Source organism: Dermacentor silvarum, chromosome 11, assembly GCF_013339745.2.
Source record: "Dermacentor silvarum isolate Dsil-2018 chromosome 11, BIME_Dsil_1.4, whole genome shotgun sequence".
In the NCBI taxonomy this organism is placed as follows: domain Eukaryota; kingdom Metazoa; phylum Arthropoda; class Arachnida; order Ixodida; family Ixodidae; genus Dermacentor; species Dermacentor silvarum.
This window is the reverse complement of record NC_051164.1, coordinates 117,421,021-117,492,483: the sequence shown is the minus strand read 5'-3', so window position 1 is coordinate 117,492,483 and position 71,463 is coordinate 117,421,021. Positions and strand designations below refer to the sequence as shown.

The 71,463-nt window shown below is 49.2% G+C and overlaps 3 protein-coding genes across 3 annotated transcripts in view; 1 reads left to right on the top strand and 2 right to left on the bottom strand.

The window, feature by feature from the left end:
* LOC119432857 (phospholipid phosphatase-related protein type 5) overlaps positions 1-876 on the top strand; it is a 53,597-nt gene extending 52,721 nt beyond the window's left edge. The window contains exon 11 of the mRNA XM_049659331.1: positions 1-876. This exon is cut by the window's left edge and continues 564 nt beyond it. The gene's annotated coding sequence lies outside the window, so the exon portion shown is untranslated.
* A 10,650-nt stretch (positions 877-11,526) lies between these two features.
* On the bottom strand, positions 11,527-52,647 carry LOC125941618 (sodium-dependent glucose transporter 1-like). The gene is made up of 4 exons (XM_049659332.1): positions 52,576-52,647; positions 47,870-47,996; positions 47,647-47,805; positions 11,527-13,707 (listed from the first exon to the last, which is right to left on the bottom strand). Exons 1-4 carry the CDS (start codon positions 52,642-52,644, stop codon positions 12,761-12,763), a joined length of 1,302 nt encoding a protein of 433 aa, XP_049515289.1. The 5' UTR covers positions 52,645-52,647; the 3' UTR covers positions 11,527-12,760.
* A 7,129-nt stretch (positions 52,648-59,776) lies between these two features.
* Positions 59,777-69,040, bottom strand: LOC119433880 (sodium-dependent glucose transporter 1A-like). Its single transcript, XM_037701164.2, has 4 exons — positions 68,738-69,040; positions 61,322-61,448; positions 60,954-61,112; positions 59,777-60,871 (listed from the first exon to the last, which is right to left on the bottom strand). The coding sequence occupies exons 1-4, from the start codon at positions 68,900-68,902 to the stop codon at positions 59,868-59,870; spliced, it is 1,455 nt and encodes a 484-aa protein (XP_037557092.2). The 5' UTR covers positions 68,903-69,040; the 3' UTR covers positions 59,777-59,867.
* Between the last annotated feature and the right edge of the window lie 2,423 nt (positions 69,041-71,463).

The window sequence follows — 71,463 nt, the reverse complement described above, 5'->3', positions numbered from 1 at the left end:
TGGCCTTCATCTGCCCACGCCCTTTCGAGTATACTTGGAATGAATGCGCTGCAGCCAATCGGCGGGCTCCCCTCGATGTGCGTCAACTGGAGGGAAGCACGAACCCATCGGCGAGGGGGTGCCTAAAATCATTTCGCGCATCAGAGGCGCAGTCGTGAGTGGAGTCTATACACTTATACTATCTTCGCAGCGAACACGAGAAGCTCGGTTCTCCAAACGTGTTGTTGACGCGCATGTGGAGCAAACGTTTGTCGCTAGATCTTTACCGCAGGTCACGATAGGTCCGGGAGACCAGAGCGATACCTTTATTTTACCATTCAAGCGCAATATTTTCGTGGAATAAGTGTAACGAGAACACACCGCATTTTTTATGTAAACGACAATGTCAACATGTCAATGCACTAAACACTATAAGCATTATACTGAACCGTCGCACGCGTGTCGAGAAGAGGGCGCGTGAACCATATGTGCTCTGCGTTGATTCTGCAAATCCCAAGTAAGAACGCGCCACAGAAGCCGCATCTGTGGACGGCCGATGTCATTTTGAGCGACAGGGTGGCCTAGAATCCGTGTCTGCTGTACCGTTCGAGCAGAGCGGCAATCGCAGCTTCAGCAGCCCACTGTGCCGGCATATAGGCGAATACCTCTGTACAGTCTGGCGCGACCGTGCACCCATTTGTTTGCTTCGAAAACGTCACGGCACATATTATTCTGTATACTCGGAGCGTCTAGTGCCGTAACAAACATATGTGCAAGATGCACAGCGATCTCGGGCACCGCGCCCACTTTTACACATTTCCTGACGTCCGAGTGCAAGCGAACGTTCTAGTCACAATTTGTATTTCTCGACGCAGAAACTGTCTGTGGCTGTAATAAACGTCGTACGTTATTTTGTGTCCTGTGAGAGTCTTTCTTGTGAGATTCTGTGCGACAAAGCTAGAAGCAGGTTCTCAGGATCCGGTGAAAATATAGCACGGGAGGAAGACGGCACGTACGAACATTGCGTTCTACCGCTTCCGACCGAGGCCCGATCCTCTTCAGAGTACAAGAAAAAGGCTGATCGCAACGATTTCTGTACACCTGTATTTAAATCGATGTACTCAGCTTGCGCAGCGCCCATCGACGCGTCTGGTGCTGGTCACGGATATATACGAAAGTGAACGACCGCGTCTGACCGTCGTAACTTTCGTAGGCCCTATGTAAAAATAATTCAGTCCAATACAATTCAATGAAAATATATTTTAACCGTGATAATTGCTGTGATGGCAGCTTCTACTCTGCCAACAACTGCGCTTGTACTTTGCCCGGCTGCGGCGGTCGCCCGCACCGTCTCTTAAAAGCGATCTCTACACGGCTCTGACCTTTGTATGCGCTGTGCATTCTCAGCTCAGTTTCCGTTGAAGTGATAGACCTCACGAACGTTCGCTTGCTGCCAGCGTTTTGACAGTGGTTGTCTGCGGTCATTGAGTGTGATCTATTCATGTTTGCTTGTGCGCACTGACACCACGCTTGTTAATTCAGTTAGTAAGCGAATGTGTCCAAGTTTATGCAGCTGATAAAACTACTATCCCTACTCCGAACAGCTCTCTACTAATTTGCTATCGCAATTGATGCTTCGCCTTTCGGGCGAAACTGCGACATTTTTTTTCTCTCACTCTGTCTCTCTCATTCTCTTTCTTTCTCGCTCGCTTTCATTTTCTCTTTCTCTCGCCCCTAGCAAGACAATCGTCGGTACAATGCAACCATATGGCTCCCATAAATGCATGTTCTGCAAGTGTGGGTGTATAGTCTAGTGGTTATGACGCTCGCCTTCGGATCGTGGGTACCGGGTTCGAATTCCGCCTCGCCAAGAAAGTTCATGCTCTGCTTTCGCTCTCTCCCAGCTCACGCTCTCCCAGCTCGGCGATGCTGCGCACGACGACGATGATGATGATGACCTTATCATCTTTGGCGCATGCCCACTCACGGGGATCGGCCAAGAGTCGGGCATATATTACGACAACGAGACCAGCCTAGCGAGGCCTTAACAGTTACGCTGTAATATGATGATGACAAAACATTCATTCAGAGGGTGTGGTTCTGTGGAGCCGGGATGACAAAATAATAATTATTAATTGGGTTCGAACCACAGCTGTGACAGTAGCTTAGAGTACGCTCTACAGATACACAGAGAATATAATGCTGCGGATTCATACAAAGTATGCGTAATGCAGAGTAAGCGTATGATCTGTAACCAGCCCGAGTATAGTGTCCTTGCTCATGTTAAAATAAAATAAGCTCAAAGCAAAGCGCACGGAAGTCGTCAACGCGGAAAGTGTCCTTTTTTTTTCTTCGATTTTGTTATCTCACGTTGTGCGTGTGCGTTGTGTGTGTGTGCGGATTGCGCGCGCACTTCTACACAAACTGTCTTTCAGTTGGACAGCGGTGTATTTGCATCGGGATTCTTACGTTGTCGCCGACTATAGTTCACAGACTAGTTTTAACGGTTCACATTAGTGTCACAAGATATCAAATCAAAACAGTAGCGCCGTGACCCCGTCTTTCTGTCGCCTTGTGTGTCACGTTTGCGGTGCACTGCTCTACATGATGCCGTAGAAACTAGCTCATCAGTTTGTCCTTGTGTAACCCCTTCACTCAAATCTCGGACCTACCGCAGGACGAACCGGAGGTGTAGTTGATCAGATACTCAGCAACATACATACCAACCCCGAAATGACAATTATATGGTACTTTGACATACACGTCCCATACCCGTCGGCATGGGCAGTGAATCGGAGCATCAGAATCTCCTTGAACGTCGAACATCTGTAGTCACAATAGACATACACAAACCGATTAATATGGCCATAGCGCCCATGACGCTGAAGTACTTTCGCATTTCCATAGATTGTCATTAGACAAGACAGTGTTACCCGCCGTGGTTGCTCAGTGGCTATGGTGTTGAGCTGCTGAGCACGAGGTCGTGGGATCGAATCCCGGCCACGGCGGCCGCATTTCGATGGGGGCGAAATGCGAAAACACCCGTGTACTTAGATTTAGGTACACGTTAAAGAACCCCAGGTGGTCCCCCACTACGGCGTGCCTCATAGTCATATCGTGGTTTTGGCACGTAAAACCTCATAATTTAATAAATTTTTAGCACAGTGTTATTTTTTTCTTTGGTACCCTGTGGGGATTGCCTAATTGACCGAACGTTTCCTGTTTTCTAACCTCGTGCCACCACTACGCATTGTGTTCGACGGACTTGTCATCCACACCAACTCGCAGTACGTACAACACATGGAACTCATCACACTTGTTCAGCTTCACAGCCACGTGAGCCTCTCTATAGTGGGTAGAAGCCATGGTTGAGCGCAAAGCAACAACGGCGCTGTGTTGCCAAGTGAGAACGAGTGCATGCAGTCAGTGAACACCTTTTGTTGTCGAAGTATATGTTTCCTGAAATACTTCTCCACTCCTGTTACCCTTCAATGCCTCTTCAACGCCGCAAATGCATGAAACTGGGACACGTAAGCAGCGTCTGTGAAAACCAGGCAGCATGCTGCGCCGAGCCCCACGATGCAGATAAATCAAGTGTTTCAACTGCAGCGGGTCACATGAGGCTTCATCGAAGAATTGACCACATATTTAGAAGGAAATGGCCATCTTGAAAGAAATGGTGCGAGATTATTCATCTCACCGAGAAGCCGCCGCTAAAATCAGGAGGCGACGTTCTTCAAGGAAAACTGTTGCAGCATCGACGCGCTTGCCACTTCCTATGACATCGTCTCCTCCTCTGCCGCCCAGACCATACAATGCGGAATGGACCACGAAGGACAAGGCCACTGAGAAGACGACATCTGTCGAATCTTGGCCGGCCCTACCAAAACGACAGCAAACTTCTGATGGACAACCACCGGCGTCTACTGTCGGGGATTTGTCCGACCAGGACAGGCAAGTGGCTGTAATGCTGCAGTCGCTATCCGCATGATCCTGAACAAGCTGCAAACACCTGCAGCTCGAAGTGCTCTACAAATATTGGATGCACTAAATACAGTGCTTGCTAGCATCGTCTAAGCACGATGGCTTAACCAATAGTCCCCTTCTGCACTAAAGTTAAAGGTGCGTCGATCTTCCAATGGAATGCCAGAGGTATCAGGACCCGCATCGCAAAATTTCGCCAATTTGTTTTTACAAATCGTTTCCCCATACTGGTCATTTGCGAACCAAATACGTCTGGTTACGAATCTTTCGTCTCGTCCACATGCGGAGCGTGCAGCAAAGTAATCATCTACATCCGCACGGATTTTACGTATGTCGCTCACGTGGTAGAGCCTCAAGACGACAACCAATATGTTTGCCTGCATGTCAAAAAGAAGACTGTGTCATTTATACATTTATTGGAGCCTACATATCCCCAGTGGGTCACTTTGACGGCAAAAGGCTCAAGAACATATTGCTAATGACCAATGGCCCCTGTGTTATTACAGGTGACATTAACGCGCATCACCAGCTATGGGGAAGCACTAAAATTGACTCCAGAAGCAGGAGTCTTGCCTCCTTTGCTGCCGACCATGATATGTGCTGTGCGAATGACGGGAGCCCTACATTTCTGCGAGGCACGACCTATAGTAGCTGCTTAGACTTGACTTTGGTGTCACGGCGCTTCGCCTAGAGCGTCCAATGGTTTACGGACATAGAGACATAGAGACACATGGAAGCGACCATATTTCAACATACATAAAGATTAGTGGAGTTGAGAAATGATATTCTACGGTCTTGCGCACAGTTGATTGGTCAAGGTTTAAGGAGATTATGGATGACGTATGTCAGGAAGGCCTTTCACACAATATAGAAGATGCAATCGCGGAAGCAATGAAAGCATTCATGTGCTCGCTTACAAGGTCAGCAAGGCCTTCGACACAGAACTTGAGGGGCTGCGTGCGGCACACCGACAGGCGGAAAGAAGGTATCGGCGCACGAAGTGCGTTTTAGATCTGAGGGCCTCACGACGCATACAAAAGAAAGTCCAGCGTCGTATGGATAAATTGAAAAACAAGCGATGGAAATCTTTCTGTCAGACGCTTGATCCCCGAAGATCGCTCTCGCACATATGGAGAACAGTTAGGGGTCTTCGCTCATGTCCGCATCAAAGGAAGCCCTTTGCGGTTCTGGCCCTCTACCAACGTCGCTCGCAGTTTCAAGTGGCTGAAGAGTTCTGTGTGCGGGTTGCTGGGTCCGTGATCATCACTACTGACGCGGCACTGAATTACGTCCCTGAGGCACGTGTACCAGAAATGAACGTGCCATTTTCAGTCGAAGAGCTCGACGCTGCGTTGGCGACCTGCAGGCGTTCTTCGTCACCAGGACCAGATGGCATCACGTACGCTGCCCTATGCCACCTTGCACATGACGCACGTAGTGAGCTGCTCAACTACTACAATGAGCCTTGGCGAAACGGCGTCGTTCCTAAACAATGAAAATCAACCCGCTTGATCCCCATTCTGCAGCCTGGAAAGTCTCCGCTTGATTTATAATCATAACTTCCGATTGCGCATTCGAGCTGCGTCGGCGAAGTGATGGAAAAAATGATTCTTGCTCGCTTGAAATGGTACCTCGAGCAATTCAACATCTATCCGGACGCCATGGCTGGCTTTCGTCAAGGTCTCTCATCCATCGACAATGCTATTGACCTCGTTACCAGGGTCCGACAACAGAAAACCCTCAAGCGCCTATCCGTTGCACTTTTTCTCGATGTCAAAGAAGCATACGACAACGTCGCCCATGAGGCCATACTGAACTCACTTGAGGATGTGGGAGTTGGTGGCCAGATGTATAAATGGATTCGGGCCTATTTGACTGAGGTGATTTTTCTTACAGACCGAAGACGGCCCAGCTTGGGAACATTACATCTGCGGTGGTGTGCTGCAGGGGGGGAGTGTTGAGCCCTATATTGTTCAACGTCGTCTTGGTAGGACTTGTGGAGTATTTACCGCGGACAGTTCATGTCTGCATATACGCCGACGACATTTGCATCTGGGCCTCTGCGGTGACTGGCCCTCAGGTGCGGGCCAGGCTTCAGCGGGCGGTAACCACGACAGCGCCTTATCTACGAGAACAAGGCCTTAGTGTTTCTACCGAAAAGTGCGCATTGGTTGGCTTTACGCGCAAACAAATGTCATTGTATCCCGTTTCAATCAACGGTCAAGCTGTGTCCTATGTTAAGACGCATCGCATTCTGGGTGTCATCATCGACCGCAACCTCTCGTGGACCCCTCACTGCGTCTATCTGAAGAAGAAGTTAATTGCTATTGCTCAGGTCTTCAAGTTTCTCTGCGGGAAAGACTGGGGTACACCAGTCCATTCTATGCTGCAGCTGTACAGGGTACTGTTCCTGGGACTGCTCCTTTACAGTCTACCAGTTTTGTCAAATACATGCAATTAAGACGAACATTCGCGCTCTGGAGAGCATACAAGGTCAAGCCCTACGCACGTGTTTAGGGCTGCCTTGGTGCACCTCAACAACAGCAACAATAGCCATCCCGAGAGACCATACGATCCAGACACACGTAGCTGTCGACTCCCTCAGAGCGCCCATTCGTCATCTGTCGAGGATCCCCGACCATCACCTAGCTTCCCTACCAGCCGAGAGACCTCAAGCGACCTTTTCAAAAGTGATTAGCACACATTAAGAGTGCATACCGTCATCTTATACACCGGCGGCGAAGCCTTCATCTCCCTTGTGGTGCCTGCGACAACCTCAAGGGAATTTTACTATTCCCAGGATTACCAAGAAGGCCAATCATCCGTCACCGGCTCTGAAGCAACTGACGCTCCTATTACTGCACCAGACATATAATGACTGCTTACATATATATACCGACGGTTCGACCTCACCTGCTAGCTCAACTGTCGCATTCGTCGTTCCAGCCAAGCAGGTTACAGTTAAATTCAAATTGTCACATATTACTACATCTACGTCGGCAGAACTTGCAGCCCTTCATGCAGCTGTGATCTACGCCACCGAAGAGCCGGCACAGAAGTGTATCATACTTTGTGACTCTAAGGCAGCTCTTCACAGTATCAAATCTGCCTTACATCACAGAATTTACGAGCAGATGATATCCGACATCAGGGCAGTACACCACCATGTGCTGGAAACAGGGCACAGCATAATCTTTCAGTGAATTCCTGCTCACTGTGGCATCGTTGGCAACGACTTTGCTGACCGGGATGCCCGGTCTGCCTATGAGGACACCCAGACGCGTCCTATACCTTTGGCGAGGACGGATGCTGCCAGGGAACTTCTTCTGCTTGCACGCAAAAAGTCACAAGCTTTATGGAGTTCAAGTGCCTTCAATTGCAGATTGCATAAGTTGGGCCCCTTGCTACGGCTATAACTGTCATCTAGCCTTTCCCACGGCGAAACAACGTTGCTGTGCTGCTTGTAGCTGGGAGTGGCGTTCACGAACGCTTACTCATATCGTATGGAATGGCCGTGAGCCCAATGTGCGACTTCTGTAGATGCGAGGAAACCATCGAGCACCTATTGTGTACCTGTCCTCGCTACTACGTACAACGCCTCTCTCTCAGGACAACTTTAAACCGACTGGACTCGAGACCGTTCTCTGAGTCAAAGATACTCGGGCCGTGGTTACACCCGTCGCTGGCACATAAAGCGATTCGGGAACTAGTACGCTACTTGAAGTGCACCGGTTTAAGAGACCGCTTATGGTGTCCCTGTGCATCGTCCCACGTGTACTGAGTACTCACTCCCTCACTCTTTTCTTCTTTCTATTCCCCCTTCTCCTTACCCCTATAGTGTAGGGTAGCAACGCTCGTCTGGTTGACCTCCCTGCCTTTCCTTTCCTTGCTCTCTCTCTGTCCACTCATGTCGGAGAACATAGTTAACGTGGAGAAAAAAAAAAAGAGAGAGAGAGAGAGAGAGAAATGGATGGGAGACAGAAAAATCACCACCAATCCACTCCTGTGAAGGTGGTTGGTCTGTGAAGCTGTAGGTATGTTGCGCCTATTGTAGGGCAACTCGTACAACTTCGATCCCATGATGTGCGCCCATTACGCACAATGCTCTTCAAAATGATATATGACAAAAGCACACGTTTCAATGCAGTTTCCAAAAACGTTTATTTTATTTCTTACTTTGAAATGACTGCTATAAACTGCTTTGTGGTCGCTGTGATACATACTCGACTGCACCGCCTGGACCCATCCCTCCGACTACGCATTCCATCTGGACTTCCTCGAATCGAGACAACTGCTCTCTGCCGACTGTGGCTTGGAGTATCCTTTACGAATGTTTTTGCTTGTCGCATCGGAATGGCCGACAGTGCTGCCTGTGATACTTGCGGCAGCGAGGAAACAGTCCAACATATCCTGTGTCATTGTCCCCGCTACAGCTCCCAGAGACAGTCGCTCGTAACGGAGTTGGCACGCCTCGACGACCGGCCGCTTTCTGAGCAGATGATTTTAGAATGCCGACTGATACGGTCTTCACAGCAGAAGGCGACGAGGGCGCTACTGAAGTTCCTCCGGTCAAGCGACCTGTTTGAACGACTGTGACGCTCCTGAGTTCCTTTGTGTGTGTGTGTATGTGTTTCTTTTTCTTTTCTTTATCTCCCTCTCTAGGTGTGTGCATTTTTCTTTATCTTTCTGTCTCCCCTTACCCCTTCCCCAGTGTAGGGTAGCAAACTGGATATTTACCTTCCGGTTAACCTCCCTGCCTTTCGCATCTCATTTATCTCTCTCTCTCTCTCGCTGTGATACATGTTTTCCGTTCTTATTTGAGAAATGCTATTGGCCAAAATTAAATAGACGCATGACCCGTGTGCGGTAGTTGGTTAAGTCGGATCGTTGAAGTAACCGAGGCCAAAGTCTTCTACGAAGTGGGTGAACCACTGCTTTGTTTCCAGTTTTGAGATGTCTACGTTAGAGTATCCGACAACGACCACCGGCGAGGGATTGGCGGCAACGTACGTCGGCCAGCGCGGAAGTGTACGCGCCTCGTCATCGATCATGTGGTTTGACGGCTTTCTGTATTTGTGCGTGTCGTATTGAAATGAAAGCTGTGCTTTATGTTCGCTTAACGCCTCAGCCTTACGGGGGTATGAGCCATTGATCCTGGGCCTGCACTGCCGCCAGGAACGGCCCACCTGTGTTTTCTGTCGGCGTGACGGATGCGAAAAAATCCCGGTATCCTAGCCATAGACAGCTTCGCCGTGAAAATGGGCAGGGGACGATGGTGTGCAAGCTGCCGTTCGCAAGAAATATCCAGTCGTACTATACGCACATTACGCCAGCAACTCCCTCAACCTAATTCTCTGTCCATCACAGATATCCGAAACTGTTTTGGAACGCTAAAGACAACGTCGAAAATTTCCCCCAAATCTCCTAACCGCTCACGCGTTTTACGAGAAATGATAAGTTTGATGTGTCCTCAGACCGCAAGGCAACGACTTTTGGGATTATGTGAAACGCGCTGGGTGGAAAAGTATGATGAAGTTCTTTCATTTGTGAATCTGTTTGAACCGGTGATCGCGGCACTAGAGGAGATAAAATTAAACGGCAGTGGCGAAAGTCCAGTTCAGGCAAGCAGTCTAGCGTTGGCACTTTTGTCACCGGCATTCCTTGTAAGCCTGCATGTGACGTAGCATGTATTAGCGGTGATTCTGCCTCTGTCAAAGAACCTGCACAACGGGGACATCGACATGAGCGCCGCCATTGACGACATAGATGTGGTACAGCACGCGATCGAAAATGACCACAAGAATGCGAGTGCTGCATTCTCAAAAACCTTTGCACAAGTAGAGGAACTGTCAAAAAAAATGGATGTGGAAATCACCAGCCGACGAACCGGTGTCCGACAGCAGGATCGTGGGAGCGTTGCATCAGAAAATGCTGAGAAATATTTCCGTAGGACTGTGTTGATTCCATTCATGGACCACGTATTAGCACAGTTACACCAGCGGTTCGAAAAGCACAGAGCAATCTCTAAATGACTTTCCTGTACTTGTACCATCCGCAATACCCCCAATGCAAGATGTTCGAGAGAAAGGAGCAGGAAATCTCGCGGCCGTTTTTGCGCAGGACGTGGATGCGAGGGTTGCTATGGGAGAACTGCGACTATGGTGGACAAAGTGGGTGAACAAAGCAGCAAGCCAGCGCCCCAGCGCATGAATAGATGCCCTCTGTCATTGCGACTGTAGGTTCTATCCAAATGTGTACAAACTGCTGCAGATGCTAGTTACCCTTCCATAGTGACCTCTGACAGCGGAGATAGAATATTTTCAAGCATGAGATTACTAAAAACTGCTTGCGCTCTACACTTTCTGAGGAACGCATGGTTGGGCTGGCGCTTCTATACGCCCACAGAGACGTCGACATGAAGGTGTCCGAAGTCATTGACCGCTTCGCTAAACTTCCCCGCCGAGTGAAGTTTGCCCTTTAGATAGCGAAGCAGCAAAAATCAATTCAAGTAAAACGCTCTTTTCCTTCAGGTCCATAAACGCGTAATTATGAAAACGTATGACTGTTCATTAGCTTTTAAAACCGCAGAAATGTTTACCGTTTATTGTAACAGTTAGCATCATGATCAAAATTATCATGCGAATACAAAAATTACAAGGACACCAATAACAAATTTTGACCGACCTTGCCCACGCGGCGTTTCCCAACAAACACACTCAGATGTTGGGTAGTTCAACTTGCCGCATCATCTGTGGCTTTCATTTCTCCTTTTCTTTCCTTTTTAGCTACCTGCTTTTACTTCTTTTTTGAGCCCTTCTTTAATTTTTAGTGCAGAATATTTGTTGCCGCTGTGCAGGCTGTTAAAATACACATTTTCGTATTGATTTCTGAATTCTTCCTCTATTATTCTACCCACATGGTGCTGTCGTGACCGCAGCATGGCCCAGGTACATATCACGATTTCTGCGACCGTAGTATTGTTCTTCACGAGCTCGTCTGTCTTTCTATGCGCAATGTTTACTATCTGTGACTGCGCAACATGTCTGTCTTGTTGGACGCATTATATACAGTGACGTTTGCTTAGATACGTAGATTTATTGGAGACTTATACGTATATTTAAATATCGTGTTGCGAGGTTTTGTGTATACAAGCAGTGAACTTTGTTTCCAGCGACACGTTTTTGCCCTTTATCAAGCTGTATCTTCGCATTTGCATATTCCATTGTATCTTCGCATTTCTAATGTATATTTTGCAGAACTCACGCTTTTTACATGTACTCTCTGTTGCGACTATAATTTCGGTTCTATTACAATACACGACCGGTAACTGTTGCTCCTGCGCAATACATTGGAACGAAGGACAACGTCATTGAGGTTTTTCTCTGGCCATTGCATATGTACAAAAATGTAAACAAGGTTCTTGAATGACAATGATTCATCAAAATATTTGTCCTCAACTTGTTCATTTAATGGCCTTAACGTTCTTTTTTTTTCCTATCAGCTGCATGCACTGTTTTGCTGGCTTCGAACTGATATAGTTCTAAAGCTCGCGTGATATTTTTTTACTTATTAAATAGACAAAAAACATGGAAGCATTGATATCAGTTATTTCCGCCACAATTTTTGGGACATGTACAAATACATTCTTTTATGAAAAAATACATATTTTACTTGTCTTTACAATGCATAGCGTTCAAGAATTCGCTTGCAGCATCTAATACACAATGGCATTGACAATGGCAAAGCAGTTATTATTCATGTATTTGATCCCTCGAGTAGGAGGCCGCGCTGTAACGCGAGAAGTGCAGCCATGTCAAACCTGTAGGAAAGTGCAGGAAAACCACGCTTCGCTTTACGCGACACAGCGTACCCTTGGCGTTACACGCACCTACTACATCATTTTCAAAGTAATGATTGATTGTACATACCAGTTCAGACGTTGTGAAATGTCCTTTGAGGCCGCGTTGATCTGAACGAACACCATTTGTGACGTGTACAGCAGCGCCTCCACGCAAGTGCACGCTTCCTCTCGCAACTTGTTCTTCCTTCTCCGCGCGCCACAATAGCTGTGCGGGAAACACGCCGCGAAACGGCACAGACGGTGAAAGCGGCAAAGAATAGGCGAGGTGCATTACCGACATCGGCCCATCCCCGCTTGTGATGGCGTATCATATTGTACTGCTGCTGTCAGAATCGGCGCACCGCCTTTGTTTACACATGCAGTCGCCGAAAAAGCCACGCCGAACGACGGGGAGGTAAGTAAAGAAATATCTTGACTTTAATATACTCTGAGTAAACCAAGACGACTGCAAACGCTATGCTGTTGGCCTCATTCATATGTTAAGATGTACAACTTTTTTTTTAAATTTTGTTCACGTTCCGCGAAACACCTTGTAGAGCATACGCAAACATGAAAATTATAAACAGTAAAGTAAACTTCCTGATGCACACAAACTGACACATATTTTGGGTTGTACATTTTTTCGGGTTGTTCTATACAACCGGACGATCATGAACCAACAAGTCCAAGTTTCCACTATCTCGATACGTATTGTTGATGTTGCGTGATCGGCCGACGTCACACACAAAAAAAGAAAAAAAATCCAATGCATGACAGTTCAAGAGATTTAAATAGGCGTTTAAGCGACGTGCGAGTCACTGCTGCTCCATTGACTGCCGTCTGTTGCACAACCTTGGCTTCCCCTTGCCAAGCGCAGGTGAGACAACGGCTTTCAGGCGACGCCACCTTCGCCAGTGGATGCCCCGTGCACCTTCTCCGAGAGATGAGATGCGCGTGTTACGCTAAATTGTTCGTGAGCAAAGGCTTGCCCCTGGTGACCAGGTACATGGCAAAGTAAAGTGCGCTCATAACGAGGGCAGCCACAAAGCACACGTACGCGAACACCATGGGGTGGCGCTCAATGAACAGACCCACCAAGAGGGGCGGCGCCATGGTCCCCAGGGAGGCTGCCACCGTCACCATCGACATCAGCCTGTTGGTCATGACCACGAACTGAACGGCGTAGGATACTGCGGCGGCGAAAACGGCTGCCAGCGAAACGCCCGCAAAACCTGACAGCGTCCAAAGCCAGGTGGTCGACGAGGCCCCGAACACTGTGAGCAGCGCGAACGTGACGGTGAGGAGCACTTGACAAGTAACCAGGATGCAAGAGGGCCCAGCAAACACGGACCACAACACGGAGCCGATCCTGGCCACCGTGAACGTGAGGAAGTAGAGCGACGTCAGGTAGGCCGCTTCGGACTTGGTCATCTGAAGATCACTCTCGACAGCGAACGTTGTCAGCATCTGGCCGTACGAACATTCCAGTCCCAGATACACCATAATGTAGGCTCCCAGAAAGGCAACTAGGGTGTAGGCAAAGCGGCCACTACCGGGCTGGCTCGACTGATCGGGCGGCTTGCAGTCTGATCGATCCAGCAGGTACACGGTGAACATCGAAGCCGCCACGAGCGCCATGAATCCCGAGGCGATGCCGAAGGCGCACGATAGTTGCGATTCTGCGGAGACGGTCGTCGCCCCTTCGCTGGGCAGCATGCCGCTAACGTGAGCCCAGGGGCCAGTGTTGTTCGCAGACGCGTCTGCAGCCGAGGAGACGTTGACGGACAGGAAAGGCTCGGCCACGAACGGCGCCACGAATGCCCCGACTCCGAAGGCGAGGTGGTACACTTGCAGCACCGGGCCGCACCCGTTAGGCCACAGGTTGATGAGCCACACGTTGGCGCCTGCACGAGGGCCGAGAAGGCGGTTCAGGCCAGTTGCGAAAGTTTGCCTGCTTTCGCCGGCGTTTAAATCGCCTCCATTCAGATCAGAAACGAAAAGAAAGCGTCTATGTTTGGCCATGCCCTCCGAGATCGCATGGCGCCCACCATATTCGAGGTTTGACAACGCTCCTTAATTTGTTCAACGCAGATGGCGCGTTGAATTATAGTTTTCATGATTTCAGATTAACCAGGGCTGTGGAAACGGATTTTTAGGAATGTCGTAACTGGTACGATTTAACAGCCCTCGCACCGCTCAGACGTTCAAAACAACGTAGACGAAGCTACAGCTCGGGTCTAAATACATGGGAACGGAGAAATTGCTTTTCTAGGCAACCGCGGCACCGAAATTGATGAGGTTGGTTACATTTTCAAGGTGCTGCCTTTCAATTAGTCTGCGCTTCCTTCATCTATCCACCTTTGGAATAGCCTTCCCGGTGAAACTGTTTCGCTACCCGATTCAGTGGCCTTTCGGAAAATGCTGCAGCTGCATATGTTTCCTAAATAATGATTGCAGCTGATTTCTACTTTCACTTGCCTTGGCCTTTTTTAATTATCTAATGCAATAATGACTATGTATTTCTTTAGTTCTTTATGTATTCATGATCTGTCTTCGCTATGATTACCACTTGGATATTATTGTGATAGCAATTATATGGACACTCCAAGCTCATTTCTACCATCGCGGTCGACGTGAGGTTCCGTATAAAGTCCAAGGGTGATAAAATCGTCGCCGCGCGCTGTATGCTGTATGTGCGAGTGAAAGCACGCGAGGGACGCGTGCTTTCACGGAGAGCGAACGCACGGCGGAGAGCAAGCGCGATGTCTTCCGTCGTGCGAAAGGCCGGAGGGGGGAGCGACGTTGTGCCGCGGCACCAACTGCGTATATTGCGACCCGGCGCAAGACGAACTGGTGACTCAATCTCGTACGCGAGAGGAGGAAAGCGGGAAAGCAGCGCAGGATGGAGGGGGTGCGGCTTCTACTATGCCAGCAACTGCGCACTTGTATTTTGCGCGGCTGCGGGTGGTCGCGTGCACCGTATCTTGAAAGCGATCTGCGCACGGCTCCTACGCGCTGTGCTTTCGCCGCTCATAGACCGCACGAACCTACGCTCACTGCTGCTGCCGCGTTGATCACGCCAGCGTTTTGACAGCGGTTGTCTGCGGTCATAGAGTGGGATCTATTCATGTTTGCCTGTGCGCGCGGACACCATGCTTGTTAATTCACTTAGTAAGCAAATGTGTCTAAATTTATACAGCCGATAAAACTATTATCCTTACTCCGTAAAGCTCTCTACTAATTTGCTATCGCAAATAATGCTTCACCTTCTTTGGTGAAGCATTATTGAACTCCGACTTTTTTTGTTTTGTTATGTTTATAAGTTGAAATCGAGAGTTTGACTAAATCTCGTCTGGTTGGGAAGTAACGGCATAATAGGAAGAAAAACAGAACGCCGACCAAAATGGTGTTGTCAAAGATTCTTAAACGTTTCGGCTTCCACACGGAAGCCTTGTTCACTGAGCTGAGAAGCAAAAACCTTCAGCTTAAATTCGCGTCAATAATCGCTTCAGGCATCTTGCGTATGTTGGCGAAAGATTGCCGTCGTTTCGATTAAGCGTGTGTGCTGTGGTTTGGACAGTCAGATATTCCAGATACTGTCGTTACGTCCAGTTCTTTTCTTTGTCGATGACTGAAGCTTGGCTCCAGCTGAAATCGTGTTGCTTGCTTTCTGCGTGTTCAGCGACTGCACTGGAAGATACTTTTTTTCTTTTTCACATCGCTCATGTGCTCCTGCAGGCGCCGCTCAGAATTGCCACTTTCACCAATGTAGACATAATCGCAGTCCGCGAACGGTATCTTATATACAACGCCAGGGAACCTTTCTTAGTTTGTTCTTGATGTTGACAAGCTCGTGACGTAATCTGCGGCTGGGAATTACATTCGCGACTTTATATTTACGCAGGACACGTGGCAAAGCTTCGCTGATGCCGGGAACAAACGGAATGGCGGTGCGACGTGGTTCCGTAGGACGCGGGGCTATTTTTGTTGAAGAAGATTTTCGGGTAGCTGCACGCGCCGAGCTCGCGTCGAATACAGGTACGTCACACCGGAGTGCAAGTCTCCTGGCTTACTACAAATGCTTTGGGCTCTTTGTATTAATGAAAATGCCACGGACAGCTTGTGGCACGCAGGGTTTACAGAAGTGAAATGAAGATACCGCCCTATGTGCGTGTCGTTCCGGTGAACTTTGAAAGATAACCGCTACCTGTGCCGTTCTACCAATACGTCTAGAAAAGGGAGCCGTCCAGAATCCTCCTCTTCGACGCTGAAATTTATGGCATCCTCGATGCTATTTAGGCATAGAGGATGCCAAATCCACGATGGCCGCATCGGAGTGCCTGACTTGCGGATTTTCGGGAGACCATATAGCGCCGGAGCGGAGCAGTTGTGGCAAAGGAGCGAATAATAAAATGACGTGTTTTGGCGGCACGAAGCGGGAAATGTCGGCTATAAGCGTTTGCAAATCCCGTTCCACCTTTAGTGTGGGGTTACGATTGAGGACGGTGTAGGTGCTTTTATCCTGAACCAGGTTCAACATTTTACTGATGCAGTCATAATAACAGCGGCACTACCCTTGTCGGCTGGCACTATGTCGCGATCCCTGCGGAGACTTTTGATGGCATTTTGCTGCTCAGGCAACAAGGCGGCTTATGCGGGAGATTGGCGAGAAGGCTGATCGCAGGAGTACGGGTATTTTCACGCTCGGAGTGATCGACAAGACCAATGGCGTGCTCCACGGCACAAATAACTTTTTTTTTTAGGGGGGGTGTCAGGTGCAGGACCCGTGTTGAAGTTCAGTCCAAGTTCGAGAACACTTAGGTCGGGCTAGCTAGGTGCGTATGAAGACAAAGTGCACACCGCTGACTTGACCCGATTCGACGTGGTGCTCCTGTGGCGCGGCATGAGACGTACCACTTTGTTTCGGTGCGTATAGTTTCACAGCGGCAGCATTGAAGATGAGCCTTGACGTGTAGCTGGATGCTGTCGAAAACATCATCAAGGCGACGGCGAGCAAAGAACGGATGATTCTGAAAGTATTTGACGGTTGCTTTGCAGTCCTGGCTTGAAGTAATAGGGGCTCAGCTTTTGAGACAACTTTGTGTCCGAAAGCCATATCGACGAGTCTGAGCAGGCGTAGTGATACGCAAGATACCTGAAGCGATTATTGACGTGGAGTTAACCTGAAGATTTTTTTTTTTTTGCCTCTCAGCTCAGTGAACAAGGCTTCGGTGTGGAAGCCGAAACGTTTAAGAATTTTTGACAACGCCATTTTGGTCGGCGTTCTGTTTTTCCTCCTATTATGCCATGTTTATAAGTTGATGAATTATGCTCCTGCTTTAAAAACTCTGTTTTGCTAACATCCCCCCCCCCCCCTTCCTCTTTACTCAATGCACCCTCCGCACGACCTGTAAGGTACTGTAAATAAATAAAAAGTTAATGTCAAGTGACTGGTAGGAGGTAGGTGTGTTTATTTAGGCCATCTATTTTTTAATAAGAATTGTTGAAAATTGCGATATTTCAAGAACGAGACAATCAACCTTACAACTCTAACTCGGCAATAAAAAACGATGTCACAATTCTGTAAACTGTACCTATAATAATATATCGAAAGCGATTTTCAAAACCCTTGTAAGCAATGTAACAGTTTTAAGCTGTTAATTCATATATAAAAATCCGACTGCTTTAGATGCTCCAACAGATGGAGTTTACAGAACGGCAATATCTCTTCTTGGTGTAGCCGCTTATATACCTCCGTAAGCAAGCAAAATATGCAATGGCTTATACCACCGTAAGGCAGAGGCTACAAACCCTCTGCAAAGTGAAGAAAACAGTGCATACATAATTCGGAATCACGTATACAACATACAGAACAGCATACGCTTCAATAAAGAATAATGCAAAAGCACAATTTTGATTTAGTGCCTCGAATTATTTACGAAAATTTCCAAAAATAGGTCAGTAAAAAAAAAAGAAGAAGAAAAAAACTCGCCATCCTAGCTCTGCGAAGAATGCAACAAACTCATTCCTCTCTCAACTGCATTCAAATCGGTCCAGCGGTTGTCTCATTTCTGCGTTTCACAAGTATTCGAATAGGCGGCTTCGGTGTTGACTCCGAGCATCGCCGAGGAGGCGCTGCTCCGAGTTTCCTCTTAGGTCACAACCTGGAACTCCTCTTAATGTCGATGTTGAAGACAAGGTCGACATTAAGAGGAGTTAGCTCCACTTTTCCGTATCGGGTAACTTGGTTTCCAGCCTGCATTTTTTCGTGGGCCGATCCCGAAGATAGTGCAGTCTAAAAATGCCCCAGTTTAAAAATATCAACTGATCCCGAAGATAGTGCAGTCCGTTTCAATCCATTCATCTAGGCATTTTGCACAAGTGAGTTCGTAGCAAGCACTGCGCCGCAGTTGTCTGAAAGTGTTGATTTGGTGAACCGTTACAAAGTTGCATAAGTGAAAGTAGCCCACTCTACGTCACACAAGCAGGCGGGTTAGCGTCGACAAAATGTTTGCGTGGCTACGTCGACAGATGGCGTCGTCAAGGGGACACAGCGCTATCTTTTCCACGGCGTAGTTGCCACGAGGCGCAGAACTCAACAGCCGGCGAAATATTGAACTTGACGGATGTGCGCCACGAATCAGCGAAGCCGGGCTTTCGCACCCTTCGATATCCGTTCAGTCTCAAGCTACTTGTAAGCGAAACCTACGTGGAGTCAACTTTCGCACCGACGTGTATATAATAGCCGCCCTAAAAAATGGCCATTCGCTCTGTAATTGCCGCGCGAACCTTCTAAAACAACTATGCACTGCAATGCCCCATATCTGTTGCGTGTTTCGTGGGAAAAGAAGCCCAAGCTCTGTGCTCAAAGTAAAGCGCGACTTCTCGCCTCGAGTGTGCGAACCTCAGACGCGATCGGCAAATGCCACTCCTCGTGCATTTGTCGCAGCGGATACCAACATGTCCGCAGGATGGAGCGCCGAAGCATCTGTCCTCCCGTAGCGTGCTCACCCCTGGATGAGTATAGCTCGCTTTGAGCTCGCGGGGTCTTGCGCTGTTCACGTCGGCACAGCAAGACCTCCATTCCCATTGGCTGCGCGACGCCACGTCACGAGCGCGCCTCGACGAGCGGGCGTTGCGTGAGGGGAGAGAGTTACTCATTTTTGGACTACTCGAAACTGGTGTCATCCTAAGAACTCGTTCCAACTGGATGCGGACCCAGCGACTACATAAGTTGCAGTGTAAGTATATAGATAGCTAAAAACCTTAATTAGTGCAACTTTGGTAATTTGTTGATTGCGCATTTTGATTTCTTGAGCAACTATAACGTCCGCCTCCTCGAGTTACTCTAGTTCAAGGATTAGAATTGTGCTATGTGCCACAGGCGATTTTTAAAATCCTTTATAATCTTCAAAAAGAGCGATATATAGAGGCGTGCGGAGAAAGAAAAGTGTACGGTGGAAATACCACTTGAAAGGCCAAGAGTTGACACGAGAAAACCTTCAGAACTGATTTAGGCACCTGATCTCACTTGGTAAACGCAATAGACGGGGAACTAACGCACAGGCTATCAATCTTGCTTATGTCATGTGATTCTATAATTTCGCGCGCGAGCTGTGCCTTGCCAAGACTTGAGAACATTCAAAGAAGGGCACGTAGCCACAATCACGACCGTGGATTCCCGGGTTGCCTCGGTCCACGTGGTGCACCATTACACGCTTAGCTGCCGGTTTTATCAACATATTTTTTTCTTGCGATAATCGAATACGCCATGGCTCCGGCACAGACCATGAATTACCCACTCGCCCTTTGCAACGGGACGCTGCGTGGCGAAGCAGCGAAAGCTTAGCAGGCCTCGATTATCTCTGACGTCAGTGTGCTGCTGTGAAGACGCATAGTGAACCGACGTCGTACCCGCTTCTGAAAAAAAAAAAAAAACTGCGCTTGGCTGTCAGACCGCTCTTTCTGTCTCGGTATAAACAAAGGGGATATTTCCGTAAACATAGACCTCTCCTCACAAAAGTTTTCCGATATTTATCTAGTCTGAAACAAAAAATTCAGGCTGAAATGTGTGCCAGCACAATTCGTGATAGTTAATGTATTCCACATGCAAAGCATTATTTTTAACCGAGAAAATGAACGTTCCTCACGCTTTTGTTTACCTTAAGAAAATAAAATAGACAAGAAAATTTAACTGGTTGTTAAATGAAGCAGTGCCTAAGTCTCTAGAAAAAAAAAGTATTTGTAGTCGTGATGTAAACCGTCACTTTTTTAAATTTGACGTGGTGAAAAATACGGAAAGAATATAATCAGGAAAAATGACAGACGTGTCAGTGAGCAGACAAACACTGAATGTGAAGTTAAATGACGCTTTTAGAAAATAGCACTCTGTACTATACGCAACATCGAGTGCACTGTTTAATCGCATGTAGATTTGATGCGGTCATTACGTCGCGCCCACTGCTGAGAAATTGGCACGCATCACTTGCGTTATTCACAGCAGCGCACAACAATTTCGTTTTGCTGTACCCCAGGGAAGACGGCGGATGGCGCTTGACGTTTCAAACATCTCGGGAAAAAGGAAATCAGGAAAGAGACAATTTATGATAACTCAAAAGGGAAGCTCCTTACTTTTCGAAGCGAGATCAGGAGAACGCGTAGTTATAAAGCGAGGCACACCAAGGACGAAGACGCTTGCTGCGGTAGGGAAACGATGGAACATGTTTTATCGGAATGTGAGGATATCTACCCAGCTATTGGTTCAGGCCCCGCTGGCCTCCGTGAAGCCCCTGGGTTTAGGAATAGCAGGGGGCAAATAGACATGGCCGCAATAGAGATTATAGTAAAAGGCAATTGAAGGTTTGGTGGCAGAGGGAGACCAGAACTTACCCGGTACATATTAACCTGAGGCCAAATGTAAATTATGTGATGATAGAGGAGCGACCCTAGAGCATGTACTCTGGGATTGCGAAATAGTTCAGAGGAGAATTGCAATCCCCCCGGATGAACTCAGGGCGCGGTGGAGAGCCGCACTCACTAGCTCAGATCTCCAGGACCAGCTTTGGGCCATCCAGCAAGCCCAGGAAGCTACCGAGAGACAGGGTTGCATACGTGAAATTACCCCACTCTACGTCACACAAGTAAGCCCAAAAACAAATAGGTTAGCGTCAACAAAACGTTTGCGTAGCAGACAGGAGCAGAAAATGGACAATATCATCATCGTGACCGAAACCGAAGCCACAGAACAGCCTGGAATTTGTTCTACTAACAAAGAAACTTGGACTATATGCATAGTCCTGTTTCTTCACCTTGGATGACAATTTTCTTAATTTACGTTGTATGAAAGTAACCGGCTATAGGTAATTAAAAAAACGCATGGACGTGATTCTCCCTCTTCATTCATTCAAATAATTTTATTGAGTGCCCTGCGATTTGGTTGGTTGGGCCTGGACCCCGCCTAGGCTTCGGCCAAGGGTTGTTGGCCCTTGGCGGCTTCCTCGGCTCTCTGGACGACCCAGAGTTGGTGCTGAAAGTCCGAGCCGAGCAACGCAGACTCCCAATGCGCGCGAAGAGTGTCGCTGTTTGAGGATGCATCACTGTTATCGTGTGTTATACCCGCACATTCCCATAGGATATGCTCTAGGGTGGCTCTAGAGTCGCAGTGTCTGCACTTGTCAGTCGTGTATAAATCTGGGTGTATTATGTGCATGATAGCTGGACCCGCGGATAGGATCTGGTTTGTAACTGCCGCAATTCGACAGACTGTTTTTTGTTTAATTTTGGGTGAGGCGGCGGGAATGTGTGCCTCCAGCTGCAATCTATGGTGTTGTGTAATTTCATGAAATCTGGTCATTCGATCTTCCCACTCCCACTCGTCGGTAGTGGGTGAGGCGGGGCTAACCGAGGCTCTCCGTAAGATCCGAGCTGTTACATCAAAGGCTGGACTGTGTGCAAACGAAGGAGCTTTAAGCCATATATATGTAAATGTGTATTTCATATGATACGGTGGCTAGAGTCAATGACAAATTTCTAGAGTCATGTTAAGTACACGCAACCTCGTGGTGTGGCCATCATCCGCGGGAGATCCCACGCTCTGTGGAAATCGGTCTCGAAAGCAAAATGGTGCGCATTACGACACGAGACGCGCTGCAGATTTCAGTGACGTCCCTCAGTCCCTGTGGTGGAGTCGCCGGACGTGTTCGTCCTCGTATACAGAGGAGCCACACTGCGAATAATTTCGGCGACGAACGCGTCCGGTGTCGGTGCAGTTCTTCGTAGCACGGCGCTGTGAGACGTTGCCCCGCTTGACAGGTTGTGACGTCGGCCGTCATATGACATCGCAGCTGCCGTCACACTCGCCTTGCACGTTGCTCTACTGGTCACAACCAATGCTGCACTGTAAGGAAGTGCTGTCATTTTGACAGCATGGGCAACGTTGCTGCACCCTGACCGCCATTCATTAACAGTGCCAGACAGGGTTGCGTGCCCACACTTCGTTTCGCGCTAAAGAAGGATTGATTTCGCTAAAGAACGATTGACGCACCCCTTGTCAAATACTGAACGAGTGGTTATCTCGTAAAAGAATATCCGACGTACGATGCGATGCTTCTACAACGCACATTTTTCAACAGTTCTGAATCTGATCGCCGATTCGCATGTTATTACAAAAGAAATATCTCCCAAATTTATCATTTTCTTTCGAACATCGTAACGCTTGTACCCCAGACCTTTCATTTAACTATAGGAACCGTGGTCCTCTTGTATTGCTTTGATGCAGGCCCAATTGCGGCACCGCTATGTGAAGATACATATTGCCCAAATTCATTCATTCTTCTGTCTGCAAAATCATGTTTGTAGCACATCATAAAGGCTCATTCACACTAGGCCGACACAACACCGATTTTGGTCTGCCGACTGCGGGCGACAGCAGTTCACAGGAGGGAAAACGCTGTCGCCGGCAGACCACAATCGGTGTCGTGTCGTCGTGGCGTGAATGAGCCTTAACGCAGGCGGATTGTCGCTTTGACCACAGACGATTGGCCGGAGACTAGAGACGTCATTCGATACTGGCGGGAACATAAGCACTGCGTATCACGCCGAGCCGCTACCATACCTAACATACCTGCGACTGTGCAGGTATGTTGATGCTGAACATTTGTGCGATTTAAGTTGTGTTTTGTCTCATGGTGAGGCCTCCGTTTCAAGGCCGTTTCAAAACCACGTCGTCGACACGAAATTATCTTCTTAGAATAAGAGGTGATAATGCGCACAAAACGGCGATTAAGGGTGGAAAAATGATTAAGCAAGTGAATTGAAGTGATAATGGCTACAGAGGTGAATGAGGTGAATTAAGAGTGAATTAAAGGGATTTAGTTGGGTGATAGGAGTCAAACGAAAGGTAATGATGAGATAGAGTGAGCTAAAATAATTAATAGTAAATGAGATTGAATTAAGAGTTAATGAAGGTGAATCAAGCGGTGATAGGTTGAATCAAGAGTGATGAAAATGGGAAATTTGGAGTAATATAGCAAACCAAGTGTGATAAAACCGAGGTGACAGAGTTAACGAAGGTGAATCGAGCGGTGATAAGTTGAATCAGGAGTGATGAAAATTGGAAATTTGGAGTAATAGAGCAAACCAAGTGTGATAAAACCAAGGGATAGAGTGGATGAAGGTGCACCAAGCAGTGATTGGGTGAATCAAGTGTGAATCAAGTGTGAATTAAGGGTGAATCAAGGGGTTATGGAGTGGGGGAGTGACTTGCAAAAATATATGAGATATTTGAGGGTCCACATGAGAGTGATTGAACCAAAAAAAGTGCTGAGTCATGGTTCGAGTTTGGTGAATCAAATTTTACAAAGCGTAAAAAGTGGTATTCGTGTCATTGAGTTAGCGGCGCTTGTGCTTTCGCCTTCAAGACGTCTTAGTTGTAGCATAAGGGACACCTCGTAATTTTTTTTTGAAAGTGTGGCGAGCATGTGTGTACAATAGGGTGACACGGACAGGAACGAACACCTGCGCGTTCAGTGCGCAACCGAAGAATGTGGTTGTTCACTATACGTGGGCGCTGTTTACTCGTGCACATGGATTGTGTGTGTGCGAAAAATTGGCTGTGGTTTAACTCAGTTATGCCTGGGTGTGCGTAGCGAGAGGTACAGTTAATCTTATTGTTTAGCTTGGTTCTCTCTACGGTTACATCTTTATCGTTTAGCTTCGTACATCTGAGTGTTTAGGTTTGGTTGGTATCTCTCGTTAAGTTATGGTTACATTAAAGACTAGACATTTTTAAGTTGTAACGCATTTATTTTGAAAGTATTCATCTTGTTTCTCAATTGCCACAAAGACGGCCCGATGGTCGGTGAGGCGGGAGGATAAGGGGTTGTCGTCCAGTGACTTGAACACGTTTCAGGTGCTATCCTCATCTGAATCCACTCGCCTGGCCGCTTCGTACTTAGAACGCTTCTCGAGGCGTGCGGATCGTTCTTCCTCCGTTTCCTCGGCTCGCTGCCTCTTCTTGGTTTCGTTCCGGCGACGAAGCCTGGCTTCTTTCAGTCGCTCCGACTCACTTTCCATATCTGCCGACGAATCCCACCGAGCCGCCCCTTCTATATATACGATGCAACACCGGCTCCTCCTCTGATGTTGCAACACGGTTTCACCGGCTCCTCCTCTGACTTCATACCAGATGGCGCGACGAGCGGCGCTGCCAGCTGCGGCGGTTGCTAGGCAACGGCTCAGCTCGCGGTGGGGCCACCGGCCACAGAGAAACGGCGAGAATACGGCCAATGTAGCCCTAGCTACAAAATCTGGAAGCCAGTCCAAGCGTGCAATAAAAGCTTGTGTGGCGGTAATCTCGTGCACGTGAGGATGCAAAACAATGCCGTGCGCTAGGCTTCTGGCACCGGCGACATGGAATGTGCCGCGCATGTTGGTCCATAGCGTGAAAGGAGCTTTGTGACTAGCCGGCGCCTAACGTTCCTTGCGTGTCGAAGGCTGAGTAACGAAGCTATCTCGTAAACCGTGCTGTTGTTGTTCGAGAGTGCAGTCAACTAGATTTCTGTGTGTAAATTTAGGTTCTATGTGGTTTACGTGCGATATAGGAGTAATCGGTGACTGTGTGAACTTTGCACTTACAATGCATAAAATCATAATTTGCGACGCTTACGTTTGGTTTTGTGGCGTTATATGTTCGACAAGATAGCGCTTATCTCGCTCTTTCTTTCTTTCTTTCTTTCTTTCTTTCTTTCTTTCTTTCTTTCTTTCTTTCTTTCTTTCTTTCTTTCTTTCTTTCTTTCTTTCTTTCTTTCCTGGGTAACTAATAAATCTGTACCTCACCGTTGCATTTTGTGCTTCCCTATTTTTTAAATAGATTTTGCTAAAGTGCACGTTACAAGAGGCACGACTGCACATAAGGGACCTTTTGTCACATGCACTCGGAACGTAGTGTATAAGATTCCACTTTCGTGTGGGAAGTACTACGTGGGCCAGACGGGCAGATGTTTAAACGTGCGTCTGGCGGAGCATAATAGACAGTTTTAGTTAGACGTACGTAGAGGCTTTGCGTACGTAGAGCTTCTACGTGTAAGCAGTGCGCATGCGCAGAACGTAGCGGCAGCGCGCTGGTCTCACGGACGTACGTGAGATTCGATTTTTTACGTGCGTTTCTTGCGCACGTAGACAGCTTCGCGCGGGGGGGGTTCGCGAGATCACGAACAAGCGATAGCGTGCTGAGCGCGCGCAGATGGCTTGCATGGAAACACGGCGACAGGATCACTGGTCATCTATTTCATTCGATGTCAACGATGACAGCAGATAACGCTTGCACAACACACTTCCGGGCATTGCGGAGACGATGACCGGCACGCATCAATGCACATCACTGGCTTCGCTGAAATACTCATCTTGAATTGAATTGTTCATATTGTTACGCGAACGAAGGATTAAGTACAGGAGACTATTTACAAGTATATTTACAAATGATAGCTGCAGCGCTGGCCAGATCAGCCGATAGCTCGAGAGCCCATAGCAGTTCGTCTTTTTCGTCGAGGCGCCCGCGCGCCTCGTTCAAACAACCAAATACCACACGCGTGTAGCATAATCCCCCGGCGGCAGAAGCGACGTCCCGGAGCGTCTAAATGTCATCACTGGGAGGGTGATACTGCTTCAGTCGTGTAACGTGCACGATATCACTGGACTGGGAAGCAGATGGGGCGTCAGGGGCGATCTCGTAGGTGACGGGAGTCACGGCACGAATCACTCGGTAGGGGCCTGTGTAACGAGACAGCAGTTTCTCTGACAGGCCGACCTGACGCGACGGAGACCATAGGAGCACCAAAGAACCAGGCGGGAAGTGCAGGTCGCGGTGTCGCTGGTCGTACAAACGCCGTTGACTCTCTTGGGAGTGCAGAAGGCGGCCACGGGCAATTTCCCTTGCGTGGGCAGCGCGGGCGACGGCGTCAAGGTCATATTCACTGGTGGGTGCTGCGTGAACAGGGAGGCTTGTGTCGAGGGGCAGTGCTGGTTCTCGGCCGAACAGAAGGAAAAATGGCGAATAACCGGCTGTGTCGTGGCGCGAGGAATCATACGCAAAGGTGACAAACGGTAGAGCCAGGTCCCAGTCAGTGTGGTCGGAAGACACCTACTTCGCGAGCATGTCTGTGAGAGTGCGATTAAGACGCTCCGTGAGGCCATTCGTTTGCGGATGGTATGACGTGGATAGCTTGTGCCTCGTTGCACAGGACTGCAGGATGTCCGCGATAACTTTCGACAGGAATGTCCGGCCACGGTCTGTGAGAAGTTGTCGCGGAGCTCCATGTAATAAAATCACGTCGCGTAGAAGAAAATCGGCAACATCTGTGGCGCAGCTTGTAGGGAGCGCTCGGGTGATGGCGTAGCGCGTGGCGTAATCTGTGGCCACAGCGATCCACCTGTTCCCAGAGGTAGAAAGAGGAAAAGGACCAAGTAAATCTAAACCAACCCGAAAGAATGGTTCCGCGGGAATTTCAATTGGTTGAAGGTACCCAGCAGGGAGCGTCGACGGTGTCTTGCGTCGCTGGCATTTCTCACACGCAGCTACGTATCTTCGAACGGAGCGAGCAAGCCCTGGCCAAAAGAAGCGTCGGCGGATCCGGTCGTAGGTACGTGACACACCGAGGTGACCGGCAGTGGGGAGGTCGTGAAGTTCGTGGAGAATAGCCGAGCGAAGGTGTTTAAGGATCACAAGGAGTAATGCTGGGCCGTCGGGGTGAACGTTGTGGCGGTAGAGTACGCCATCTTGAAGTGTGAATAAGCGAAGGGAGCTGTCGGCAAGTGACGATTCCAGGCGGTCAATGATGACACGCAAGGACGGGTCACGGCGCTACTCGTCGGCGACATGGACCAGTGGAAAAACAGAGAGAACGCAGGCGTCGGTGTCAGTATCAGACGTAGAGGTCGGGTCTTGGACTGGGTAGCGAGAGAGGCAATCTGCGTCCTGGTGTTGGCGTCCCGACTTGTACGTCACTGCGTAGGGATATTCTTGTAGTCGGAGAGCCCAACGACCGAGCCTACCAGTAGGATCCTTGAGCGACGAAAGCCAACACAGCGCATGATGGTCTGTGATTACTGAGAAGGGCTTGCCATATAAATATGGGCGGAACTTTGAAACAGCCCAGACGAGAGCAAGACATTCGCGCTCGGTAATCGAATAGTTGCGCTCTGCAGTTGTCAGGAGCCGGCTAGCGTAGGCTATAACGCGGTCGTGTCCGTGTTGTCGTTGCGCTAAGACTGCGCCGATCCCATAACCACTGGCATCGGTTCGGACCTCTGTAGGTGCGGACGGGTTAAAGTGGGCCAAGATCGGTGGATTGGTCAGAATCGTGATAAGGCGTGAAAATGCGGCAGCCTGAGGGGAACCCCACGCAAAAGGCACGTCTTTCTTCAGAAGTTCAGTGAGTGGTCGAGCGATTGCTGCGAAATCTTTCACAAACCGTCTGAAATAAGAGCAGAGCCCCACAAAACTCCGGACGTCTTTGACAGACTGAGGTACAGGAAAAGCTATTACTGCTCGAACCTTCTCCGGGTCGGGTCGTACTCCGGAAGCATCGACGAGATGGCCGAGCACTGTAATCTGTCGGCGCCCGAAGTGGCACTTCGATGAGTTTAATTGGAGCCCAGCCTTGCGGAAGACGTCAAGTATAGCTGCGACGCGCTCAAGGTGCGTCTCAAACGTAGGAGAAAACACAAGGACGTCGTCGAGGTAACAAAGGCAAGTTGACCATTTGAAACCTTGAAGCAGAGAGTCCATCATCCGTTCGAACGTGGCGGGGGCATTGCATAAACCAAACGGCATAACCTTAAATTGGTAGAGGCCATCTGGAGTGACAAAAGCGGTCTTTTCTTGGTCTTGCTCATCGACGGAAATCTGCCAATAACCAGATCGAAGGTCAATGGACGAAAAGTATTTGGCACCGTCAAGACAATCAAGTGCGTCGTCAATTCGTGGTAACGGGTAAACGTCCTTTTTAGTGATTCGGTTTAGGTGGCGGTAATCAACACAGAAACGCCACGTGCCATCTTTCTTTTTGACGAGCACCACCGGCGACGCCCAGGGGCTCGACGAGGGCTCAACAATGCCTTTGGCGAGCATCTTGTTGACTTCCTGCTGAATAACTTGCCGCTCTGCCGTGGACACGCGATACGGTCGGCGATGAATGGGAACAGCATCACCAGTGTTTATCCGATGCTTAACAAGGGACGTCTGACCAAGTGGGCGATTGTCAGTGTCAAATATGTCGCGATAGGAAAGCAAAAGGCGATATAGGGCGGCTGCTTGGCCAGGGGCGAGGTCCGGAGCGACCATGGGACGTAATGGGCCGTCGAGGTTCAAGGCATCCTGCGGGTAATCAGGAGGATCTGGAGACGCGTCGGCTGCAAAAGCAGTGACGTGGTCGTCTGTCACTGACCGGAGCGTGGCCACCGCTATGCCTTCAGGTAACACTTGCTTCGTCAAGCCAAAATTGACAACGGGGAGACACATCCGATTAGCGGCAAGCGTAACGACGGAGTGTGGCACAGAGATGTCGCGCGCCAGGAGTACATCACGAATAGGGGCGACGACATAGTCGCCATCAGGCACGGTTGCCGTTGAGGCCAATTCGACGAAGGTTAGGGCTTTTGGAGGTAACCGAACAAAGGCTGTAGTGCATAGGGTGTGCGGTTGTTCGGGACGAACGTCGGAAACAAGAGGAAGCTCGAGGCACAGCGTACCGATGGAACAGTCGATGAGGGCAGAATGCGTCGTCAGAAAGTCGAGCCCGAAGATTAGGTCGTCATGAGGGCAACTGGTCAGCACGGAGAACAGGACGGGAACTTGGCGGCCAGCAATTCCTACGCGAGCAGTGCACATATACCACAGACGGCAACAGTGGCGCCATTGGCGACGCGTACGGCTCGAGTGACGGCAGGCGTAAGAACTTTTTTGAGGCGACGACATAGGTTAGCGCTCATTACAGACACTTGGGCTCCAGTATCAATCAATGCCGTCAACGGGACACCATCTACATCTACTTCAATTAGATTCGTGTTCGTGAGGAGCGTCAACGGAGGATTTGGACAGGACGAACGTGATGCAGCACTACCTCCAAGAGCTGCATGGCCTAGTTTTCCGTCCGGGAGGGTCCATAATGGGTCGGCGACGAATAGCGGCGTGGCTGGGGCGACGGGGACCGACGGCGCTGAGGTGACGGCGAGCGAGTGGGACGACTGTCATCGACGGATACGTGAGAGCTCGAAGGCATACGGCGAGGCGAGTAGCGGCGAGGGTCGGCATATGGGCGAGGAGACGACGAAAAGTAGCTCGAATATGGCGATGACCAGGAGGTGCGGCAGTGGCGAGCGACGTGGCCAATGCGGTGGCAACGAAAGCAAATGGGCTTGTCGTCCGGAGTTCTCCATTCTGTAGGGTTGCGGTATCTGGAATACAGATCGCTGCGAGGCGCAGCTGTCGGCACCAGTCGGGCGTCAGGTCGGGAGATGGAGCAGGCAGCAGGAAAACCGAGGTTGGCAAACTCTTGCCGCATAACCTCCTGAATGAGGGAGATCACTGGGGCTGGTTGGTCAATGGTGGGGTCAAGTGGGCACGGATGGAACGCGGCAGGACTGGCAGCCTCAATCTCACGGCGAACAATACGCGTGACGGTCTCATTGGAGGGGGGCGAAGCGGTAAGGGCGACGCAGGACGACGTCGCAGCTGTGTTAGGGAGCCGGGAGAATTGTGGAATGACGCGGCGGCTTTTGGCGAGCTCAAAGCGGCGGCATTCCTTGACAATGACATCGATGGTAGACACATTGTTGAAGATCAACAAGTTGAACGCATCGTCCGCGATCCCTTTCAGAACGTGGCCAACCTTGTCAACTTCGACCATGTGCTCGTCGACTTTCCGGCAAAGAGCTAGCACGTCTTGTATGTACGAGACATACGATTCAGTGGAAGACTGCACGCGAGTAGCAAGCTCTTTTCTTGCAGCCTGCTGCCGACCGGTCGGATTTCCAAAGAGGTCGCGGAGCTTCTCCTTGAAAGCGTCCCAGCTAGAGATCTCCTCCTCGTGTGTCCGGAACCAGACACGAGGTGTTCCGCCCAAGTAGAAGAGGACATTAGCTAGCATTATGGTAGGGTCCCAGTGGTTGTGGCGGCTAACAAGCTCATACATGCGTAGCCAGTCATCAACGTCGACATTATCTTGGCCGGAGAATATGCCAGGATCGAGGGGAGTGGCCACCGTGATGTACGTTGTGGTTGGAGTTGCAGTAGCAGCAGCAGACGAGGTGTCACCGGGAGCCATGGCGGAAAGCTGGACGGTGCGGCCGCTGCGGAGCTCCGTGGCGAGGACGGGGAACGGCACGCTCCACCAAAATGTTACGCGAACGAAGGATTAAGTACAGGAGACTATTTACAAGTATATTTATAAATGATAGCTGCAGCGCTGGCCAGATCAGCCGATAGATGATGATGATAATGATGCACCTCCGTTCTGGCTCGCACCCGCTAAGGGGGATAGGCCAAGAATCGGGCGGCAGTGGGAATGCTAAAGAAAATTCATATTTTAAAACAAGAAAACAAGAAATGCCAAGTAAAAGACAAAAAAAAAAACAGATGTCGCACTAACCAGATTAGCACGCGAGCGAGCAGTCAGACTGACTGAAAAAGGTGAAAGTGAAGAATTGTTACAATCAGAGGGAGGTAATATTAACAAAACAATTTGGAGAAATCAATTTAGGTGATATGAATGCATCTGATGTGTAGAATACAAATACAATAATTAGCGGGGTAATCGTTTTGTTTCAGTTAAGAAATTAAATACTGCGCAACACACGTCTCTGTGACTATAGCCTAGTGCTGAAGCCCCCAATGATAACAATACTGGTATGTTTAAACCTAATCCAATTTTGTAAAGTGGAGCTTCCAGTAATAACTTTCTGTGGCGTGAATATCGTCTGCATGATAAAAGTAATGTTCTATTGATTCAATTTCCTTACAGTTGTGACATAGAGGGGACATCGTGAGACCAGCTCTATGTAAATAAAAATTCAATTGGTGGGATGCGACAGCGTAGTCTGGTGTAAGTAACTTCCAACTGCCGAGAAGAGCACCACTGTTTATTCCAGCAAAAACCTAGATGCTGAAAGTCTGTCGATGGTTTCAGCGGTAAGTTGCTTAAATCATTTTGCAAACAAAATTTTCTGTATCTCGATGCAGTGACGTAAGAAGTGTCCGGTAAAACAGGGATCAAAGGCCCACTTAGAGACGTTCTTGCTAATAAATCTGCCATTTCGTTTAGATATAAACCGCGGTGTCCAGGAACCCACAACAAGTTAATTTTTTGTAAACCTTTAGGGACTAAATTGTGAAACAAGCTAAGGAGAGCTGCATTCGTTTCCGTGGAAAGCGACACACATACCGATAGAGAATCTGTAACTACGTGCCGATAGCTCGAGAGACCAAATAACGCCTCGGTGCAAACACTGCTCAGCTCCGGCCACTCTCATACACATGGCGTGGACTTGTACGCACGACAACACAGACAAAACAAACACCCCAGAGTCGTGGGAGTCCCTCCTGCGTAGCTCCGAGCCAGCAGACCAACGTCGGCTCATCCAGCGTGCGGTGGAGGCCGCGGAATCCCAAGGGATCCCCGCCGACCTCCTCTAAGCCAGCGCAACCGGTCCTTGGACTGGTCCCCTCTTTTTGGGCGAAATAAAGAATTCACCACCACCCAGAGCAGTTCGTCTTCTTCGTCTAGGCGCCCGCGCGCCTCGTTCGAACAACCAAATACCACACGCGTGTAGCAATATTTCCCGATAGATGTAGCTACGTGGTGCGTCGCGTACGTGTAGCTAAAAGCGTTTCAGATGGCGTGCACGTAAGGTACGTAGACTGTTCACGTTTGCGTACGTGAAGTCTCCACGTACGTGTAACTGTTGTGTTTACCTGTGTTCAGCTGTGTTCAGTTTGCGGGTTGGCAACCTCTCCACGATAGTACTAGTGTAGTCAACCTTGTGCGTGACGGGCGTAGGGTATATAAGGCCCTGACCGGAAATAAAAGCTCTTTGTTGTTTCGCCGTTACGACAGCAGTTTCGGGATCGCCTTCGCCCGGTGTCTTTTTCTTCGCGCCATCTTGCATTGGTGCGAGATACAACATAAAATGGCGACGAGGTAAAACCTGTGGTAAAACAGCGAGTTCTTCAAGATGCACGCCTGCACTCATCGCCCAGAAGCTTCATCAAGCTCAAGGATGCGAGCTCGAGTTGCGTCGCCCAATCCAGCAGCGGGCGTAGCAGAGAATTTTGCTCCGGGGGGTTCGGCCGACGGGGGGGGTGGGGGGGGGCCCGCGTCTGCTTTCTCTCGTGACGGCCATAATAATAGCGGTAGCGCACTCTCCTTATGTAATCAAGCCGCGCCCCCCCCCCCCTCGTGTGTGTGTGCTATCAGACTGCAGGGCTGGGCTCTTACCGACCGCGCGGCGGGTCACGCGGTAGAAAACTGTTTTTCACGGATGGGCTGGTGGGAGGGCCACGTGTATTTGACCGGGCCCGGGCCGGGTCGGGCTCTGGGGGTGCTAAAGGCAGTGAGTATTCTCGGCACTGAACTCTGAAAAACATTTTTCGATCTCGGGCAGGGTTCGGGCCGGCTCGAGTCGGGCTCGGGCCGGGCTCGGGCCTAAGGTAAAGGGGGCGGGCCGGGCGGGAGGGCGGGTAACGTAGTATTTCCGGGGCCGGGCCGGGCCCGGGTCTCGCCATAAAGTTTGATCGGGCTCGGGCGGGCCACCCAACGTAATAACGGACCCGGCCGGGCCCGGGCTGAAAAATCGGCCCGTGCAGTGCTCTGTGTATGCTTGTGAGAAATTAAGTAAAAAATAATGTAAGTCAGTAAAATACAGTAAATACGACAGGTACAGTGGCGTTTGGAGCAACCGTCTCTCATCGCGCCACTTAATGGACCAGTCTTCGAAAACGCTCATGAGACGACCCGCCCGATCGGAGAGACATCATTAATTGTTAATCTCCGTTAAGCGTAGATGGCGTCGTCCTCATCGGGGCGAAGTGCGTTTCACAAGTCAAGGACGGCTATACACGTGAAATGCACGTGTGACCATGCAGGCTATATACCTACTCCCATAGCAATAGCTTGTTCGTTGCGTCTTTGCGCTAGAAAACTGAAATACGCGCAAAAACGAGTAATGCTTTTTTTTTTTTACGAAGCTTTTCGTCGCCTTGCATTTCCTGCGGCAAGTGCATGGGCCGCTGTGTCTTCCGCTGTGTGCGAGCGTGCAGCGGTCATTTGCCTTTACGTCAACAGATTCAGAATTGTACAGAATATTTCACCGCACTGTATAGTTAGGGCATGTGTACGCACTTTAAGTAGTGCGTGCGAGTCATTTCTGCTTCACTTAGACCGGTGCAAACAGGAAGCGGCCTTGTACCTCACAGAATCTCGACTGATTGGTGCACTAGTGATGCAGGAATGAACTCTGGTCTTGTTCAGTGCATAGTGCACATAATCAATTTCTCAAGACGCGTGAACTCCGACGAGAACTGAGGACTGGCCTGCAACAAGAGTTTACTTACGCTGTACTGCGCACATGTAATCCATGCTTGTCGGCTGTCTGTTTCGTGCATTCTGTCTGCGAGTCGGTGGAATTTACTGCTGGCATCAACCCTTTGGTGTGTACATTGCGGTTTGGGATTCCACAACACAACAGCAACTACCAGCCTTTCGTAATTGCTGGTTGGGATTCAGCAACACAACAGTAACTCCCAGCCTTCCGTAGGGCGCAATCGCAAACGAGAGACGTTTTGCGCTGCAGTCTATGGCTCGTTCACACTTGGGAAGCGGCAAGCCGGGTGGAGAGCCAAAGCGCGGAAAGGCCTAAGCGGCCGGAAAATATTTTCCGGCATTGTCCAAGTTCACATTTCTTTGCTACCACCGCGGCCGCCGCTGCCGCTTTCGTCCACTCCATCTAGTCTGCGTACGTTGTCGGCGTGGTGGCGCTCATTATCGCATTATTTCGAGCGGTATGTTCATTCACTGACCCACCCGTCATCAAAAGTGATCATCTTGCGCAATTTCGCGTGTCATCTGCGACCTCTGGTAAATTCCTCCTTGGCGTTCTGTCATTCTCCTCACACGGGCGCGTAGCGCTGTGTCACAGGTTGCTGCCTAGGCGTGATTATATTTCTTTAATAGCTTTTATTTACAAGTTGTAATAACATTACATCATTTCGTATTATTTCGGCCCCTCCAGGACACGAAAGTGGCAACGGGAACACCAAAGCTAAAACCCGGGCTGGCCCTTTGTGTTGAGGCTCGCGAAATCTGCGCGTCCTACGTGAGACCTACGCTCCCAATCTATCGTCGCGACGAGAAAAGCACCCCGCGACTTCTGCAACATACCGTGCACGTGCGCGGAGAATTATGGAGCGCCAACGAGGAATCTGCTTAACTATTGTCTGTCATGGAAGTGGAAGAAGAAATGGCTTTTATACTTCTACCTACTTGTTTTCTAGAAATGGACAATGAATAAACGGAAGACAAGAAAACCTCGGAAACGTCGGTGGTAGGTTCGCCTGGCTTTGCAAAAGCGCGAGAAGTTGGGTCACGCGACTCCGTTGGCTTCGTTGCCGCGCCTCCGGTCGCGCGACGTTGAATACTATCGCGAGTATTGCTGACAGTACGTTTTAGTACTTCTCTTGTCGTAGAGCAAGGGGTGGTTCTTGATCGCGTCGATCAGCATTGCAGCCTACAGTTTTGGTGCCATGTTCAATGTTACGACCGGAAGTTTACATGCTAGTGTAGCTTCCGGTCGAGCAGAACGACTTTCCGCCACGTTTCCGCTTCGCCATGGCGAAAAATTGGTTTTCTGCCTGTTTTGCCGCCTAGGCGGGCGGATTTTTGCAAGATTTTGCCGCTTCCGCCAGCTTCGAGACCAAGTTCCTACGCGAACGCGGCATAACCGGCACCTGAAGGGAAGCGGCGGAAATGTATACCGGAAATTTCGACCACCTGGGGACTTTAACGTGCACCTAAATCTAAGTAAACGGGCCTCGAGCATTTTCGCCTTCACCTAAAATGCGGCTGCCGCATTTGTTGCTTCATTTGCTGCGCATTTGTTGTTTCAGAATGCGGCCGCCACATTCGCGCCCAAAACCTCACAGAGTGTCAAGGCCTTGACAATCCAAGCAGTCTCCGTCGTTCGCGACGCCGCTCCGGCAAGTTAGGCATCGCAGCGCTGCCGTGTCGCCCGCTACTCTTTTCACGCCTGCGCCTCACTCTACGCCGGTAAGCCATGGCTGCCTATTAACTGCAACCCGCCGCCTCCTCCGTTTCTTGCTACGCCGGGTCCTGCATCAGTACCGTGGAGACAATGGAAGCTTGCGTTTCTCAACTACTTGGAGGCTATCGGCGGCGAGGACCTCACGCAGCGACGCAGAAAAGCTATCCTACTGAATGCACTAGGCTTGGAGGGGCAGCGAATATATTACAGTTTGGCGCCACTTACTGCGTCGGAGCTCATCAACTTACATATGAAGACTGAGCCCGACTCGGATGTTTTCGACGAGGCAATTTCACTGCTTGACAAGCATTTCGCAACAAGCGTAAACGAGTTGATGGAGCGACACCGCTTTCGACAGCGTCGTCAGCTGCCGGGTGAGCCCTTCGAAGCTTATGCCGCTGCACTGCGCGAGCTAGCCGCAAGCTGTGATTTCGGTGATCAAATGGAGAAAGCCGTACGAGACCAGCTGCTGGAGGGGTCGGCATCGCAACAAATACGTGAGCGTCTGCTTTTTGAGGGAACAAGCCTTACGCTGAGCCGCGCTGTGGAGCTTGGCAAGCACATCGAACAGACTCGACATGAACTTAAGGAACTGTCAGCTGATTCAGTGGTGCAAATAATAGTTGACAAGCCTGAACGTAGGAGTGCAAGTGGATTTTCGGCGTGCTACCGTTGCGGGTCAACCGAACATCGAGCGAATGCAAGAGAATGCCGTGCTAAGAAGGTGAAATGCCGAAACTGCAACAAAGTTGGACATTTTGCGTCTGTGTGCCGTTCAAGACGCCCAGGTGAGTCTCGGGGCAACACCGAAAGCAAGAACACGCCTGAAGCGACGAATGCTATCTCTGTTCTCAACCTCAGCAGTGAAGGTATGCGAGGGAAAGGCATTTACATCGATGTCAATGTTAACAATACTACTCTGAGCCTCCTCATCGACACGGGGTCGTCTGTCTCTCTGCTTAACGAAGCAAGCGTTCAAGAACATTTCTCTGGCTGTTCACTTACGGATGCTAAAGTGAGGCTGATCGACTACTCAAAGCAACGGATTGCAGTCAAGGGATGCTTTCTGGCGAACGTAGCCTACAAGCAGGTTCAAACCTCTGTTATTTTTCACGTCGTGGAACGTGGTACATCGCTTTTGGGACTGGATGCCATACAGAATCTCCAACTTTGCATTGAAGGGGATACGCTGTCGTGTCTACAAACAGATTCACAGCCTTCATCGTTGCTGCCAGCCCACCTGCGTGGTGAATTTTCGCACCTGTTCTCTGGTAAACTTGGCCAGGTCAAGGGTTTCGTGCACGAAGTCAAAGTTCGTCCCTCGGTGAAGCCTGTAGCTGCCAAGCTACGACGGTTACCGCTCGCTCTCCGTGAACGTGTGTCTGCCGAATTGCGCCAACTGGAACTGTCGGGCATCATAGAACGAGTTGATGCGGCCGAATGGGTATCGGCGATCGTTGTTGTGCAGAAACCCAATGGGACGATACGCCTCTGCGTTGACCTTCGAGAAGTGAACAAGGCCATCATAGTAGATGGGTTCCCTCTCCCCCACACGGAAGAACTGCTGCACCACCTGGTAGGTGCAACTAGATTTTCAAAACTGGATTTGAAAGCTGCGTACCATCAGCTGGAACTGACACGTGAAAGTCGTGAACTAACAACATTTGTGACTCACGAAGGCCTTTTCAGATTTAGAAGAGTATGCTTTGGCCTTGCATCTGCACCTGCAGCTTTCCAGAAGTTGATGTCATCCATACTGAAAGGGTGCCAAGGGGTACTGTGTTACATAGATGATGTGGTAGTATGGGGAAAAACTGCCAGTGAACACGATGAGAACTTGCGAGAAGTTCTGAAACGGATCTCCAATGCAGGTCTCACACTGAATGAAAAATGTGTTTTTGATGTGGACCAAATATACTTTTTGGGTCATGTAGTGAGTAGTGAGGGCATCGCACCCATGCACTCAAAGGTTGAAGCAGTCACCCAGGCAGCAGTGCCAAAAGATGCACCAGCGTTACGATCGTTTTTGGGACTCGCAGGATATTACGCCCGTTTCGTGCCACACTATGCGGACGTTGTAGAACCGCTCAGGAAACTATTGCGCAAACAGCAAGCGTTCGTATGGGACGAAGCCGCACAGCACAGCTTTGATGCAGTCAAAGCAGCGTTATCGTCATGCAGCGAGATCCACATGTTCGATCCAGAACTGCCGGTGGTTGTGACTACGGATGCCTCCGACACAGGACTGGGCGCTGTACTGCAGCAGCAAGCAGGGAAAGAGCTGCGAACGGTAGCTTTTGCATCCCGGTCATTGACGTCTGCCGAACGCAAGTATTCTGCGGGGGAAAAAGAGGCCCTCGCGTGTCTCTTCGCGTGTGAACACTGGCACGTCTACTTGTGGGGCCGGCGATTCCTTCTCCGAACTGATCATCAAGCGCTGGTGACATTGCTGTCGTCGGGAGGTGCTGGTAGAAGGCCACTACGAATTGCAAGATGGTCTGCCAGACTTTTGTATTATAACTTTGACATTGTGTACCAAAAAGGAAGTGATAACGTAGTGGCTGATGCCTTGTCCAGGCTAGCGGTGACCTCTGCAGCTGAGCCAGAGTTGGACGAAGAGGTGGTGTCCGTGGTACTGTCTTGTATCACCAAAGGGCAGCTTCAAGCAGCTACAGCCGAGAGTGAAACCTTACAGACTGTGATTAAATACATTGCTTCTGGATGGCCTGCCAAAAAGATTTTAGGCCCAGAAGTAAAGCCCTACCATGAGGTGAAGGAGGAACTCTCAGTGATAGACAACATAGTGTTCAGAGGGGACAGAATTGTTGTGCCTGAAACTTTGACATCCGAGTTAGTGGTGTTCGTGCATGACACGCATCCAGGCATCACACGAACAAAGCAAAGACTTCGAGAGAAATTCTGGTGGCCACGAATGGATACGGAGGTGGAACACGCAGTCAGAAGTTGCCACATTTGCCAAGCAGCTGACAAGTCGGCAAAACCGACTAATGCACCCCTGCAGCCTGTTGCGTTCCCAGAGCTGCCATGGCAGAAGCTCGCCATTGATATTGTAGGCCCCCTCAACTTGCAGCAGGCAAGTCCGAGGTTTGTAATAACTCTCATAGACTACCATTCTAAGTGGCCAGAAGTTTACTTCGCAAATACAGTGACGTCTGAAGTTGTCATCGACTTTTTAACTGATGTTTTCAGCCGCGAAGGCTACCCGGAGGAAATAATTTCTGACAATGGACCCCAGTTTAAATCCCAGGTATTTGAAAATTTCCTGAAGGAGAGGGGAATCAAGCATGGTGTCTCGTCCGTATATTACCCCCAAGCCAACGGGTTGGTGGAAAGATTCAACAGAAGCCTAAAGGACTTCATTCAACTCTCTGTTTTGGAAGGCAGATGTGTCCAGTCGACTGTAGTGGTATATCTGGCCGTGTACAGAGCAACGCCGCATTCTACTACAGGAGTTTCCCCGTCTGTGTTACTTCACCGCCGCCAGCCCAGGACTCGCCTCGACATAGTGGGCTTGCCGTTCAAGGAGTTCTTCCAAGAGCCTGCATTGGCCATGCACCGGCTGCGTGCCCGTGTCCAGGCAAAGCAGATGTCAATGAAGACTTACTCAGACGAGAGGCGAGCGGCGAAGGCTCCGAAGTTCCGGGAAGGAGATTATGTGAGAGTTCGTATCCAAGCAGCGACGGGAAAGGCGGGACTATCCTACTCCAAGCCCCGACGAATAGTCAAGCAGCTAGGTCCAAACTCTTTCCGCTTGGAGGATGGGCGTACATGGAATGCGTCGAAGTTGGTGTCTGTTCCAGAGCAGTGTCAGATCGGGAGGAACCAGCAGTCGCCGAGCTCCCTGCCCACTGAGGAAGACCCCGACCCGTGTGGTGCGGACGACTCGCAACTGCCTCTGCAGGCAACCACGCCTACGAGATCACCGCCTTTATCAAGTTCATGTCAACCCCCTAACTGCCCTTCAGTGGTGACGTCAAGAGGACCCCCGACTAGGGACCGACGGCTTCCGTCACGGTTCCGGGACTTCTATTTGTGACTTCATTTTTTTTTTTTTTTTTTGCGAAGGGGATGATGTGTTTGCCTGTGTTCAGCTGTGTTCAGTTTGCGGGTTGGCAACCTATCCACGATAGTACTAGTGTAGTCAACCTTGTGCGTGACGGGCGTAGGGTATATAAGGCCCTGACCGGAAATAAAAGCTCTTTGTTGTTTCGCCGTTACGACAGCAGTTTCGGGCTCGCCTTCGCCCGGTGTCTTTTTCTTCGCGCCATCTTGCATTGGTGCGAGATACAACAGTAACTAAAACTGTCTAATAACAAAGTAGAGAGAACCGCAATAGACGGGCACCTGGCTGCCCACTGTGGAAAATGTGACGCGAAGGAACCATGCTACCATGTCTTAAAACAAACTGTTGTTGTGTATCACCACAGGAATAAGATAACGAGGGAAATTGTCGAAGCAGCAGAGATAGCCAGAGGAGGTGATGATTGTGTTAGCACGCGGTCTATTCTGTTATCGAAGAAAGAGCTTGAACTTTTGGGCATAGTAGCCACATGACTTTTTTTTTTCTTTTCTTCTTTCCTTCAGAGCGTATTTTGCAGTGCCTTTCCCAGTGAGTATATATATGCTTACCAGCTGCAATAAAGCAATTGTTGAAAGTTAGCGCTCGTCCCGTGTTCTTCCTCGTCCTTGTGTTGCTTTAGCGCTATGAATCCCAGTTGAAATTACAATGACCTACCAACACGCCCAAACTTATTCCCCGTTAAAGAGGCACGACGTCTGAAGCTCATGCGAAATGCTAGAATTTCTGCATCGTACTGTACAGCAATTTTCAAGCTAATTGAATAAAGGATAAGCAATAATTTTTTTACAGATGACCTAGTCTCCTACGCAAGAACGTGCAAAAACAACTCAGTTTTCTTTTTAGATACACGTCTGAATATCCCCATTAAATGGGGAAATTAACTATACATGAATTTTCGATAGAATCAGGAAACGAAATTGCAAGCAAATTAGACAACTAAACGCTGTAAGCTTCGGACACCGTTTTGCCGTTAATGTAAAATATACAATCAAAGTCGTGCAAAAGCAAATCACTATCTCATGCTTCTAAAGATGCCATTTTTACAGACTGCAGTATATTTCGCGAGAAGTTCTGTATTATAAAACAACACGGTACGCTGTCATTTTTACAGAACTGGCAGTCGAATATGGCAGTAAAATACCTGTAAGAAAACGGTGATACTTTTGACAATGTGGATAACCAGCAACCTGCAAAATGCTTCGAGTTGAACATTTCGTGCGATCCGCATTTTAATGAGAACCATTATTTGCCTAAATCTAGGAACGTTTTTGGTCGATGAGTTGGTCGACCGGTTCCTGGTCGGCCGGTTGGCTACCGGCGGTATAGTCAACTTTCAAACAGGCAGGAAAGCAGGCCTACCTGCTTTTTTGCTTTAGGAATTAAAAAATAATTAAATTTATTAATTCATTAAAATTCGTTCAGGTTTTGACAGCCAGTGAGCAAGAAACTCCCTCTCGCGTGCTGAGCGGGCAATGCTCTCGCGAAATAGCGGACGTGCTGGACGGGGTAAATTGTCCCGCCATTCGAGCCCGCCATAAACAGTGGAGGCCAAGACGCAGCCAGTCCTTGTTTTCGACTGCTAGAATCTTGATTCCTAGTGAATGTAGTTCTGTAGCGCTCTCTGCAGAACGTTCAAGCAGTGAACTGGTCACCCCAGTATAAACGAAGACCTCGCTCTTCCAAAAATGACTGTATGTACCAGAATGTAGCTGAAAGAAGGTTTTTGCGCTATACTGAATTTGCATCTTCTTAACTCGTTTAAGTACGTTTCCTCCCTCGCCATCACTGTTTATTGACCTATATGCACCGGCACAAAGAAAATCGTGTGACATATGTCGTTATATTATCTTTTTCGTTCGACTGAAAAAACTTGACTGACAAGAAACAAACGCTGTCCACAACTTCCATGAAAAATCCTAGTGTAGTTCCAGGAATACTTGCCGTGCTAATAACAACTTCAGGTTACATGCAGAAAAGGCGTAGCTGACACATTGTGCGTAGAGAAGGGTTCCACACATCACGAAATCAAAGAAAGCGATTAACAAGTCAATAAACATTAACAAAAATATACAAAAAGATGCGACAGGCCAAGTGCCCCGTCTTTGACTCGCCTGAACCGATTGGTCCACTGCATCTTCCATTAGTCCACGCGGAAGTCCCCACAAAAGTGGCGAATACTCTATTGCACTTTTGCACATTAATTCGTGCACAACACAACACTTGCATCGTGTACCGCAACTTCAATTAAGAAACTCTCAGCCCTTCCACTGGGGTGGAGATGGAAGACCAGCGACGCTGTACTATGGCGGGAATTGTGTATTTCCAATTATTACTATTAGGATGTGATGGCGTAATTGGTTATTTGAACTATTAAATAATGAGAAATATATATGATACGGTGGTTTTCATTTATTTAGAGACCACAGGGACCATGGCCTTATGCTCGCTACGGTACACTGCCATATAGGGTGTACTGCAAAGGTTGGCACGTTCTTCATAAACACGTCACCAACGTCGCGCGCGTTCGGTGCGAACGCGGGCAAAACGCCGCCGCCGTCGACAACAGTTGTGCGCGTTGTTTGTGTGACCGCACACAACCGCTGTCAAAACGCTGGCTACGTGACGGAACGGCTACACGCCGTTGTCGACACTGTTAGGGAAGAGGCTGGCGAGAGCCCAGAGAGAGTCGGCAGCACAGGCGGCAGAGGCCGGCAGGGCTGCGCGCATGCGCCGCAGTGGGAGAGCGGGCACGCACACGCACAGTCTAGGGTGCCTCGATGCCCTCCTCGCCCACCGCTCCCCTTGCACTGGGAAGTCGCGTTTGCTCTCCGCCGTGCGTTCGCTCCCCGTGAAAGCACGCGTCCCTCGCCCTCGCGCGCTTTCACTCGCACATACAGCATAGGGCCAATGAGAGCTTTTTAGGGGCGAAGCTCCTTATAGCGGCACCCGTTCGTCCCCGTCGTAGTAGGTAGCCACGTCGTTTTATGAATTGCTCAATAGATGGCGTTGTGTGTCCGTATATGTATGTATACCCATATATACATATATATGTATACGTATAGTATAACCGGAAGCCGACTTCCGCTTCCAGTTCCACTTCCGGTTCCGGAAGCCAGCTTCCGGCTTCCGGAGAACGCTTCCGGCGTTTTATGAAAAAAAATCCGAAAGTTGTGTCCGTAGCGCGGAATCGAACCAGGGACCCCTCGCTTCCGAACGCGCGGCGCTAACCACTACGCCACGAAGCGCACATAGACACACGCGCCACGATGGCAATAAATACCCAACATTAACGAAAGGCCGCGTTTCTAGCGCGTTTCTAACGCGTTTGTGCTAGCGCGTTACGGCCCGTGTAAGAAGCTGGTGTAAGACGCTGTGGCCTCTCCGCCTTACCTTCAACGCGTTTCGAACGCGCTGCCCAAGGCGGTGGCAAGTCAAGTTCAAGTCGAGGAGCGTTTATGAATACGGGGGGTATACTCTCTCAGCAGTCATGTGATGGCGTCGGCAAACGCGGTGCACGTTCCGGCATGTGTAAATGGCTGCGTAAGACGCTGTGGCCGCTCGCCCTTACTAGAGAGTACTGCACGTTTCTAACGCGTTTGTGCTAGCGTCCCCTTAAGCGGGAGATCCGATGATTCCCTCCAGAGCTTCGCCCACTCATCATCATTCACCCCGTGGATATGCTGTGATTTTTTCTATTTCCTGACGCGACCATCGAAGGGTGAGCCCTTAACAGCTTCGCAGTAAAACATGTTGCATACAGGGGCCGTATAGCAAACATTGACACAAGTGCCGTTCCATCGCGTACCTTTCTCTTGTGTTTCTTGCGGAGTGCAGTCATCATCGCTGATTCGATATAGTGTTCAAAAAGATCAATGGCGTATGCTTTACTGAAGTTTTCTAGACCACGATCGCACGCTTTCCTCTCTCGTTTCAATGCCAGCCAGCTTGCTGAAACATTTGGCGCGTAAGCCCCGTGTCACTTTCTCGTGAGAGCTTGCGCTTTGGGACTTTGTGGACTATCTCGGGGAGCTAACCACGTTCCCCATTACTTTTTTTCGCAGCAGCTAACGCTACGTGTGTGGCCTTGTACCGATTTCATGGTCGGCCCAAGCTAATCATGTCTTAACAGTTCTTCGCCGGAGTACCAAACGCCACCACTGTTTTAACATAGATTCCATGACACACGCACACGTACATAAGTACAATTGTATAACACATAGTCGCAGATCCCCTCACAATCCGTGTTTGGCTCGCGTGTTGAGTATAGAACCCAACAATCGGCACGGAGCGTCGAACGGCCTGAGTAGAAATCATGCTGTTGCCGCCACACGAGCGTCTTTGGCGCGGTCGTGCTTTTGTCACACGCGCACTCGACTGACACGTGGGCTCACGTTGTTGCGCTTCGCGGAACCACCGGAAATACTGGGTAGCCGGGCACCTGCAAAAACGTCAATTACCACAGTGCGTGGGATATGCACAATGTTCTGCTTTTTTTTACAGCGTAAGCTGTTATGGGCTCATTACAATCGCCATTTTGGTTGGCGGTGGTGTCCGCAGCAGCTGTGGCCGGGAATGAGAAACACGTGATCGAACCCGGGTACTCTGCGCGGGAGTCAGCTACTCATAGCACTGAGACACGGCAGTACTTGCCAGCTCGCAGCGAAAAAAATGCCCTATAAATGCGTCCTATAGCGCGCGAGGAGGCACGCGATGTGCTATGCGGGCCGGGTAGCGTCGGTACGCGCACACTTTGCATTGTATTTGCATATTATTACACCAGATAGAACGCCATGTAGCAGATGGACTGTTAGCGGTACGAGGTAGTTAGAGAAGGTTTGAGGAAGAAGTTTAAGGAGATGTGTACAAGATTGGTAGAAAAAAAAAAAAAGACAAAACGCTGACGCCAACTGCTGTGGTGTGTGAAAAGTATTTAAAAAGCTGGTTCATCGAACGCACGTTTTCTATTATCGTGAACGGCGTTTTCAACTATCTTCGCCGCAATAAATCGCGTGTGAAATCGATGTGATAAGTACGATATTCCATAAGTAGCCTACAAACCTTGTATCTCAAAGCAGAAAATTAAAGAGACAAAATATATACATACATATATGTATGTGCGAAAGAACTTCCATCAAAGTGGCACAGGTGCACCTAGTCGGTGGCCTCCTTAAATGTTTTGCTCAGCCGTTGAGAGCGCCTAATCGGAGAACTTCGAAGGATCTGGTGTCCACCGCAAAGCTTCTGTATCAGAAGAGTGCGCCCAACGCCGTAGTTTGCAGAGCCGCGAGCGCTGATGGATTGCAAAATGATGGCGCACAACGGCTCCAATAAACCACCAGCGAAAGTCGCCATCTGTACTGCATGCAATACGCGACCTCGTGGGGTCTTTAAGATAAATAAATGAAATGAAATCTCGATCTCTATTCCAGTCGCGTGGATGAATGTGCTGTCTTGGCAAGTGAAATCATTATAGCTTATGCCTATTGAGAAGGTGAAATGAAAAGTTGTCGCAGTTTCACCTGAAAGGCGAAGCATCAATTGCGATAGCAAATTTGTAGAGAGCTATACGGAGTAATGATAGTAGCTTTATCAGGTATATACCCTTGGACATGCAGCAGCACCGGCAACACGCAGAGCTGTTGTCGACGCCGTCGGCGTTTTGCCCGCGTTCGCACAAAATGCGTACGGCGTTGGTGACTGTTGCCGGAGCCTCTGATATAAATAGGCACTTGATGCCACAGCTAAACGTCGCCTCCCTTCCCTCCCCCTCCCCGCCACGGCCTTTCGCGCGTCGGAAGAAGGCGCGTTTGTTCTACATATATGGTGATTGCAAAGGAGGAAAGAGACGCCTACTTCTGCAGCCCTTAAGGGAGCACGGCGTAGAACGCGCGTTTTTTCTTCGCCGTGCGTTCACTCCCCGTGAAAGCGCGCGTCCCTCGCGCCCTTTCACTCGCACATACAGCGTTCGGCGCGCGACGACGATTTCATCTCCACTGATGTCATACGGAACCTCACGGCAACGGCGACGACGACGGCGGCGCCGACGGCAGAAATCTGCTTTGGAGTGTCCAATAAAAATATATAATGTGTAATTGATGAACTCAAGCTAGCTAGGTGGATCTACGCTTCACGGTCGCGTTTCAAGGGGGATGCCAATAAATCATCATCATCATCATTCTCATAATTAGCATTGTATCGTGCCACTTGTCTTGCGATGTGAGATGCGCGCCGCGTACCGTCAACACGTGCTGGCTTTGCATTGCAGTTGCATATTATTACACCAGGTGGCATGTCATGTAGCAATTGCATGGATATAGCGGTACAAGGTAGACAGAGAAGTCTTGAGGAAGAATGAGATGTATACAAAAATGCTGGAATGAAAAACGTATTACCTGATTATATCAAGCAGGCTGCTTTTCACCACCTCATTTCAAAGGGGATGGCAATAAATCACAATCATAATCAACAGCATTGTGTCGTGCCAGGGGTCACGGGATGTGGCATGTGCGCCGCGTAGTCTCGACACCTGTGTATGGTACACATTATGGCGCCTCCTCGCAAGGTACCAACCGCTGCACTTCAGATCGTTCTCGTGAAAACGACGCGAAGAGACGCGAACACCCTGAAGTGCGTGGTGCCGAAAGTGGAGCTCCGATGGAGCCGCTCCCTCCAGCTTACGTTGTGACTGTGCTGCGTGTGCCGCGCAGGCCTGTGACTGATCTTTATGCGCTTCAAATGCGGGCGGTGAGAATATGCTGCTTGTTCGATGACCCAGAAGCTGCATTCAATGATTTGCAACAGCAAGCAACCATGCACGTGGCGATGGCCGAAGAGCGACCCGCAGTCTCCTGCCGCGGATGAACCAAGTTATTTCCTGCGCGTCTAAGAAAAGCCCGGCCCACATGGAGCGATTTTCTTGCGAAAATCTGGCGATCGGCCGCGCGCGGCGTCCACCTGGCGGCCGGCGGCTGTTCGCCGACGATCAAGGTGGGCTAAATATTTTCGCCGGCGATCCGCCGCTCGCCGGAAGCGGCGAGTGGCGCGGACCAATCAGGGCGCGGTCGCGTCCGACTTCCGGCCGCCACATTTGACTTGGCTAGCCAGCCAAAGAACATGGCGACGAAAGCTGCGCGAATCGCGTACAACGATCGGCTGATCATAGCCGTCCAGGCGCGACCAATATTATGGGATTGCTGCCACCCAGAGTACAAGAACTCACGGAAAAAGATCGTCGTGTGGCGTTGTCCGGACCGGTTCACAGCGCAGCTGGGCGTTTTCTGCGACTACTGAAAGGATGTGTCCGCGACCTTCTTGAGCAATTACTTCGAGTGCAAACTGGGAACGGATGTTTGCAGAACGCACAATTACCGCAGCACCTCTCATAAAACCGCGGATATCGCGGCTACGGTACAGTACACTGTAGCTACGGCATCTGTGGCTACGGTACCGCGGCGGCTGAACACGATTGCCACTGCACAGCGTGGCCAGCCCCAGCGATTATTCCGCGTCCTGCAGTCCATGTTTTGATAAAAAGTGACAGAAATTGTCAAATGGACATTAAACCTAGATAATAAGTCGTTTTATTTACCGCGATTACATAAAAAATGGTTTAATTGCAGATACAAAACTATTTTTTCACTGCATTTTACTGGGAACGAAATCACGCTGTTCTAGCAACACTGAAATCGTGGCGGCGACAGCCGCCTGTTTTTCGCCGCATGTGGGTGCAGCACGGCGGCGGCACGCTGGCGATCAGCCGCGCTGGTGCGGGCCGCGCGAAGTTCGCCGTGAAAGTTCGCTCCATGTGGGCCGGGCTTTAGCTATCGGTTTACCGAAGAAAGCATGTCAGTGTGCCCATAAAGGCGAACACCACGAGAACAATATTGTAAGCTACTGCGCAATTATCGCTCACGCAAGCGGTGCACTGCACCTGTATCCAGGGCGCCCATGGAGAATCCGGCAAGCACGGACACGCCATGCGCGTACACCAGCTGCTTGCACGACGGCGTCGCTGCCACGCCGGCAGCTGTCAGCAACGTCAGCACGACGCTCAGCAGCTGCGTGTTTAGGCGGTCGTAGAGGCGGCCCCCTGCGTATAGGCAAGGCGCTCGATCGGCTGACGACCATATGCCGGCGGCGGCGGCGGGGCTCACCGACGAAGCTGCCCGCGAGGATCCCGACACCACGCGTGGTGAGCAGCTGTGCGACGCTCCCGACGTCGGTGGCGTACACGTCGGCCAGGTCGAGCAGTGCCACTCCCGTCACCGAGAAGAACAGGCCCTGCACCATCGTACAGGTCATGCTTGATCCTGCAAGTACAAGCCTGGACCACGGAGTAAGATCTTACTCCGTGGCCTGGACCCAGGGCCAGGGAGGCCATGCCACAACTGCGGGCTTTGCTTTCAAGAATGCGACAGCAGATGAATCGTGTACTATCAACTGCGCGCGTTGGACTGTGACAACTTCTCTATTATTTCGAGCCTATCGTTCTTCTTTTGTTTTGAAAATTGTATTAGTTACTAATATATTCTGTTATTATTGTCAGTATACGTTCTCATTATTTCGTTTTTGTTGCTTTAATTTGTTTTGAATATGTGGTTACTTTAACAGGTTATTCTGATATTGAGTGTCTTGTGTATCGTGTTGGTAGCGCATCGATTTACAAATTTTCATTTACATTACTTTTAACAGCGGAGCTGTTTAAGCCCGCCGTAATGTGTGCCGCGGGCCACTACGTTGCCTATAGCAACCACCTCGCGGAGTCGCGCGCTATGGTCGGGAGAGAGAAAGAGAAAATGTGAGCGAGAGAAGAGAGAGGAACAAATTGTAGCAGCACCAACGAGGCAACGGGCAGAGGTGCTGCCGACGCCATCCGCGCTTCTCTGTTTCCCCGCATTAGCGCCGAACGCTCGCGGTGCCCGTGATAGAGTGCCTGAATGGTCTTTATTTAGGCACCCTAGGCCGTGACTGCAGCAGGCACCTCTGGCGGCGGCTTTGCCGATCTCCCACCTAGCTGCGCGCTACTGCGCATGCGCCGTGACGTCATCCCGGTGTGCCGGCTGCTGCGCGCCGCCCGTACACTGTGCATAGCTTTCGCCCCACTTCCCCTACAAGGCGTTTCCCGATGCCACGGACCACGAGGAAATGCTTATACACTTCGTATAACTTAACACCACTTGGCATTACTTCGTATAACTTAGCATCACTTCGTATAGCCAGGAACCAATCAGCTCCGCTGTGTCTTTAGCCTTGCGCCACTAGTGCAAGCTACCCCGAATTTTTTTTTTCATGTGAAGAAACGTTTTCGCATTTCTTGTGAAATTTTATAAGATATAAGTCATTTGAAAATTTGTGAAGAAACATTCTTAAAATCACTACTCATATTGCAAAATGTGAGACTCTGAACAATATTTTTGTGATATCTTTTATTGCAATTATAGCGAACTGAGAGGGACAGAAGCCCCTTCAGGTGTCTGCAGCAAGAGGTCTTCTCAGGCAAGACCCGAAATAAAGTGAAATTGGATTAAAGTCGATTGCTTCGATGGATGGATGGATGGATGCTATGAGCTTCCCCTTTGAAACGGGGTGGTTGGTTGCGCCACCAAACTTTTGTTATTTTGCCTAATTACCTACCTATCTTAAAAACACATACACACACAAAGAATTTTCAGCATCAAACTTTGTGAACCACTATTGGGAACGTTGTTTTTGTTCGCCTCCGTTTGTGATCTCCCTACTTTTCTGCCACCAAACCTCCAATCGCCTTTTACTGTAATCTCTATTGCGGCTTCAAGGAGGCCAGCGGGGCCGAAACCGACAGCTGGGCAGATTCCTTCACATTCCAATAAAACATGTTCCATCGTTTCCCTAGCTTTACCGCAGAAAGCACATGCGCTTTATAGCTACGCGTTCTAAGGCTTCCTGATCTCGCTTCGAAAAGTAAAGAGCTTCCCTTTTGAGTTATCATAAATTGTTTCTTTCCTGATTTCCTTCTTTCCCTTGAGGTAGTTAGTCGTAGCCGGTTTCCTTTCCATTGCCGCCACCCCATGACATTGTCTCAGCCTCTGTTACTTTGCGTTTGACGTTCTTTGTTGCCGCGTTGCTGGCCATACCGGTTGCATATTTGCTGGTAAGCTTCCTAGTTCTTTTCCTCCACTGTGAGTCAGTGTTTTGGCTGTACAAGTACCTGAACACCTCTTGCACCCCATCTACTTTTTTCCATTTTCCTCAGTCGTTCTTCGAAATCATTTTTACTCTGGGCCTCCCTTACTTCAAAACTTATCACCCTGCACAGCTTCAATTGTAGTCTTCCCGTGGGCGCCCAACGCGAGGCGTCCCACTGACCTTTGGTTGCCATCGAGCCCCGATTGTACCCCTGACTTCAAGCAAACAACCGCATTTCAAATGTTAGTCCTGGAACCATTACACCGTTCCACATACCCCGGAGCACCTCGTGCCTATACTGTATCCCCATAGCGCTCTATGTTTCATTATGGCCGCATTTCTCTTCCCCTTTACTAGATATCATTTTTCCTGTGTGTCCATATATATATATATATATATATATCCTTCGTTTATCCACACCCCAAGGTATGTCTATTCTTTTAGCCGAGGTATTTCCTGGCCCTGTTTTCACTGTTTTCACTGCATACCGGTACGGCTGATTTTCAAACGCTAAATTGCAATTCCAAGTGTCGCCATGCTGTCCACAGAACCAGAAAGAAGCGCGAAAGAGGAGCCGCGTTTCACCATGCATTTCCGGGGCGGCGGCGCTAGATGGCGCCGAGAGTTCCGCTGCACGCAACTCTTTTCGACGGTGGTTGTGTCAGTATATTGATTCACTCCACTACCGTCCACAGTCGTCGTGAGGTGGCTTCTGCCGCAATTATTTCATCACCCGTTATAGTGAACCGTGTTAACAACGCCCAGTTTGTTTTCTTTGCCTTGTATTCAACCGTCCTGTGAATATTGTTTTTTGTTTTTCGTTTTCTATTGCATTTAATATTTGTTGGCAATTGCTCTTTTAGAATCAATCTAAACGCGAACCGCATAGCTTCGTGACAATCTATTCACAATGCAATATATATATATATATATATGCGAGGTATTAAAAACACGTCTGGATACATCCCCATCGAAACCCTACACAAAAACTATTCTCCCGTATATTAGCTTTTAGAAATAGAAAAAAAAACTGAAAATACAGAGTATCACAGCAGTACGCAGCTGAAGAAAATACAGATAAGTATTCAGGCAAAAGAGCATATAATCACAGGGTAAAATTATACGAGTCAGAAAGAAAGAGAGCGCCTTTACTATGAGTGATTACACCGATCACTCGCTCGCAAAAAGGAAACAAATTTAAAAACAATGCCTGGTGCTCAGGTGCGACAAGAACGTTAGCATGTGTTCACGAGTGTTAACTTAATATTTATATCAGTACGATGCTTCGACATTTAGAATGCGAATTGAATAGTCTTTGGCATTCGACTCGTATTAGATTCAAGAATTCGCTATTCGTGGAATGGTCGAATATTCGATTCTGTTCGAATACAAGACACACGCGTACTTGAGCGCGTGCCTTCAGTTCGAGTGATTCTGCTGCAGGAGCAATCCTGCGGTTGTTGAGCTGAGGTTCTTGAGCGAACGCGCGAGGCAGATAACTTCAGCTGAATAATTTCCTGTCATTTCCTCGACTATTGTACGTCATTACAGTTCCAGTGGTATATATGTAATCTCATTTAAATGTAACGCTGATTTAGCGGCTCTTTTTTGTATAAACTGTGTTTTACTTTAAGGGAAGAAGAGTTGGCGGTTCTTTCTTGTTCTGTTTTTCTTTCTTGATAGTGTTTTATTTAGGTGTAGGAGATTTCAGAACTGTCTTTGTTGTATAAGCTACACTTGTTGCTACTTTTTTTTACGCCTTGATAATTCCAAGCCAGGTGAAGTTAAAGAAATATTGGGCAGTTTGACATTACGTTGTCTTTCATACGCTGTCATTGTTCGAAAAGGGGGCGAAGGGCCCCTCAAGCCATCACAATTGAACTGCTTTTCCGTCCGCCCCCGTCACGCTGTACTGTGGCGAAGCAAACAAATAAATAAGAATACCCCCAGCAAATCAATCAATCCATCAACCATTCAATAGAAATCCCCCCTTTTAGGCTGCCTACGAATTTGTTGTCTCGGTCTAGGCAAAGCAAGTTGTTATTTTCCATTATGCCGTGTTGTATAGCATCACACACGATGAACGCAACACTCTATACGGACACCTTGTGGGTGCATAACGCCCTTTTCATGATCACATCAATGGGCGGTGGTGCACAAGATAACTGAAAGCAGTTATTGGTCCGGCTGTGAACGGCATGGATCACACTGGTGCAACCTCTTGTTTTACATAACGGGCTCCCAGTAAGCTTAATAAACTTTTTTAAGTTCGCTCTACTTAGAAACGATAAAATATTCGGTCTTTGAATCGATATTAGAAGGTCCTTTTTCTCGAATATTAGCTTTCGGTTAGGTTCGGAAATTTCACCATTCAAACACCCGTAATTTATATCGTACTGTCATACATGTTCGAAAGTCGCTATCCGTGCGTATTTTAGGGCATTCCAGTTTCGTATTGAAAAGCCTTTTTCTCAAGTGCGAACAACTAATGCAAATTAGATGAAGTAGTTTCGGTCCGCACGAGACAATAATAGTTGAGGATGCCGCATTGTGACGGAACAAAAGTCGAAAGGCGAGTAAACCCACAAAAACGGCAATCACGAAATGGTGGGGCCCGCGTCTTTTCGACGGAATTGGACTAAGGAGACAAAACGAATGCTTGACTGGCGAGCATTCACTCGTGTTGTTCACGCACCATTCCCGCGCAGGCCAAGTCCAGGTTGAGGGTTCGCACGAGCCGCAGCACGGTGTTCCTGGAGGCCATGCCGACCGTCCACTGGAGTGTGCGCCACCGGCCATAAACGTGGCTTCGGCCGTAATTAGGGGAGCCGCTCCGATAAGCGCGGCTTTAATTGCAGCCCTCGCCGGACGGTCCGCAGAGTTTCGGAGGACTCCGCGTGCATTCGAGCGTATGCATTGCCCACCCATTGTTGCCAGAAGAGGGATACACGTCGACGTTTGTCGAAATGTCACGCCCGAAGGAATCGCTCGCTGTAGATGGATCGAGCGAGAGCAGCTCCCGCGCGGTCGCTCAACCCTTTCCCGCTCTGGCCGCATTCGTCGTGCCCGAGGCACAATCATTTTAGCCGCGTGCTCCAGGCGTCCCGGCGACAAGGCATGGACACCGCGCGCTGTGAACTACGGGGGGCGCGGTTCCGGATTAGCGCGCCAATTATGCTCTGAACCTGGCCTTCGGCAAGGTGCAGCGCTGAAACTTGGCGTGTCAGCAGTAGCGCCGTAGCACGCACCCTTCCCGGTTACACATTGTGCAATTTCGCGTCAGCGAATTTACCGCCTCATCTTAAGGAACGCTTGTCCAGCTGACTGGGAACCGGCGTGCTACAATAACGCATACAGGAGCGTTCCTCGTAAAGCGCATAGCTTGGCTGCAGAGAATTTCCTACAGAAAGGCAACTCAAGCACGCCTGTTGAGCCAGCAAAACAATGACGGAATGATGTCTATAAACTTGGTCCTTGTGGCTTCGGTCGGCTTATGAGCTTGAAAATTGATCTCGTTTAAACAAGGTACCGCGTTATATTGCCAATGACCACGCTTGCGGTACAGTCTTGCTGGCTTCTGCATCTATAGAACAATAGCACTGTTTAGGCAAATAAAGGCACATGGACGCCTGCACGATCACAGCGCCAGAGTTCCCTATATTTTCTTTCCTTTTTTAGCTGCACCAAATATTTAAATATGCCTGCGGCATTCTAACCCTCGATCTAAATTACTCGATGAAGCGGCCATTACTTCTACGAGAAATGCTGAATGGAGAGCGCGCGATGAGGGCGCCGATAAGATAGAGTGCCCCCCCCCCAGTGTTTGAAAAAGCCCGATAACCATGCCGGGCCCGAAGACTCGCTGCACAGATTGGCTCTGGAGAGAATATCATAGGAGGCTCGGCGTCCCTGCTATTTGCATTTTCTGTCTGTCAAGGCGCGCGCGAAAGCTACATCGGCGACGTCCAAGTGAACTGCGATTCACGAGAGCAACGCTGAAAGTCCTTCTCGAAGGCTGCGCTGGAGCATTTGGAATGACCGGCCGCTCCAGTAGCACCACTCATCGTAGGTAGTTTAGCAGCACGACCAGCGAATGAGCAGTGCCACGCTGTCGAGAGGCAGCCACCGCCACTGAAAGGCAAAACAGGGGAGGCTTCGAACGAACGGGAATGGCAACTGCGCTGATGAAACCTATACTAAACTGGAGAAGCTCTGACAGCGTCGAAATTGCTCGCTTCTCGCAACAACGCAGCCCACAGCACGCCTTGTTTGACTTTGGCCGCAAGAAAGTGAATGCGTACACGGCACGCACTGTATGCTCGCAAGTGCCCGGATGCTTTGCAGCGATCCTTCCCCTACTTTCCTTCCGAGCCTACTCAATGCCAAGCAGAGGAAATACATGGAAGGAGCTGAAAAGGCTGCGCCGTGACTAGAGATGTAAGCGGTTGAAAAAAAGAAAAAGTTTCGGGAAAACACGTTTTTCTTTTTTCGTTTTTTTTTCAACCAGGGGAAAATTGAAGAAAACGCGTAGCATCGCAGAATACAGAACCTGCAAGGGAATTTGGTCAAAAGAAGGAGTTTGAGAGTCTGCGAAGCATCTGGATCCACCCACGTAGTGGCAAGGACTTTGCTTCAACTATAACCCTCGAGACCGCTTTCCTGTCGCGTACTGCAGATTCTTCTGCGGCATGTGAAAGAAACTGGGCCGAGTTTGGAAATGTGCTCGCCAAGGTACGCAACAGGCTTGCAGGGGATCGCGTGCAAAAACTTGTGTGCGTGCACTCGAACCTGAATGTCTGGAAGGCTTCGTCCATTGCACAGCGAAGCGTTGATGCGTCAACCGGAAATTAATCGGACACAGATTGATAGAAACATCGGTCTTGACGCTTTGATGTGAAATCAATGCCTTGACGTGAAATTGTGCCTAGATTTTGAACCCTAAAGCTCTGCTGGGCCTTTTGTGTTGCAATAAAGTAACAATTATATTCTTTTCAGTGTTAAAGTAATAAATGTGTCGGGTTTTTCATAGCTATATGAGCAATCGTCGTTTTTTTTTTTTCAATTTTTCGTATTTTCTGAAAAAAAGAAAACACATGAAAGAAACCAGTTATTTTTTTTTCAGGCCCCTCAAAATCTCATGAAATTTTACATCTCCAGTCGGAACGCAGCGGCGCCGACTTTCGCTACCGGTGCTCATATTCTGCCTTCCCCGAAATGCAAAATCTCAGTTCAGCTTTCTCTCGCCAGCGGCCCCATCCGAGAAGTGGAGGAGATTCGAATACTCGGTCCCTTCATTAATCAACATCGCGAGGCAGACACAACTCTTGCCAAACTCCGCAAAGTCGGCGACCAGGTGAGCCGGATGGTTCGCCACGTTTCCAACAAGCGAAGGAGGGTTGCGAAGTACGGATGCAGTGCGACACGCACATGCCTTCGTAACTAGTAGAGTACTGTACTCGACTCCCTACCTCCGCTTACGGAAACGTGACGAAGATTGCTTGGAGGCTGTACTCCGCAAAATGCTCAAGAGAGCCTTCGACCTCCCAATCTCCACTTGCAACGAGCTTCTTTTCGCATTGGGGGTGGTGAACACCTATCGGGAACTTCGCGAGGCGCATCTCGTTCACCAATGCACGCGTCCGCACAGACCGTCTCCGGTCGCCGCCTCTTGGACCGGTTACATATCAAACATGACCACCATACGATGGAAAGGGTTCGAGTGCCCGAACTGTGGAGACGCGTTGTACCCCTTCCAACTAAGATGTACAAGGAGGACCACAATGGCCGGCGCCAGGCGCGGGCGGATGCCAGCATGCACCGCCACTATGGCTCTAAGAAACACGTCTTCTACGTCGATATTGCAGGCACACGGCTGCAATCACACACGAGGAAAGACTAGTGGACGGCCTCTCGTCCAGAGCACCCAGCTCAACGCATGCGAAGGAGGTGGCGATCGCCCTCGCATGCAGCCTCCCAGACTATAAATCCATCCTCACAAACTTCGCAGAGCTTGTCGTAACTTTCAGTTCGGATGGATCACTCCACTCGCTCACAAAATTCTTCGCCGCAGTACCCGCGATCCAAGTCGTCGCTCAATCATATGGGTCCCCGGCCAACAAGGCATGCCAGGTAACGAAGCCGCACATGAGGCAGCCCGCGCACTCACTTACCGGGCACCAGGCGTCACTTGGGAGGACTTTTACCCAGATCACAGCCCTCTTATTTCTTTTAAAGAGATTACTGAGCACTATCAGGCCGAACACCGGCGCTACCCGGTTCCTATGAAGGGACTGGGTAAAGCTGGCGAACGAACTCTCCTTAGGCTCTTTACAAACACCCTGCTGTGCCCGGCGGTTCTCAAGCACTTTGATCCTTCTTTCGACGGCCGCTGCTCATTCTGTGGGGAGGTGGCCGACACCTTCCACGTGGTTTGGGCAAGCAGGCAAAATCCTTCTCTGCACCCCATCACCCCTTACCCTACCCTAGAGGACTGGGAGGAGGCCCTGCTCGGCTGCCAGCAACTATCGGCCCAACAAGCCCTAGTTCGGCGGACCTGCGCAGCGGTCAAGACCAACGGGGTCCCGGAATGAGGGACTCCGCTGAGTATTGTAGGGGGCGAGACTCACTAGGTACCTCTCCGCGAGCACCTCTCTGTATGTATAGCCCAATAAATGCTTCTCACCGCGAAATACGCGGGTTCAAGTGAAGGCGCGTTCGTGAAGGGGAGGCCAGTTGCGGCGCAGAGCCGCGTATTTCCGTGCTTCACCTTGTTTTATGCACTCGCGTGATGCACCCGCCGCAAAATTAGCGATGTTTTTCTTTGTGTTTAGGTCGGCAATATAAGTAGAGCTCACTCAGACTCACTCACAAATTATATTTTGCGCTCAGGGCTCGCTCGGACTCAGAATCCCCAAAGTTCAACTCAGCCGGGCTCACTCGCCAAAATGCAAACTCAGCTGCATGGTGGTCGCGTTCATGCGCAAGCGCCGCGTAACGATATTAAGAGGTTTCGTTATTGTTTTCGTGGCGGTAAATCATCCGACAGCGATGTTAAATATGTAGAAATACCAAATGCCACTGAAGATTCGAACATGTTACCAAAATTGAGCTTTCCTGAGTACATGGCAGCCGTGGTGGCTCAGAAACGAATGCTGCTTTTGTCTAGCCTGAGGTCATGTTGTTGTTTTTTATTTTATTACTATGCATGCCTACCCGCCGTGGTTGCTCAGTGGCTATGGTGTTGGGCCGCTGAGCACGAGGTCGCGGACTCGAATCCCGGCCACGGCGGCCACATTTCGATGGCGGCGAAATGCGAAAACACCCGTGTACTTAGATTTAGGTGCCCGTTAAAGAACCCCAGGTGGTCCAAATTTCCTGAGTCCCCCACTAAGGCGTGCCTCGTAATCAGATCGTGGTTTTGGCAAGTAAAACCCCATAATTAAATTAATTAAATGCATGCCTATATGGATGGCGAACTAGGTGGAACATAAATGTATGATCTATCTCCTGAGTGCTGTCATGTTCCTAAGAAATCGCTAGCCATGTTTTAAATGCGAAGCATTTCTTGGCGAACACTTGCCACTCTGACAGTATCTATCGATCTATCTAGCCGCCTACGTCTTGGTGCTCTCGTTTAGTTAACATGGCAGGTACCAAAATTGGCATAGTAAGAGTGTGTGACGAACATAAATGATAGGTCATGACATGAATATCATGGCATGCGTGTCATGTGGGTCCTGAAACAGCCGGATTCGTCTTGGTGGTCTCAGGGTCATTTCGTTAACTTGGTATGTAACTTTAGTGGGTTCGCACATGGGTACTAAGTGAAGGAAACACTAAAGAATGATGGTAGAAGTCATAGTCATGAGCATGACTCAGCAAAAATGACCAACTCGGCGAAAAAAAATTACACTAGAAACCCCTGAAATCGATTCAGGCGTGGGTACTAAGCGAAGGAAACACTAAAGGATGATAATAGAAGTCATAGTAACGAGCATGACTCAGCAAAAATGACCGTTAATCAGCGGAAAATGATTAACACTAAAAAAACACTGAAATGGGTTCGGACGTCGCCACTAAGTGAAGGAAACACTAAAGTGTGATGGTAGAAGTCATAGCCATGAGCATGACTCAGGAAAAAATGACAATGACTCAGCGAAAAGAGATTAACACTCAAAAGTGACTGAAATGGGTTCGGACATAAATGATAGGTCATGACATAAATGTCATGGCATGCGTGTCATGTAGGTCATGAAACAGCCGCCTACGTCTTGGTGCTCTCATGGTCGTTCCGTTAACTTGGCTGGCTCCCCCGCACTCTGGTTCGCATAACATCGATTCCCACAGGGCGTGGGAACCCACATATGCTACCTGAAGGCATCAATGTTGCCAGATTCGAGCCCTAGTTAAGTAATGAACGAGAAGAAAGGGAACCGAGGGGCCCCATTTTTATTAATCATATCATAAGAAGCCAACAAACAATGACACCAATTAAGAACAACATAGGAGAAATTACTTGTACTTACTATTTGAATTAAAGAAACAATAAATTAATGGAAAATGAAAACGGATGAGGTTTATTGACCAGTTGCTTCCACCCAAAAAGATCACGTGCTCGTGACGCCTGCGGCAGAAAGGATGTTCCTCATCCTCCCTTAGGTTTGTGAGTGGTGGCGCTGGCTAACACTCCCAGAGTTAGTTCTAGCTGTAAAAACATAAATACACCAGTAAGTGGATGGGAAAGCGGCTCTGCGGTAGCTCAATGGTGAGAGCATCGCACGCGTAATTCGAAGACGTGGGTTCGTTCCCCACCCGCGGACAGTTGTTTTTTCATCCGTTGTCATTTTCCATTAATATATCATTTCTTTAATTCAATTAGTAAGTGCAAGTAATTTCCCCTATGTTGTTCTTGGTGTCATTGTTTGTTAGCTTCTTATGATATGTATATATATATATATATATATATATATATTATGATATATATGCAAACTGTATTTATGCGGAAAGTGGGGAAGTTTTACGTTGAGACTAAGGGTGGGGCCTTCCGGCCAGGGCCGGTATTTTGTAGCGATGCTTTTAATGTCATAATGCCTCTTCGCGCTTATCGCGTTTTGTCAGTGGTCAGAGCGACGGTCCGCTCGCGTTATCAACGTTGATATCGTGAGCGGACCGTCGCTCTGACCACTGACAAAGCGCGATAAGCGCGAAAAGGCATTATGACATTAAAGGCATCGCTACAAAATAGCGGCCCAGGGCTCCACTAGCCTAGGCTGCCCACCGGACTTGATCCAGGAGTGCCTTCTGCGCTCCCGGATCCGAGCTAAAGGTAAATTCCAGGGTGTTTGCTTCGGATGAAGGAGTGCGCTGACCGGTGGTGATCAGTGAAAAAGAATTATCGGAGTGGGGATTAAGTGGCAGCATATCGCAGTATTGTGACCTTCTTTAATTAGCCATGATTGTTCACGCTGCGATACAAAATCGAAAAAAATGGGAATCGGCTTGAGACAAGACAGCACTGGGGTCGCTCTCACGACCTCTCCGTTAATCATCTCAAGCCTGGCTATGCGCTCAGTCTATAGAAGTGCACCTGAGCCATGGAGTGACCTGAACACAGCTCGATAGCGTAGGGCGGCAAGACATGCGCGTGCCGCCCCTGTGTAACAACGCGGAGTTGCATAGCTGGCGTCCTGTGCGACTTGCGAAGCCAAGAGTGGTGCATGCCGAGCCCGGCCAAGCGACATTTTGGTCTCCGGCCGCTGGGCCAATCTGTGAAGGTTACATGTTACTTACCTGCGTGCAACAGGCGCCGTAGTGTGCACGTACCTGTAAATACGCCTTCCGCTAGATGAAGATTTGTCTTGTTTTGTGTGTCTTGCTGAAAAAAGGCATATTTCAAGTTCCAATGCTGCGGGTTATGTTTATTGAACTACTGGGAAGATGATCGTGTCCTGCGGAGTGGTGCATCTAGAGGCTGTTGCGGAGACATCGCTAAAGCGAAAGCATTTCGAGAGGTTTTTCGTAAGTTCCATTAACGCTCACGTCTTTCTCAGCGTTTAGTAGCGGCCTTTTTCGAACGTAAAAGTACATCGCGACAAGAAACACTACGCACAGCAAGACTGCCACGAAACATACGTAGAGGAACAGGTTTGGACTGTGGTCTAAGAACTGACCGACTAGAAGAGGCGGCGATAGTGCGCCAATGCCTGCTGTGATTATGACGATAGACATCATCTTGTTGCTCATGGTAATGTAGGCGACAGTCCAAGCGACTACGGCCGCGTACACAGGACCTTGGCCGATGCCCATGAGCGCGCTGCAGGCCCAGAGCACGGCGCCGCTGCTGGAGCCCCACACCACGAACACGGCGGCCGTGACGACGATGATGACGTGGGAGAGCACGAGCATCTGAAAGGGCGACATCTTGACGGTAACCAGCGCGGCCGCCAGGCGGCTCGCCGCGAAGCAGAAGAAGTAGACGGCCGCTGCGCGAGCCGCCGCCGACTTGGTGAAGTGCAGCTCGCTTTTGACGGCGAACGCGGTGAGCATCTGGGACGAGGTGCACTCGAGCGCCACGTTCACGCACACGTAGGCGCTCAGCAGGGCCACCAGGGTGCGGCTAAAGCGCACGTCCTCGGGAGACTCCTTGCCAAGGGTGGCATCCTCCTGGGCAGGTTTGACGTCGGCGTTGTCAATCAAGTAGAGCGCCACCATGGCAACAACCAGGGCAAGGTGGAAGGCGCTGGTTATGCCGAACGCGTAGTAGACCCGGCTCTCGTCGGTTCCGATCTCCAACGGGCTGTAGCCAGTGTCGTTCGAGGTCAAGTGCTCGCTCACGTTGGCGGCCGTCTGGTTCAGCAACAAGCCGCCGGTGGACAGGAAGGGCTCGGCGATGAGCGGTGCCACCAGGCAACCGACGCCAAAGGCCAAGTGGAAGACCTGCAACGCCGGGCTGCTGTTCTCTGGCCACAGATTGATGATCCACACGTTCGCGCCTGCGCAGTCCCGTTCAATATACGTTAGCTTCAATTCAGTTATACGTTCCGCGCTTTTGTGGTGCGCAAAGGTGTGCCTCACCGGTGTCGAAGGCACCCACGCTGATCCCGCCGAAGAAGACCATGACGAACGCAAGTGGCAGGCTTCCACTAAGCGGAATCATGAGCACCGTCACGCAGGCCAGCGCCATCATCAGTATAGACATGGTCTGCACGTTGTACGTGTCGTACAGCTTGCCTCCTGAAACACGCATCGACCGAATCACAGCTGTGTGTGCAACCGCGGCCGTTTACTTCTTCCAAGGAAGGTTTACATTTACCCAGCGGTTCTTAAACTAGGTTACGTTTGAATGTTTGTCCACCGCGTGTTCTTTACGGTCGGAGATTACGAACCCATTTGGTTTAGTATTGGTTACCACAACAAAAGGGTTCCTTCTCCGCGAGACGCACCTAGTAGGGAGCCGAGAAGGCTGCCGACGCAGCGTGCGGTGATGAGGTGCGACACGCTTGATATGTCGGAGTCGTAGATCTCGACCAGGTCCAGCAGCGCCACGCCGGTCAGGGCCAGGATGAGACCCTGTACATGCCACGGGACAGCCCATATCACACACCCGAGTCTGCTCCACGCGTGGGCGAAAACTCACTTCCGCTAACGTTCAACTGTGCCCGTCAAAAGTAACCTATACACGGGTTGGATGAATAAATAAATTGGTCCCGGGGCTAATGAATATTTCTAGCAGTGGCAACGGCAGTCATTAAGAGGGTGCATTCACGACTGCTTGAGGTAACTTAGGCCACTAATAGGTAACCTTGAATAACAATTTAGCGCTGCCAGACGGCTACGTATGTTACAAACTCAAATTTATTATAGAGCGAATATAGCCGAGTTGGTGCTCTAGCAGAAGAATCTCCCTGTATGCGGTAGCGCGCGTATTGTGTAAAGTTAGCCGCAGCCAATTCTGATAGCTTTCCTAATAATTTTATGTCCAAGGCGAAATTCCTTCTCATGGTGCTTCGCTTGCCTTCCAAGAGCATTCGGCAATATTCGCGTAAGCACAATGCGTCAAGAGGTTTTGATGCCCAAGGAATGTGCGTTATTCGTTGCAGTAATCAGTGAGAATGTAGCGCGGTGTGAGCGCGCGCCTTGAGTTATGAAGACGCTGAAGGAGCGCTGCGGGCACTCGAGAAGCTCGCGATACTGGCACCACCCTATAACATATTCGGCTGCCTATATTGTGGTTTTGACAAACTGAGCAGCAGCAAATACTGCGCAATTTACCAAGGCGGACGCCTCATCGTTCAGTCGACCTTCAACGTCCTTGAGCGAAAACAAGAAGCGAAATCGTACACGATGACGACTCGGTGTAGTTACTACACCGCCCCGGCATCGTGTCTTACTTATGTAAGACACGATGGACACGCAACACGATGGACACGCGCCATCAGACACGCAACAATTCTGATGGCGCGAGGGTCACCGTGTTAATTAAGACAGAGTTAATTAGGCCACTCGAACCCACAACCTTCGGTGGGAGTCGAAGCCTCGAGCTTATGTGGGTGTCGAGCTCACCACCTTTGGGGTTAAGGCGAAGTTAATTATGGCACATTTAATTCATATTGAGTTAATTGAGGGACTCGAAATCACCCCCTCGAACTTTCGTGGGAGTCGAACCCACGACAATTGGATTTAATTAAGGTAGCGTCAGTTAAGGCACTCGACCCCGCGACCTTTTGTTGGAAATAACAAGTAATAAGCAGTAACAACGCATTCGAATGAGAACGTCAAGTAATTTAATGAATGTCTCTTGAGCCTTTCGCGTTCTTTGGCGTATGTGAATGTCAATTTTGCATTCCGCTATATGCGCGTTTCTTTTTCTCATATGTAAGGCTTCTGTGCCAAGAAGCACGAGTAGGCATTGCATGGCCCAGTGTGCAATATATCCTGTATTTGCCCAACCGCGTTGCATGATGCTATCACAAAGTACAGTCGAGTGTAAAAGTATAGAGACCACGGGAACGGCGACGAAACTAAAGGGACTTTAGATGAAAGTGCATCGCTGCGCCTTCTGACGGCTGCGCGCCTAAGGCCGAGAGCACGTACTGCGCACGCGCGTGATTTTTTTACCTGCCAGCCTGCTCATTCGCTCGCTTCAACCAAGGTCCATCCACATAGGTCGCGAAGCTTCGGGCGAAAAGCCGTTCAGAACGAATTGTCACCGACATCAGCAAGGGTGGTTATGGGAGCAGCGATTGAAGCGCGACCATGTTTTGAGGGAACAAACATTGGGAAAGAAAAAAGCGTATTTTAATTAAAGCGATACACAGTTGGATTCATTCAACGAAAATAAAATTCCTAATCAATTTTATATACGCATGGCGAGAAAAGAACAATTCTATTTTACTTGATCGTTATCAATGAATAGCTTTTTTCAGCGCCCACCGATAGCGGCGGGCGTTCGTCGAAAGCGCGCCCGTAAAGCTCACCTGTTACAATACGCCCCCCTCACATGTTGTGTTGCTTTGCGTGTCGAAGTATGTCTGAATTTGGTGACGCAGGTAGTTTCATTGTTTCTTGACCTGTTCAGTCAAAAGTAGTGAGTTGCGACCACCAGATAATTGTTTACTTTAGCTGTTTTCGTGGAACAGCGCTGGCCGACGGACTTGGCGTCCGACGAAAGGACGAGCACTCTACGCCCAAAGCGTTCGTCGGCCTCCAAAGAAAGTATGATCTGTGCAGTGATGCGATTTCAACAACCGTACGGCTGACCTTTTCCTGCATCGCTTTCCACATGAAAGCTCGAAACGCCCGTCAAGGCGAATGGCGGGGCATATGAATATACAGCTCTAATGGCAGGCCTCCGGAAACAAATTCAGCGCCTTTGAGAACAAAATGACGTCATTTCTGTTTTTAACGAATATGACGTCAAATTATTTTTTCTTCCGCCGGAAGTGCTCCCTCTTCACACAGATGGCGCTAAGCCCCAAGAACCGCCGACTTGAACACTGGCTCCACTGGCACAAAGCGAGTGCGAAAGGGCAGAGAAGAGGGTTCCTAGTAGCACGTCGACAGGTCCTGATGGCATCCCAATTATGTTGATAAAGACATTGGGCCCAAAATCTAAGAAAGCATTAAGAGAGGCAGTGAGCAAAATGATAATGGACGGTAAAGCCCCCGACGGGTGGAGACTGAGCAGGATGAGCATGATATATAAGGGAAAGGGGGACAAAGCCGACATAAACAACTACCGTCCCATAACAGTGACGTCAGTGGTTTACAGGGTGGTGATGCAGATTATAAAGGACAGACTGCAGGCATGGGTGGAGAGCGAGGAGGTGCTGGGGGGAACTACAAAATGGGTTCCGGAAACAAAGAAGGTTAGAAGATAATCTGTTCTCATTGACACAGTGTATTGAAATAGCAGAAAAGGAACACAGGCCCCTATGGCTTGTCTTTCTGGATATCGAGGGAGCCTATGACAGTGTAATCCAAAAGGATTTGTGGGACATACTGGGCACTCTAGAGGTGGAAGATGGAGTAAGAAATCTTTTAAAAGATATCTATAAAAGTAACAAGGTGCTTATAAAATGGGAGAACAAGGTATCTGGGCCTATAGAGATACAGCAGGGGCCAGGGGTGCCCTCTGTCACCTCTGTTGTTCATGCTGTATTTACAAGGGTTAGAGAAAAAATTTGAGAGGAGCGGACTGGGCTTCAACCTTTTCATTTTTTCAAGCAAGGAGAATCGATTAAACAGTCATTACCAGGACTGATGTACGCGGATGACATAGTACTTATGGCTGACAGCAAGGAAGACTTGCAGGGATTAATGGACATCTGTGGTAAAGAGGGAGATAGGTTAGGTTTGAAGTTTAGTAAAGAAAAATCGGCAGTCATGATTTTTTATGATAATCAGGGCAGCGAGCATAGGATACAGGAGATTACGCTGGAGGTAGTGGATAAGTACAAATATCTTGGAGTGTGGATAAACAATGGGGCTGAGTACCTAACGGAACATGAAAAATATGTAACGACTAAAGGTAGCAGGAATGCAGCTGTGATGAAAAATAGGGCACATGTGGAATTACAATAGGTACGAAGTGGTGAGAGGGGTTTGGAAAGGGGTGATGGTCCCTAGTTTGACTTTCGGCAATGTGGTCCTGTGCATGAGATCAGAGGTTCGAGCAAGGTTGGAAGTTAAGCAGCGAGGGGTAGGTAGACTGGCTCTGGGAGCACACGGAAATACACCAAATCAGGGGGTACAGGGTGACATGGGATGGACGTCATTCGAGGGCAGGGAAGCCAGCAGCAAGATAGAATTTGAGGAGCGATTGAGAGAAATGGCAGAAAAGCGGTGGGCAAGGAGAGTTTTCAGTTATTCGTACATGAGGAATGTTTAACTGCGAGTCGGCCTAGTTGGAACAGATTCATTTTCTTAAATTTTTGTGCGAAAACAAACAGGAACGAAGAAAAGGAGAACACAAGGACATTGTGTTCTCCTTTTCTTCGTCCCTGTTTGTTTGCGCACAAAAATTTAAGGAAATGAGGAATGTTGACACAAAATGGAGGAAGCTGACCAGAAAATTGTCAATCAAATATTTGGACTGCAGGAGGGGTGCAAACCAGGAAACAGCGGTTAAGAAAAAGGTTAAGGAAACAGAGAGGGGTCTGTGGAAAACAGGGATGCAGACGAAATCATCACTGGGAACATACAGAACTTTCAAGCGCGAAATTGCCAAAGAAAATATCTACGATAATTCTAGGGGAAGCTCTTTGTTGTTTGAAGCCAGGACGGGAGTATTGCGGACTAAGATGTACCGAGTCAAGTCCCAAGGTATAGACGCGTTGTGCGGTGCGTGTGGAGAAGAAGAGGAAACGGCTGAACACCTCATACTTTTCTGTAAAGGGCTTAGCCCTACAGTGCAAAGCAACGGGGCTGATTTTTTCAAAGCATTGGGGTTTAGGGACAGTGAAGGCAAAATAGACTTTAAGTGGGTAGAAATAACCAAACAGAGGTTATGTGATTGGTGGCTAAAATCAAGGCAGGAGTGAAATTTCATCCTCCACAAAGTACAAAATATGTTAATAGTGACGGCTAGGTGGCGTGTGCCACCGCCCGATTTAAAGGGTTCAGCCTCATCCATCCATCCATCCAGCCGATGAACCGCCATGTTTTGAGCGTATGGGCTTTTATGGAAGCTTCGCTACCAGGTATACTTGCTTCAACCGCGCGCGCACCGGAACGCGGGAGAGAGCGCAAGGTGCCACTTCTGCAGTCGCCCACTATCTCTCTCTGCCCGAGCGTTGATATCGTGGCGAAACCAAGGTCGATCCTCATAGGTTGCGAAGCTTCGGGCGAAAAGCGGTTCACAATTGTCACCGACTTCAGCAAGGGTGGTTATAGGAGCAGCGATTGAAGCGCGACCATGTTTTGAGGGAACAAACATTTGGAAAGAAAAAAAAAACGTTTTTAATTAAAGCGAGACACCGTTAGATTTATTCTACGAAAATAATATTCCTAATCAGTTTTATATACGCAAGGCGAGAAGAGAAAAGATAACTCTATTTTACTTCATCATTATCAATAAATACTTCTTTCCAGCGCCCACCGTATAAGAGCGCCCAGCGATAGCGGCGGGCGTTGACTCCGCTATCGCTTGCAATGCAATGCAGCTCTTGAAGTGTGCAGAAATGCTCGCTCGTAAAGTTCAGCTGTTACGAATATGCCCACCTCATATGTCTGGTTTTGCTTGTCAGCGTTTGTCTGAATTTGGTGACGAGGGTATTTCCATTGTTTCTTAACCTGTTCAGTCAAAAGCATCAGTTGCGACCGCCAGATAATTGTTTGCTTTAGTTGTACGAAGAACCACCTTGCATCTCCATCACGCTTTTATTTTTATTTTTTTTCTCTTTCTGAAAACAAATAATCTGCGCTTATTCTCCGTTCTCTTCCCTGGCTCTTATCTCCAGCTGCTCGATATTCGGTGGTTTCACGCATGCGTCCGGGCGCATGATATTCATTTCGACTGAGTACCACAAATAATTGCGTCATGCGTAAGTCCCCCAAATAGAGCGCAAAAGACATCGCTGCTGGCTGAGCTTATCAGATAATTCCATTTCAGAAAAAGTGACGCATGCGCAGCATGTTTTCTGCACCGCAGAGCGTATAGAAACAAGGCGTGCAGAGCGGCACGCTCCGAGCCCTGGCAGTACAAATGAAGTAGTCTCTCCACGATATCATCGCTCGGGCACGGCGACTGCAGGGCCGCGATTTCGTATCGATGCCTTATGACTTATTCTATACTAGTCTTATCATCCAACGCTCACGGCTGGCTGATCCCGTTGATAACGCGAGCGGACCGTCGCTCTGACCACTAACAAAGCGCGATAAGCGCGAAAAGGCATTATTACCGGAAAGGCATCGCTAGCAGAATACCGGACCAGAAGTGGCTAAAGTGGCACCCTGCGCTCTCTCCCGCGATCCGGTCCGCGCGCGGTTGAAGCGAGCGAACGAGCAGGCTGGCAGGTTAAAAAAAAAAAAAAAAAAAAAAAAAAAATCCGGCAGATCCCACGCCCTGTGGGAATCGATGTTATGCGAAGCAGTGTGCGGGGAGCCCACCAAGTTAACGAAACGACCATGAGAGCACCAAGACGTAGGCGGCATTTTCATGACCTACATGCCACGAATGTCATGGCATTCACGTCATGATTCCTCGGGAGTCCCTTTAACAACGCCTAGGAGACCTTAAGGCGAAAGCCGTAGCCATGCTCATGACTGACTTCAACAATTGACCTTTAGCCTTTTCCTTCACTTAGTACCACATCCGAACCCATTCCATTGGTTTTTGAGTGTTAATCTTTTTTTTTTTTTTTTTGCTGAGTCATGGTCATGACTATGGCTTCTACCACCATCCTTTAGTGTTTCCTTCACTTACTACCCACGTCACAACCCATTTCGGTGGTTTTTGAGTGTGAATCTTTTTCGCTGAGTCATTGTCATTTTTGCAGAGTCATGCTCATGACTATGACGTCTACCATCATCATTTAGTGTTTCCTTTCCTTAGTACCCACGTCCGAACCTACTGCAGAGGTTCTTGAGTGTAATGTGTTTTTCGCTGGGTCATTGTCATTCTAGGCGGTTGTTTCATGACCTACATGACACGCATGTCATGAAATTCGTGTCATGACCTATCATTTCTGTTCGTCATGCACTGTTTCCATACTATGCCAATTTTGGTGCCTACCAAGTTAACAAAACGACTATGAGAGCACCAAGACGTAGCCAGCTGTTTCATCACCTACATGACACACATGTCATGATATTCATGTCAGAACCTATCATTTATGTTCGCCATACACTCTTCTCATACTATGCCAATTTTGGTAAATACCAAGTTAACGATACGACCATTGGAGCACTAAGACGTAGGCGGCTAGATAGATAGATAGATAGATAGATAGATAGATAGATAGATAGATAGATAGATAGATAGATAGATAGATAGATAGATAGATAGATAGATAGATAGATAGATAGATAGATAGATAGATAGATAGATAGATAGATAGATAGATAGATAGATAGATAGATAGATAGATAGATAGATAGATAGATAGATAGATAGATAGATAGATAGATACTGTAAAAGTGGCAAATGTTCGCCAAGAAATGCTTCGCATTTAAAAGGCTGCGTGTGTGCAGTACGCGCTCTCGAACTTAGGCGCGGGGCACGCACAGGACACAGAAGGCACAGCGGAGCACATTCGACGCCGCTCGCGTGGTATCTAGACTTTACTCGACTGCACATAGGAAAACAAAGACCGCAAGTACAATCGTTCAGTAGTTCCTTCAATAGCTGCACTGCTCACCATTCCCAGGCAGCCCAGGCAGAGGTTGCAGGTTCGGCCCAGTTTGAGCCACAGCTGGGCGCGCGGGGTCAGCATCCTTGTCACACCGTTCCTGTCGCAGCCGAGGGATTCGCGTTTCAGGTCCGGCAGCCAACTCTTTCTGTCGGGCTGAACGACCGGTCGCATGAAAGCGGCAAGGCCTAACGTGGCATAGCGGTTATCTCTATCTCCGGTCACAATTGCCCCCAATTAGGGGGCTTCTAAATATTGCGCTGTTCCGGCAGAAATGATGGCACAAGTGAGCCCACGTTTTCTCCATCGCATTTTGACGTATTCTGAAAAGGCCACTGTTGTGGTATATACGCACGCTTCGTTTTGTTTACTGCAGGTGAACTTGGTGAGCGCTCCATTTCGTTGCGGCGACGGCGTCGTTGCAATCCTCCTCGCCGCAGGGAGAACTGCACTGCTTAGCCATTTCAATTCAGATACGGACGCAATACGACGCGTGACTTGCAATCTGGTTTCCAACACACGCGAGCAGAGAGAATCCTTTTTTTCGTCTCTAAATTTGGAACATCCGCTAAAGGAATCCGTGAGAGTACGGACGGCTGACATATGTCTCCGGGATATGCAGTGATACGGGGAGATCGGTTATACATGCTCACCACTCAGAAATATAGAAACGTAGCTTCATAGAACTTCTTGGGCATATTGGTGGGGTTTACTAAACATTGTTCTAAACAAAGGTATAAGTACACACACACACGCACCAACTACAAACTGATTTATTGCTGCAAGAAACAGAGCACAGCTGAATTCTCGCGCACGCGCAGCACAAGGCAGATGACGTGACAGTGATAAATATATCTACATTGCTACAGTTTTGCCTCAAACAGGTGCATCTCCGATGAATATAGCTTGATCGAAGTGTCACAGACACACATGGGACCTTCCTTTCTGATAACGCGTGCCTCCAAGAGTTCACGCGCTGTCTTATTGCCGCTCCTGGCCAGAATATCAGCGCGCGAAAAGTACTGCTCACATGCGCAGGCATTGCAATGCGCACTAAGATGCGCACCATCAAATTTATTTAAGCTGTTGGAATGCTCACTCAGACGATAATTCAAACATCGGCCCGTCTTGCCCATATAAAACTTCCCGCAGCTGAAAGCTATCTCGTGAGCCGCGAGGCACAAATGAAGGAAGGCACGGCGGTTTACCAAGTGCGTCCACTTCCGTCCAATACGCGGCAACATTTCGTCTCTCCTATTTGCCCCTTCCAATGTCATCACATTGGAAGGGGCAACTCCCCTCCCCCCCCCCCCCCAAAAAAAAAAAAAAAAAAAAACTGGTCTACCATAGACCCCAAAGGCCACTTCGAACCGGCGCGGTTATTTTTCACGACAATTCTTTTCCGTCTCAGGGAAATAGGTTGCGATAAAATGTTGCACTACTTGCCGACACACAATCACCTCGTTGCGTGGCGATCAAGGATGCCGTTAATGCAGAGCGCAGATCCGCACAATCACTTTCATGTCACAAGTACTCAGCGAAGTAGCTCGTTTATCAGTCAAAACAGCGGACAAAGAGGATGCGTGTTCAGTGGCTAAAGGAAAATATATACAGTGACTACATGTCTCAGCAAGCCAAAGGGCTGGTGAAACTTGGCAGTTACCCCGCGCTGACCTACTGAGGCGCGCCCATACATTTTTCGTGGAAAGCTGCTGCAGGGTAAGTTCTGAGCTGCGTGATGTGGAGCAGGATGTTCATGCCGTCAAAATAAAATATATGACAAATATTTTGACTGTCTTTCCTGTTTGGGGACAAGTACTGACCTATATTCCGGGTGGGAATAGTCAACGCGCAAGATCTTGAAAGGTCTAGAGTTAGACAGAAACCGGTGAAATCACAGGATCGTAAAGCAGACATTTTAAGACTTAGCGTGAACGTTCCTGGAATATATTGAAGCGATATGTCTGATAAATACTCAGCCAAGAGAGATCCCACTAGAAGGCCGACGCAGCGGGTTGTAATAAAATGGGACACGATGGACTCGACAAGACCCAGGTGAGCTGCCCCAGTCAGAGATAGGACGACTGCCGTGTCGGAACTCGTGTTTGTATCTATATCTATCGCCGTCGGCTACGAGTATTTTTCATCAACGCAAGTCTTTCAATGCGAGCTGCGTTCATAAAACACGCAGAATATTTTACCTACGATCTAATTGGCTTCCGGCACTTACTGAATATTAACCATTTTATTATGAAATAAAAAACGTGGGCAGCTTGCACTAGTGGTGCGAGGCTGGAGTAAACAGCGGAGCTGGTGATCGACCTAGCTTCTTCTAGGTTTTGCTAGGCTTGGCTAAGTGCTGCTAGGCACGGCATTCCGAATCGACGCCGACGCGCACTTTCTTGCTTGGCCACGCGACGCGCGTCAAGATGAGCGGCTTCGGGTGTCCGGATCTTCTTTGGTCGTCCCATGTCAAGGCTCGCCACAGAGTCAACGAGAGTTCTTGCGCCGTCGCGGCGGCTCCGAGCTTTATCTCCCCGGTGTCGTCACGGCCAAGCTCCACACTTGCCGGGGCGTGGCTGGTCGAAACCTGCCGAGCCCCCGCCAGAGGCGCCTGCTGTAGTCACGGACACCGAACGCGTTCGGTGCGAACGCGGGGAAACGGGGAAACGCGGGCGGCGTCGGCAGCAGCTCTGCGCGTTGCCTCGTTGGTGCTGCTACAATTTCTTTCTCTC

Excerpts from the sequence above, each read along its gene's own strand:
- LOC125941618 (XM_049659332.1), bottom strand. The coding sequence starts at position 52,644 with ATGGCCTCCAGGAACACCGTGCTGCGGCTCGTGCGAACCCTCAACCTG. Across the intron at positions 47,997-52,575 it reads ACTTGGCCTGCGCGGGAATG|GGCCTGTTCTTCTCGGTGAC; the intron begins GTGCGTGAACAA and ends ACGATGGTGCAG. Across the intron at positions 13,708-47,646 it reads CATGGGCGCCCTGGATACAG|GCGCCAACGTGTGGCTCATC; the intron begins GTGCAGTGCACC and ends GCCCTCGTGCAG.
- LOC119433880 (XM_037701164.2), bottom strand. The coding sequence starts at position 68,902 with ATGCGACCGGTCGTTCAGCCCGACAGAAAGAGTTGGCTGCCGGACCTG. Across the intron at positions 61,449-68,737 it reads GCCTGGGCTGCCTGGGAATG|GGTCTCATCCTGGCCCTGAC; the intron begins GTGAGCAGTGCA and ends TGGCATGTACAG. Across the intron at positions 61,113-61,321 it reads CCTTCTCGGCTCCCTACTAG|GAGGCAAGCTGTACGACACG; the intron begins GTGCGTCTCGCG and ends TGCGTGTTTCAG.